The sequence below is a fragment of the Carcharodon carcharias genome, chromosome 6 (assembly GCF_017639515.1).
Source record: "Carcharodon carcharias isolate sCarCar2 chromosome 6, sCarCar2.pri, whole genome shotgun sequence".
NCBI lineage: Eukaryota > Metazoa > Chordata > Chondrichthyes > Lamniformes > Lamnidae > Carcharodon > Carcharodon carcharias.
In genome coordinates, this window is record NC_054472.1 from 32,758,847 (window position 1) to 32,830,935 (window position 72,089).

The following is a 72,089-nucleotide window of genomic DNA, read 5'->3' on the forward strand; positions in this document are numbered from 1 at the left end:
GGAGATAGAAGCGGGCCGTCCGAGGTTGGGCAACTATCAGGTTGGAAGCTGTGGGAGGGAGATCCCCAGAGGAGATGAGGTCAGTGACAGTCCTGGAAACAATGGCTTGATGTTCAGTAGTGGGGTCATGGTCCAGGGAGAGGTAGGAGGAAGTGTCTGCGAGTTGACGCTCAGCCTCCGCGTGGTAGAGGTCAGTGCGCCAGACAACAACAGCACCACCCTTGTCAGTGGGTTTGATGACAATGTCAGGGTTGGACCTGAGAGAATGGAGTGCAGTAAGTTCAGAGAGAGACAGGTTAGAATGGGTGAGAGGAGCAGAGAAATTGAGACGACTAATGTCGCGCCGACAGTTCTCAATGAAAAGATCGAGAGAAGGTAAGAATCCAGAGGGAGGGGTCCAGGTGGAGGGAGAATATTGAAGATGGGTAAAAGGATCCGTTGAACTGGGAGAGGACTCCTGCCCAAAGAAGTGAGCCCGGAGACGAAGACGGCGGAAGAAGAGTTCAGTATCATGCCGAGCCCGAAATTCATTGAGGTGAGGGCGTAAGGGTATGAAACTAAGTCCTTTGCTGAGCACTGAACGTTCAGCATCGGAGAGGGGACGGTCAGGGGGTATAGTGAATACACGGCTGGGGTTGGGATTGGAAGATGGGGTGGGGATGGAGGGACAGGCAGGGGTGGAGGGTCCTAGATGGGTGTTGGTGTCGATGAGTTGTTGGAGCTTGTGTTCCTTAGCACTTGAGAGAAAGAGAAAAAGTTTCTTGTTGAGGCGTCGGATGAGCCGAAGGATAAAATGAAACTGGGGGCACGCGCAGCTTTGAAAAAGGGTACGGCGGTGCTGCTGGAGGGAGAGGTCGAGTGTGTTCATATGGCGGCGCATGGCACTGAGAGTGGATTTCAGAATGTGACGGGAACAGCAGTCCGAGAAACGTTTTATGTCCCGGAGATACCTGTAATCCTGGGTGGGTTCGAAACATGAGGGGTGGAATTTCAGTTGAAATCCATGTGGGGTAAGTCGGAGACGGAGACAGTCACTGAGAAAGGAGATATGGCTGTGAAAGCGGGTTTTAGTAAACACCTTGTCAAACACTAGGAGAGAAATGGAAAGCAATGAAGGTGAACAAGGCAACAGAGAAATCCGGAAATCTTGTCGCAGAGAGGAACAGAACTTCTTCAAGGAGGTAGGCATTTCTTGAAGAGCAGTGGCAGTCAATTAAACACAGAGATAAAAACAAAAAAACTGCGGATGCTGGAAATCCAAAACAAAAACAGAATTACCTGGAAAAACAGTTATATAACTGCAGCAATGCAGAAGCTGGGGCTATTTTATTATAAACTGCTTCTGAAAGAAACTTGACTGAAGCTATAAAACCAGAAAATGCTAGAAGCACACAGCAGGCCAAGCAGCATCTGTGGAGAGAACAAGATGCGTCAATATAATTCTACAAACATTCTACAGTATAGTGTCTCAAATCAGGCTGTCCAAAAACCGGAGTTGTCTGAAAACTGGGCATTTTTAGAATGTGACATACATCAATTTTAATTGAGTGAAATAAAAAAAAAATTATCTGGACAATTTGACAGGGCGTTGCACTGGTGCGGTGTGGCACTTGTCCAGCCATCTCCTTCGCCGCTTGTGCACCAGTCTATTCCTGTGCTCTGTGTGACCCTTGACCCCAGCTGACCTGGCTTGACCCAGACCTATTACCAGAACAACCCAACACAAAATTCATCAAGATCTGAAATCTGGCAAGATCTCAATCCCAAGGTTGCTGGTTTTGAGACACTATACCTTTAAAATAACCTAGATTGTTTTCAATTCTATATATCTTGCCATATAATCAACAATGCAGAACAATAATGTGCTCAATGAATTGAAAATAATTTTATACTGGATGACCAGCATGAATGGCCAGCAGCATGGAATGCAGGGTGAAGCCTCTTCTCAGGAATCTCTTATGATATCTTCACTTATAGGGAATGGAAATTGGAATGATGAGTCACAGTAGATTATGGTTAGCAACTACAACCATGGCTCATGGCAGTCTTGCATTAAGCAAATGCAGAAGTGCAGCACAAACCCATGCTGTAACCAAAGTATTAAATATTCCATTGATATGTATGCTTCACTTGTTTCAACTGTTGGGAAGATGGGAGTAAAGGGGTCCAGACTGCAAAATCCCAGCTGCCAAGGACTTCAAGAATAATTGTTGAAGCTAGATGCTCCATGACTTTTCCATGCCAATAAGCTTCACCACGCAGGTCACTGATTAGGATGACAAAGCCACAGTAGAATATAAAAAAGGCGAAAAAGGCAATGAAGAATGAGCTGCAAAAACCAACAATGCAACAGAACTGGTACAGTAGGAGCTAGTAATGACAATTGGACATTTTAAGAGAAAATTGAGTGAACATTTGTAACAGCAAACAACATACAATGCCAGGACAAAAACAGAATTACCTAGAAAAACTCAGCAGGTCTGGCAGCATCGGTGGAGAAGAAAAGAGTTGACGTTTCAAGTCCTCATGACCCTTCGACAGAACTTGCGTTCGAGTCCAAGAAAGAGTTGAAATATAAGCTGGTTTAAGGTGTGTGTGTGGGGGGCGGAGAGATAGAGAGACAAAGAGGTGGAGGGGGGGGTGGGGGTGTGTGGTTGTAGGGACAAACAAGCAGTGATAGAAGCAGATCATCAAAAGATGTCAATGACAATAGTACAATAGAACACATAGGTGTTAAAATTAAAGTTGGTGATATTATCTAAACGAATGTGCTAATTAAGAATGGATGGTAGGGCACTCAAGGTATAGCTCTAGTGGGTTTTTTTTTATTTTTTTTTATATTTTTTTTATATATAATGGAAATAGGTGGGAAAAGGAAAATCTTTATAATTTATTGGAAAAAAAAAAGGGAAGGGGGAAACAGAAAGGGGGTGGGGATGGGGGAGGGAGCTTACGACCTAAAGTTGTTGAATTCAATATTCAGTCCAGAAGGCTGTAAAGTCCCTAGTCGGAAGATGAGGTGTTGTTCCTCCAGTTTGCGTTGGGCTTCACTGGAACAATGCAGCAAGCCAAGGACAGACATGTGGGCAAGAGAGCAGGGTGGAGTGTTGAAATGGCAAGCGACAGGGAGGTTTGGGTCATTCTTGCGGACAGACCGCAGGTGTTCTGCAAAGCGGTCGCCCAGTTTACGTTTGGTCTCTCCAATGTAGAGGATTTCCAGCATCCGCAGTTTTTTTGTTTTTATACAATGCCAGGAGATGGGGATGGTGGCAGGATGAGACATTGGCCTGATTTTTTGTGATGGCAGAGAGGGTCTCCGACTTAGCCAAAATGGCACTGGAGATCCAATTCAGGAAGCCCTGCCCCCAAAAGGCTGCACCCACCATTTTTCCTAGGGGGAATGGGGTCAGGTTGTAATTTGTACATCCACAATTCATCGAGGCAACTTCACATGTAAAAATGCAGTTACCTTCAGTCACTTGCGATTTTTGTCTCCCAGGTTTCTGAAATATGGCTTTATACTTTTTCAGGAGAAGGTCTAACCTTGCTGGAGCTCTTTGAAGAGGTAGGGTAACCTTTTTGATAGGTCCAGGGACCCAGTTAGGAGAGGTCAAGTGCCCTTTGGCAGAGGTCAAGTGCCTTTTTGGATTGTTGAAATTAGTCGTGAAGGTGCACAAAAATGGGTAAACTCATTGGAACTGTCAAGCTATCAAGGCTTTTAAATCTCCAACCCTTTACATTAAAACAAATAGTCTGCAGTTAAAAAATAGTGCTTGCTATCTTAGCCTGTGGACATAAGCTTGAAGACTATCTTTATTGGATTTATATGACTGATTTCACAACCTATCATTATCGTAGTGTGGTGCCTGTCAGTTCACAGTTTGATCGAGGGCTCCACGTGATGTATGACTATAAATACAAATGCTTGTTTTTATTGGGATTTATATGCTTGAATGAAATGTTTGTTTGTATAAGGGATTACGAAGTTGAAGGAATTTAAATGTAGCAAATGGGTTTTTAATCAATGAGGTGCTTTTAAAAAAATAGATAAGTCATCAATTAGACATTTAGAACTTAGAGTGGCACATGTTGTCCTAGGGGCATGAGGGGCCATGGGAGTAGGCGGTGTGCATGTGTTGGCATTGATGGGGCATAGGGAGTGTGTGGGGGGGATGAAGGTGTGTGAGAGATCAAGACAATTTTTTGTTTTGTTCTTTTCCTTACAAGTCCCAGAGCACCAAGGCTGGCCTTTCACCCAGCTGCCCCCGGCAGGCCTGTTTCAGACCCCGGACTGTTTTGGGGACAGCAGGCCTGACTTCTGTTAACACCTGCATCCCACCCGCACTACCTGTGCCCTGCCCCCACCCCCACCCCACCCAGAACAAAAATTAGAATATTCAGGGCACTTTCTCCTTGGGTTTGTGGAGTTGGGAATTTTCCAGACTCTGCATTCCCAACTCAGGAGCAAAAATCCAGACCTTTGTCTACTCTAGCAATGAGCTAGCACAGACATAATGGTCTAACCTTCTGCTGTGCTGTAAAACCTCTGTGGCTCTATGAATGCAGTGCTCAGTAGGGTAAAATTTTACAATTTTGCACCTTGGTTTGGGGGTATCTACTCAACAATGTACAATAAGCACAAAAGTTTCAGCTGAATTATGCAGGGGTTCACTTTTCCATGATTGATATCACACTGCAGATTTCCGCCTCTGCAATAACTTCAATTCAAGATGAGGGGCTAGCAATATATTGATATGTTTGAAATGCAATGGTGGAGTACATCTTCTGAACTGGTGCTCCTCATAGACATTCTTTCATGCTCAAATTCCACATCTATGTCCCTGATGTGTGAACTTCTTGTTGGAAATGCTAAGTTATCTATCCTGTGCTGCACTGTGTTCTTAAATGATTAAAGAAGCTCCAGATTAATGGCTACAATGTACATCTTCTGCGCTGTGGTGCTCAAAACCAACTTTTGACCAAAGCAATTCTCTGTCACTTGGAAATAAGTGACATGCAAGGGCTAAACAACACTCACTGAATTAATGACCAGTAGTAGTCCCTAAAAAGCCCAGATCAATTGATGGTGAATTTCATCGCACCGATGTGTCACATTACTAAGATCTTTCTCTGAGTACTAATGAAGATGGCCAGGACTAACATCAAGAGAGAAATTTCAGCTCTTCAATGTGGTTTTTTAGAAGATAGAGGAACAAGAAATGTTGGATGGAATTTTATGCCAGTCAGATTTTATGGGGGTCCCGGCGAAGTCAATGGAGTTTTGGATGGTTAGCTGCATGTTAGAGCCCAACCCCCACCACAACGGGGCCGCAAGTTTCTGCCCACTGACTTTATGGTACATATGCCATCAGAAAGAGCCATAGAAAGTGACAAAAGATGTATTTATGTGTTTTATTGATTATAGTAAGGCACCTGGTAAAGTAAAATATGAAGGAGTGATGATCATGTTAGAGTCTCTTGACCTTGATGACAAAGATCTTAAAGTGATGAGAAATCTTTATTGGGAACAAACTACAGCAGTAAAAATTGAAAGTGATTTAAGTGATTTGGTGAAGATTAAAAGAGGGGTCAGATAGGAGTGTCTTCTCACCAGATTTATTAAATTTGCATAGTCAAAGTATGGTTAGAGAGATTGAAGACCTTCCTGGCTTATTAGTTGGAGGTTACAACTTTAATAATATAAGATATGCTGATAATACTGCTCTTATTGCCAACTTTGAAGAGAAACTGCAGAAGATTTTGGATAAAGTAGTGAGTGAAATTGAGAAGAAAAGGCTGAGCGTAAATTGTAACAAAACAAAATGTCTAGTAGCGTCCAAAAACAAAGTCATACCAGAATGTAATAGCACAGGGAAGAATGAAAAGATTGAACAGGTAGGCAAATTTTGTTAACTAGGGAAGTTAACACCAGAGGGGAAGTGTGACCAAGAAATAAGACAGAGGATTGGAATGGCCAAACATACACTTCAAAAAATGTAAAACGTTATGATCAGCTCAAAATTAACAATGAAAGAAAGATCTGAGAATCCTAGAAAGCAACATCACACCAATTTTAACATACAGAAGTGATTGTTGGATAGTGAGTGAAGCAATATGCAGAGAAGAATTGAGGTTGCAGAGTTGTGGTTTTTGAGGTGAACAATGGAGATACCTTGGACAAGTCAAATCACCAGAGGAGAGGTGGGAGTAAAACCTGAGACCTAAAGAACTCTACTGACCAAGATCAAGAAGAGACAGTTGAAATTTTTTGGACACATAATAAGAAATCATGATTTAGAAAGTCTGATGCTCTTGGGAAAATCAATTTTTCTACAGAGCTTTACAAAATGGATGAATGTGCTGCCAATGAAGATAATCCACACCTCTAGAGCAAGTTTAACGTGGAGGCACATGGTCGCCAATGCCCTCTCAGGGCATGGTATGTGAAGAAAGATAAGAGAGTGTGGACCCTAATATTAATACCAATAGCAACTTGCAGCTTACTTTCTTTTTTTAATAAACAGCATTGTGGAAATTAAATGCAATTTCTGATGATGCTTTCTACACACAGTAAGTGGCACATAGTCAGTGAGGGCAGGCTTTGGCCTGAGTGAGACAGAAACTGACTGAGCATAGTTGAGAATTTGGTTCAAAGTGGGAATTCAATTGGTAAATATTTTTCCAGTTCAATTTCACACTAAGAGTCCTAAGATCCTGACCTAGAACTAGTAGTGTTAATTAAGCTAAATAGCCTATTTAAATAGGCAACTGCCTTAGAGGCAGTTAACTGTTAATCACCTGAAAGCCCTTGCATGAATAAGTACTTGAATAGGTGTTGATTAGTGTAGCAGGAAGCTAAGTTAGAGAGTGATTCATCACAGCTCCATTTAAGAAAGAGACTTTTAAAGTGCACAGTCCGTAAAAGGTGCACGGTCGGTGAGGGGAGACTTTAACCTAAATGAGACTGAGACCAAGTGGGTATATTTTGGAAATTGGTTCAAAGTGGGACTTTGGTACGTAAGGGAGAAAGAGGTGCTTTAGGTAAGGTTTACTGCAAGAAATAAAGTGTGCTGAGTGGGGAATTTGGTGAAGGGCGGGGAAGAGGTGATTTTTTCTTCTACGCTTTTTCAGCCTCCAGTATTTGATTTCCACTTTGCTGCAACAGAAAAAGCAGGTAAACCAGTAACTGCTATTATTAGTTTTATCAGTGCTGTAAGTTCTGTATTGTTTATTTTAATTATTATTCATTCAATGGATGTGGGCTTCACTGGCTAGGCCAGCATGTATTGCCCATCTTTAGTTGCCATTGAGAAGGTGGTGGTGAGCTGCCTTCTTGAATCGCTGCAGTCCATGTGGTGTAGGTACACACACAGATGCATTAGGGTGATAGTTCCAGGAGTTTCACCCAGCGCCAGTGAAGGAATGGCAATATATTTCCAAATCAGGATGTTGAGTGGCTTGGAGGGGAACTTCCAGGTGGTGGTGTTCCCATGTGTCTGCTGCCCTTGTCCTTCTAGATGATAGTACCGTGGGTGTGGAAGGTGCTGTCGAAGGAGCCTTGGTGAATTCCTGTAGTGCTCTAGATGGTACACACTGCTGCTACTGTGCATCGGTGGTGGAGGGAGTGAATATTTGTGGATTGGGTGCCAATCAAGTGGGTTGCTTTGTCCTGGATGTGCCAAGCTTCTTAAGTGTTGTGGGAGCTGCACTCACCCAGACAAGCGGGGATTATTCCATCACACTCCTGATTTTTGCCTTGTAGATGGTGGGCAGGCTTTGGGGAGTCTGGAGGTGAATTACTCACCACAGGATTCCAAGCCTCTGACCTGCTCTTGTAACCTCAGTATTTATTTGGCTAGTCCAGTTTATTTTCTGGCCAATGGTAACACCCAGGATATTGATAGTGGAGGGTTCAGCAATGGTAATGCCATTGAATGTCAAGGGGCGATGGTTAGATTCTCTCTTGCTGGAGATGGTCATTGCTTGGTGCTTATGTGGCATGAATGTTATTTGCCATGTGTCAGCCCAAGCCTGCATGTTGCCCAGTCTTGCTGCAATCGGACAGGGACTGCTTCAGTATCTGAGGAGTTGCAAATGGTGCTGAACATTGTGCAATCATGTGCAAAAATCTCTACTTCTGACCTTATCATGAAGGAAGGTCATTCATGAAGCAGCTGAAGATGGTTGGGCCTAGAGCACTACCTTGAGGAACTCCTGCAGTGATCTCCTGGAGCTGAGATGACTAACTTCCAACAACCACAACCATCTTCCTTTGTGCTAGGTATGACTCCAACTCAGTATTGTAAAGTTTACTGGCAGTGCCGAACTCTATTGGGTGGGGTTAAGGCTTTATTGATTATAATTAATTAGCAATTATTAATTAATTAACACATATTGGAGATGGCAGCATAGGTGATGTGCTGTGTTTGCAGGATGTGGGAGCTTCTGGATGCGGTGTGATCCAGGTCAAACACATCTGCAGTAAGTGTTTGCGGCTGCTGGAACTTCAGCTCTGAGTTATTGTGCTGGAGGCTGAGCTGCATACACTGTAGCATATCAAGGAGGGGAAAGTTCCCTGGGCACTTTACTCTAGGAGGTGGTCATGCCCCTTAGGATAGAGTCTTCTGATTTTGTCAGTGGTTAAGGACAGGAGGGTGTGACTGCATATGAGGCAGGTAAGGGGACCCAGAGTGCAGAACCCTAGGCCCTTGCAATTGTCCAACAGGTTTGAGGCTTTTTCAGCTTGTTTGGATGAGAGTGGGGATTCAGAGTGGATGAGCTATCTGGCCATGGCACCATGGTACAGGAAGCCATTCAAGTGTGGGGAGTTACAAAGAATGTAGTGGTAGTAGGGGACAGTATAGTCAAAGGGTTTGAGACCACTCTCTGCAGCAAAGAGCATGAGTCCAGACAGCTGGGTTGCCTGCCCGGTGCCAGGGTTCGGGACATCTGCTCTGGGCTGGGAAGGAACTTGCAGTGGGAGGGGGAGGACCCACTCTTTGTAGTCCATGTTGGTATCAATGACATAGCCAGAATAAAGATGGAGGTTCTGCACAGTCAGTATGAACAGTTTGGCACCAAATTAAGAAGCAGAACTTCAAAGGTTATAATCTCTGGATTATTACCTGAGCCACATGCAGATTGGCACAGGACAAATCAGATTAGAGAGATTAATGCAGGACTCAAAGCCTGGTGTGGGAGAAGTGGGTTCTGGTTCATGGGGCACTGGCACCAATACTGGAGAAAGTGGGACCTGTATCGTTGGGATGGACCTGGACCATACTGGGACTGGTGTTCTTGCAAGCTGTATAACTAGGGAAGTAAAGAGGGTTTTCAACTAAATGGTGGGCTAAGGGTAAAAATTTGGGAAGACGTGGTAAATCCACGAGTAGAGGCAAGGCAAAAGAGAAAGGTATTATTACAGGAAATGAAAAACAGACTGTGACAGGAAGGATAGAGAGTACAAATCTAACACTAAATCAACAGATCAGACTAGAGGTTATAAAAAGTATAAAAGGATAAACTAAAGGCTCTGTATCTGAATACACAAATCATTCTAAACAAAACAGATGAACTGAGAGTGCACATAGAAACGAATAAATATGATTTGATAACCATTACAGAGTCATGGCTGCAGCAGGACATGGGTTGGGACCTGAATATTAAAGGGTATAGGACATTTAGGAAGGACAGGAATTGAGGAAAAAGTGGAGCAGTGACTCTGTTAGTTAATGATGGTATAAGGACAATAGAGGGGGATGACCTTAGCTCAGGAAACCAGGACAGTTTGTTTAGAGATGAGAAATAGTAAAGGCAGGGAATCACTTATGGGGGTCGTGTGCATGCTCATTAATAGTAACCACATGGTAGAATGGAGCATAAAGGAAGAAATAATGGGAGCTTGTCAGAAAGGCATGACGATAATCATGGGAGATTTTATTCTACATATTGGCTGGAAAAGCAAGATGGGCAAAGGTAGCCTAGATGAGGAGTTCATAGAATGTTTCCAGGGTAGTTTCTTAGAACAGCATGTTCTGGAGCCAACCAGACACAAGGCTATTATAGACCTGGGGCAGAATTTTGCCCTCGTCAGGCGGGCACACCAGGCGGGCCTGAGAGCAGTGACAAAGCCAACCACCACCTGTGATCGGGCGCTGACATGGATTAATTGGCCAGCCAGCGTGAAACGTGTGCTGCAATGCTCAGCACTGCTGGGGCTGGGACGGGAGGAGCGCAAGTGCCGAAGTGTGCGGATGCGCAGGAGTGCATGCAGCAAAATCTCCCTGAGGCACAGGGTTTTGTCAGGGAGCTGAAGGATTTTTAAAATAAAAAATAAAGAATTTAGAAATGTTAATAACATGTCCCCTCATGTGACTCTGTCACATCAGCAGGAACATGTTAGAAATTAGTTTCAAAAATTGTTATATTTTTATTAATCACTGATTGAAACCTCATCCCGCCCATGGATGAGGTTTTGCAATAAATCCAAAGGCCATTTGGTCTTTTAGCCTGCTCACAAACTAAGGTTGGACAGGGAGTGAAAATTTCATTTAATTCCAACTTTAATGGTCTTAATTGGCCTTTTAGACGCTCGCCCGATGTCATCACACATCATTTTACGCTTATTCAGGTTGGGCTGCTCCCGCCCGACTAGTGCAATATTCTGCCCCTGGTATTGTGCAATGAGATGGGATTAATTAATGAACTCATAGTGAAGGTGCCCCTAGGTAACAGTGACCATAGTATGCTTGAATTTTACATTCAATTTGAGGGAGAGTGGAGTGGGTCAGAGACTATGCCTTTAACCTTAAATAAGGGCAATTATGAGAGCATGAAAGCAGAACTGGCAAAAGTGAATTGGAAAATTAGGTTAAGGGACAGTCAACAGAGATGTAGCGGCAAACTTTTAAGCGGGTATTTCAGAAGACACAGGATAGATACATTTAACAAGTTAGGAAAAGTCCAAGGGGCTGACACACCATTTGTGGTTAACTGGAAGGTCAAAGGCAGTTTCAAATTTAAAGAAAAAATATATAATTGTGCTAGGATAGGTGGAAGGCCAGAAGATTGGACAGAATATAAGGAACGGCAAAGGATGACTGAAAGAATAATAAAGAGGGAAAAATTAGGGTACAAGAGAAAGGTAGCTGGATATATAAAAACAGATAGTAAGAGTTTCAATAAATATTTGAAAAAAGAAATGAGTTAACAAAGTGAACATTGGTCCGATAGAAAGTGAGTCTAGAGAATTGATCATGAAAAACAAGGAGATGGCAGTTGAATTGAACAGGTATTTTCACCATAGAGGATACAAGTAAATCCCAGGAGCAGCTCGAAATCAGGAAAAGGAAATAAGGAAAACTACAGTCACAAGAGAAGTGGTACTGAGTAAATTGTTGGAGCTTCAGCCTGATAAGTGCCCGGGTCCTGATGGACTTCATTCTAGGGTCTTAAAATAAGTGTCTAGTGATATAGTTGATACATTGGTTTTAATTTTCCAAAACACCCTAGATCCAAGGAAGATTGCGTAAAATGATGTGTGATGTGTAGGGGGTGGTAGTGTGTGTCAGCTTCACCTCTGACTTCTGAGTGGTCCGAATTACTCCCACTCCCTGGGTTCTAGACCTTGGACTTATTTGGGGGTTGTGACAAAGTTTGGTGCAAGAAAAAAACTGGGTTTATTGAAGTCACAAATGAACTTATAACTTTAGGTTTACACTGAGATTATATAGACCTATAAAGTACACTTAGTTAAGAATGGGGAACACATGGGATAACAAGGGAGAATCATGCTACTAATCCGGTTACCCTTGTTCCATCCCCAAAACCTAACTAAATTGAACTAGGAGAGGTCAGGGATCATGCCTACCAACCAGGGTTCCTTGACAGTTTAAAATCCAGCCAGGTAAGCTGGTTGCAGTTTTGGGGTACACTCTTTGTGTCCTCTGGGGCCTGCCGTCCCCACGTGGTCCTGGTCTGTGGAATCTGCGAAGGTTCTTCAGTTGGGTGGAGGGCGCGGTTGTGAGTAGTCGATCTTCGTGGAGGGCAGTGGTTGCGGCCTTGTTGTCTTCAGTTGAGCGTGCCCCTCGCCGTGATGTTGCCTGCGGGCCTGCAAACCTCCAGATCTCCTCCCTCTGCTTGGCTTAGCTGCAACCGCTCCAAACTGCTCACTGCCCAAAACTGCCCACCCCCTTCATAACTGGTGGCCCAGTTATACTGTTTTTTTTTGGTTATCTGAAACCAAATTAAGATTAGTTCTTTGTCTGATTTGGGCTTCTTCAGGTGATTGTTTTCTCATTTTTTTTAATGGGCTCGCATGATGTTTATCGTTATCTTCCTGTCCCCGTAACTAGTCTTGAACTGAAAGCCATTGTATATGTGGAATATTGATAGGTTTGCATAATTGCATTGATTGTGGACTTCCTGCCTTAGTAGTTAGTAGCGATTATTTATGCAAAATTTTGATAGGTTTTAGTTTCGTGTAAGATGAAGTCTTTCTCTGGGTTGATTGTTTTAAAGGGAAGGATGCGTATTCTGTCTCCGCTTGTCTGGTTACAGGCAACAATCCACACTGCACTCAACAAGCCTGGGCATGTCCAGTCCCAGGCCTTCATGGACTGCAGGGTTCTACACTGAACTTAGCAGTTGGGTCCTCTGCCATAGCCTTGTTAATGATATAAAAAATGTAGGAATTTTGAGAACCCTTCAGCGACATCGGGCGAGCGTCCGACAGGCCTATTAAGGCCTCTAAAGTTTGAATTAAATGACATTTTTCACTGAAGATTAGATTAGAAGATTCCAACTGTAACTCCGTTATTCAAAAATGGATGAAGACAGAAAGTGGGAAACTACAGGCCAGTTAGCTTAACATCTGTCATAGGGAAAATGTAAGAAGCTGCTTTTAAAGAAGCTCTAGCAGGGCACCTGGATAGGTTCAAGGTAATCAGGCAGAGTCAACATGGTTTTGTGAAAGGAATGTCATGTTTAACCAACTTATTGGAGTTCTTTGAGGAAATAACGTGCCCTGTGGATAAAGGGAAATGGTAGATGTACTGTACTTAGATTTCCAGAACACATTTGATAACGTGCCACATCAAAGGTTATTAAAGAAAATAAAAGCTCATTGTATAGGGGGTAACATATTGGCATGGATAGAAGATTAGCTGGCTAACAGGAAGCAGAAAGTAGGAATAAATGGGTCTTTTTCAGGTTGGCAAGATGTAATGAGTGGTGTGCCACAGGGATCAGTGCTGGGACCTCAACTGTTTACAATTCATATAAATGACTTGGGTGAAGAGATGGATGAGATGGTTGCCAAATTTGCTGATGACGCAAAGATAGGTAGGAAAGTAAGTTTTGAAGAGGACATAAGGAGGCTACTAAGGGATATAGATAGGTTATGTGAGTGGACAAAGGTCTGGCAAATGGAGTTTAATGTGGGAAAATGTGAAATTGTCCATTTTGGCAAGAAAAATAAAATCTAAATGGTGAGAGATTACAGAGCTCTGAGATGCAGCGGGATCTGGTTGTCTTCGTGCATGAATCAAAAAACGCTGGTATGTGGTAGAGCAAGTAATAAGGAAAGCTAATAGAATGTTATCATTTATTACAAGGGGAATATAATGCAGAAGTAGGGATGTTGTTCTTCAGCTGTAAAGAGCATTAGTGAGACCACATCTGGAGTACTGTGTACAGTATTGGTCACCTTACTAAAGGAAAGATGTAAATGTGTTGGAAGCAGTTCAGAGAAGGTTTACCAGGCTAATACCTGGAATGGGTGGATTGTCTTATGAGGAAAGTTTACACAGGCTAGACTTGTATTCGCGGGAGTTTAGAGGAGTAACATATTGATTGAAACATATAAGATCCTGATGAGTCTTGACAGGGTGGGTGTGGAGAGGATGTTTCCTCTTTTGGGAGAAGCTAGAACTAGATGTCACTGTTTAAAAATATGGGGTCACCAATTTAAAATGAAGATGGGGCAAATGTTTTTCTCTCAGAGGGTCGTGAGCCTTTGGAACTCACTTCCGGTAAAGGGTCTTGGAATATTTTAAGGCAGAGGTAGATAGATTCTTGGTAAGCAAGGGGGTAATAGATTATTGGGGTTAGGTGGGATGCAGATTTGAGGTTACTATCAGATCAGCCATGATCTTATTGAATGGTGGAACAGGCTCGAGGGGCCTTGTTTGTATTTTTGTATGTTCATATTTTGTCGTGCCATCATGGACCCGTTGTTAGAAAACATGGATGTGAATTTCTGTGGTGGTTCTCTCAAGCTCTTGCCATGATTTTAGTGAGAGATCAGCGGAAACCCTGGTCTTTAAGCTATTCTTCCCATTTTTCTAGCAGTTCCACCAATCTCCCATCAAATTCAGGTCAGGAAGTTGGAAGAGCCCCAGAGAAATTCAGAACCATTGAAAAATTACCATTTACTTAAATTTTGGGGGGCAATTATTGTATATTCCAGGCTATTTCTATCCACAATTGGGGAAATTTAAATCCCAATGAAGATAAAAAGTCGCAGATTGCTTTTTCTTGATGCTCTTATGAAACCATAAATATATTTGCTTAATCTAATTACCAATGTGTGTGCGTTTGTAGCCAGTCTGTTGAAAGAAACGCATGATTTATGCCATAAGTTCTGTAGGTTCAGGCTGAAAATAAGTGATAATTAAATATTAATCATACAGAAAATCCTGCACATATAAAATGATAATCTTATTAAAATTACAGCAGTGAATTGCAACATATGCTGCGTTTAAGAAATGAAACAAATTGTCTGAATCTGTAAATCGGATATTGGCTCAATAATCCCACAGACCAAAAATGCTCTCGGAAAGTAACGGCCACCCACGGTGAAGAAAGTAATCTATCATCCTAATACTACCTAAAAATAATAATACTTGCAATCACTTGGAATCTTTTTAGTGATGAGAAACTAAGACCCCGCTGTAAATAGTAATACAACAACAAAATAAATGCCAACCCTGGGGCTATAGACCTCAGGATGCAATCCTGATGATTACGCCTGGATCTTACCCACCAGCACCTTCCTATGCTGACCCACTGGTGTGGCCCATTTTGGCCTAAGTGGAAACCTCAGGTGCATACTGACTTCCACAGATAGGCTAGATCCTAACTGAGTCACTGGTCACTGGTGCTAGAACTCTTGGCACAGCAAGGCCCCACCTTGGGTGCGCCCCCTGATGGCTTTCACCTATAAAGTGTTGAGCAGAAGTTTTTCCAATTACGAGGATGATTGGAACTTTCCAGAAGCTAAGCACCTGGTGGCTCTTATCCGTGTTATCCATTTTCTGGTTTTTGTGGTCTAGCACCAAAAGGTGGGAGACAGCAAAACATCTGAGGAATTTCAGCACTATCATCACCACGACCCCAACCCCATCTCCTTCCCTTTATATTTGGAACTTGAAAAATCTATCTCTCGTCTTTAACTATAAAGTGCAGAGAAATAACCACAGCTCTCAATGTTTTACACAGAAGTCTTAGTCTCATTTATACAAGGCAAAATAATGAGGATGGAGCAGAAAGTGTTAAAAGCTGCCAAGTGCAGCTTTTAGATGAAGTTGAGCCCCCGCCCATGCCTAAGTGGGCCTTTGTAGTTCTTTCCTCTCAACTATCTTTTTAGAAAGGCCAGACATCTCCAAACTAATATTTCCCAATATGGAATGAAAAAGAGGAAACTCCACCAGATTAAGCTCATGGAGCTCGTAACTGCACCCACACTGATTATAACATAAACAGGGATTGCCTTTGTTTATTTTACCCACCTATTATACAGGAAATTAACTCAAAGAGGTAAATATGTCCAAACACCGAATTCAGCCTTAAATTGATAACCCTGGAGTTTGGAGAGGATGGTTCCTCATGGTTCTTGCAGGCTGGAGTGTGAAATTGAAACTGCTCCGACCCCCTCTTCTGGCTAGGGTTTTCCGGACCCAACCTGCCACCGGAATCATCAAGGGCGGGTCAGAAAATTTGACTGACCAGCAAAAGGTCTGTTGGTTTTGGGTGGGAATTTCCGGAATCCTGCCCTCCGTACCAGATAATTATCATGAACACTGTCTTTTCTGCAACATTATTTGCAACTGAAAAATTCATAGATGAGGAACTTCAGCTATGAAGACAACTGGAGAAGTTAGGACAGTTTTCCTTGGACAAAAAAGGGTGGAGAAGAGATTTGAAAAAGGTATTCAAAATCATGAGGAGTCTGGGTAGAGCAGATCAGGAGAAACTGCTCCCACTTGTGAAAAGATCGTGAACAAGAGGGCACAGGTTTGAAGTAATTAGTAAAAGATGCAAAATGGCATGATTACAAAAAAATTAATGCAGTGAGTGGTGGAGGTCTGGAATGCACTGCCTGAGAGTGTGGTGGAGGCAGATTCAATTGAGACATTCAAGAGAGAATTAGACTGTTATCCGTGAAGGAATAATCTGCAAGGTTACAGGGAGAAGGTGGAACAATGGCATTAAATGAACTGTCCATTTGGAGAGTTGGTGCAGACATGATGGGCCAAATGTCATAATTCTGTGATTTCCTGACCAGGTAATGAAGTGAACAAGTCAACTTCACGGAGAAATAAAAAACATAGGGCAGGATTTTACCGCCGGGGAGCGGGGGCGGGGCTCACTCGCCGACGTGTAAAATGACATGCGGTGATGTCGGGCAGAACTCCTGACATCCCCATGTCCCATTTAAATTTTCAGGAAGGCTGGGGCACAGCAAAATCAGCGGCGGGCCCGCCGACCTGTCAATGGCCAATTGAAGCCATTGACAGATCAATTAAAGTAATTAGTGGACCTGCCTGTCCAACCTTAAGGTGGGCGGGCAGGCCAGGAGCCCCGGCGGGAAGTAGAAAAAACATGAAACCTCATCCATGGGTAGGATGAAGTTTCATGTAGGGTTTTAAAAAATTTAAGAAAGTTTTTTTGGAAATTATGAACATGTCCCAACTCTTGTGACATTGTCACATGAGGGGGCATGTAAGGGAATTTTTTTTTCTATTTTTAATATTTTTGAAAGTAGAGGTGATCCCCCTGAGGCAGCACTTAGCCTCAGGCAGATGAGTGTGTGCTTTTATGCGCATGCACTGAAGAGCGCACTCTTGATTTTAGGCATTCTCCCCCGCCCACACAGGAAGTGCATAGCGCTTCCCTGCGGACATCTCACTGGGCGGGCCTTATTTGGCCCACCCATGTAAAATGGCGCCATGCCTCCGATCGGGGGCGCCGATCGGAAGCACGCCCGCCCATCATCTTCCCCCCTGACAGGGGGAAAATTTTGCTCATAAAGTAATGGGAAAAAAGCTTAGCAGCAGTGCAGAGAGAGGAACAGAGTTGATGTTTCAGATCTGTGACCTTTCATCAGGACTGGGAAAAGTTAGTGATGTAATAGGTTTTGAACAAGGGGTGGGTGGGACAAGGACAAAAGGAAGGTCTGTGGTTGAGTTGAAGACACACAAGAAACATCAATTTTAACCAAGGATATATCAAAGTGTGAGAAAAACATTGTGGCCAGTTTTGTCCTAAATTATGAGTTCAATAGTTTGAAGTAGATAGCAGCAACCAGATATGAATTAAAAGTATCAAACAATCCTTTGCAACGGAAGCAGTAACTCCTCCCTTAATAATATGAATGGCAATTTTCTATATTTGGCCTGGAGCCTCTGAGGAGCTGAAATTTCAGCTGAGATCAAGTGAGTGGGTCACCAGCTAATTAGTGACATGTGCTGCAGAGCCAAAATCTTGTAGGATTTTACCCATTTTCATATCTACAAATGAAGTTTATGAAAATGGAGTACAAGAAAAGATCAGCTATTCAATGGGGTCTATCCCATATGCTAGCCATTCTACCTGTGCCCGTTCCCCCAACAGAGCAGCCACACAATCTCCAGGATGAGGTAAAACATCTTAGACCAATTTGAGGGAATAACTCTTCTCTGACTCCAGAAGGCTATCAACTAGATTGGCTGGCAGCCCAGACAATAAAGTGCACTGAGCCCAGAATGCATGTAAGTCCAGGGGTCTCTTGGCATGAAGCCCTGGGAGGGGAGTGGTGAGGAGGATGGGGCCAGGTTGCTAAGGCCTGGGGGAACGAGGGGATACCTCGGGAGGGGCAGACCTTGGTGAGGCCCCCGACCAGGAAAGGTGGCCCTGTGAGAGAGGCAACAGCCCCACCCCCCCTTCCTGCCTGAGGCCTGAGCAGGCTAACCTGCCAGGCAGCCCCCCCTACCTACCCTGGGTCTCTGACCTCCCCCCAGTGGCTTAAAATTATGACCAGGCAGGAAGCTGCCCTTATGTGGTCATTAATTGAGGTGAGCGCGGATGAACTTCCCTTGGTCTTGCTCGCCTCTGGGAATATCGCAGCCTTGTTGGGAGTGAGCAGGTAAAGGCAGCAGGAAGGAGAGCTGCAGAATTTTACGGGACTGCCCACTAAACCTGTCGGCAGGGCATTGTAAAGTTCTGCCTGTTCTTTTCCCGATTCCCTGTAATGCCCAGTTACCGTCTACATGCGTTAGCCACACTCAGGAACTCATCCAGCTTCCTTTTGAAACTTCCCAATAAATCTGCAATCACTGCAGCAAAAACAAGTTATTCCATAGCTCAGTTTCCTGTGATAAGCACCTCTTGACATCTAATCTAGTTCTGTGTTTACTTAACTAATTCTCATGTCTCTAGTTCTTCCTAGCCTACCTTCATCTAATCTGTTTATTATTTGAATGATTTCAATTAAATCTTGAAATCCACTCTTTGGGGTAAACTGCCCCAATTCCATAAGTATCTTGTTGGAACTGGTGCCTTGGAAAAGATGGATCAAACTAATGCCTCTTCTTTGAACATCCCCCAGAGCTTCTCTAACGCATATTACTTGAGGGCACAGTTTTGTTACAAGGCTTAACTAAGACCCAATACAAAATGCTGTGTATAAATTGTTGGTCATAACAATTCTGTTTACTTATTTGCAACATCTTTGTGGCTCTGATGATGAACTTACAGAGAATTCATCTTTACAACAGATTTGGAGTGCATAAAGTCACATTGTGTTCACATGCTCGGAATTGGCTGTCCAAACGTGCATGACATTCCAATTATCTACATTAAATGATGTCTGCCAGACATGAGTATGTTTCCATTGCATCTGGATTTGACTTTATTTTTCGCATCTAAGTTCCAACCACGTTTGTATCATGTGGGAAGTTGCAGGAAGTTCCCCTAGTAACTTCAGCCAGATTATTGATGAATAGTGATGAGCAAAGGCTCTACCTCTGATTTCGGTTGGACTGTACCAGTAACTAGTCTCCATGTAGAACCACTATCATTCATAATGGTTCTCTGGCTACGAGAACGCAACCATTTCATTATCCGGCCATCTGCCTGTGAATCCCATAGGCTCTGTCTTATACCTCACAGGGGTCTGGTGGGTGGGTATTTCTAGAGACTTTCCATCCCACCCCATTCCCAGCCCCTTCCTAACAAGTCTAGCGGGCATATGCAGGTAAATCAGGCCTAATATATATCTTATAAAGATTTCAACAGATCTCTCATGAATTAATGCCTTTGGAAACACCTCAAATCTTTATTGAAAATGCATGATTGCTCTCTCCAGAGCAAAGGATTTATTTTCTTTCAGTTCTGATAGGCCCCCAGACAACCTCAGATGGAAATGTGGCTATGCCTTTCATGAATGGATCAAGCTGGATGTTATGTCAATTCCCTTGCCTGCATTCGTGGCCTGCAGCAATCATGCAAATAACCTTGTTCCTGTAATCCGGAATGTGTTGAATAGTTTAGGGCTGGGGAGATTGGTTTCATTCTGTCTGATTTCTGGATCTGAATTTTTAGGTAAGCTATAGGTTTCCTGAGTTTCCCTGAGTACTGGCAGGAGTGGATTTTAAAATGTGTCCAGCTGGCTCCCAATAGTTAAGCTCAAGTGGGGATACAGCAGTAGGCTTTAAATTCATTGCAGCAAGAATCACACTGTTCCAGCTGATAAGTGACCTCAAAAAAGATAAATCCAATCAGCTGACTTAAAAATGAAATGAGAAAAAAATGGCCAAGTGATGATAACCCAGCAGGAATGAAAATGATGTCATAAGATGCAAATGTTTGGGGAAAAAATTGTGAAGGAACTGATGTAATTTATGCAGGAAATGCTGGAAATACTCAGCACCTGTGGAGAGAGTTAGCATTTCAGATCAATGACCTTTTGCCAAGACTGACATCTGTTTCTCCCTCCACAGATGCTGCCTGACCTGCTGCATTATTTGCACCATTTACCTGCTTTTTGTTTCAGATTTCCAGCATCCACGGTATTTTGTGATTTATACAGATCTACACAAGGCCTGAAAATTGAATGCAAAAAATAAATTGAAGGAAGGAGTAGCTAAAATCCACTAATTGCAACATAAACAAGCATAGCTGAGTGAATTAATTTGACACACAGAGATCCTTGGCCAGTTAAAATGCTCTGGGAGGTCTCACTGTATACAAAGAGTGCTGCTGCAATGTATGGGTGTAATCATTCAATGGAACTTGCCATCTTAAAGCAACTCTATGATCCATTATTAGCCTTTTATATTTAGCAGAGAGTGTACATTTCATGTGCTGTTAAATGTCATAATCCTCTCTGCTGACCTGTCTCGCTCTAGGAATACACTGGAGAGCACTGAGCTAAAACAACAATTTATCAGACTTCCACTCCTGACATTGAACTGTCAGGCTATGTAACATGAGAGTAGAAGTTATGGTCCATGCTGCTCTGATATGAATGCTTAATAGTCACTTCAATTACAAGATAATGCTCAGCATATTCCCTCACTACTGTCGATTTGAACCAACAAAACAATAGCACAATCATGGGTGAGAGCTCAGTATTTCGAGTTTGTTTAAAACAGTATTTTTCTATCTGGGGAGGGGTGGAAGAGAACAGAGGAAGTACTCCAGTAATGCAACCCCTAGATATGTACACTACACAGGTCTTGCATTACCCTCTATTTAATCTTGTACTACATGTAGCCCCAGAACTCCAAGCCCTTGCCTCCATTGATTACCAGCACTCTCCTCCAATCACCAAGAGAACTTCACTCCACATTCAACTGCTCCTGCTGCAGCACTCTACAACTGTTCCTCTGCTCACTATCACTTCCCTCACCTCTTTGCATTAACCCCACTATTGTACGTTGGCATACACATCCACAAAGCTTCATTACAGCCTTAGTCCAAAAGGGCTGAAATCAAGAGGTGAGATGAGAGTGACTGCCCTTGACATCAAGGCAGCATTTGACTGAGTGGGGCATCAAGGAGCCCTAGCAAAACCGGAGTCAATGGGCATCAAGGGGAAAACTCTCCAATGGCTGGAGTCATACCTAGCACAGAGGATGGTTGTGGTTGTTGGAGTTCAATCAGCTCAGTCTCAGGACATCATGGCATGAGTTCCTCAGGCCCAACCTTCTTCAGCTGCTTCATTGATGACTTCGATTATAAGGTCAGACATGGGGATATTCACTGATGATTGCACAATGTTCGCACCATTCGTGACTTCTCAGAGAATTAATCAGTCCATGGTCATCTGCAGCAAGACCTGGTCAACATTCAAGCTTGGGTTGAGAAGTGGCAAGTAGCTTTCATGCGGATTGAGAAGTGGCAAGTAGCTTTCATGACACACAAGTGCCAGCCAATGACCATCTCCAACAAAAGAGAATCCAAACATCTCCCTTTGACATTCAATGGCATTAATGGATGAATCCCCCATTATCAACATCCTAGGGTTTACCATTGATGAGAAACTGATCTGGACCAGCCATATAAATACCGTGGCTATAAGAACAGGTCAGAGGTGGGCAATTCTGCAGAGAGTAACGCACCTCTTGACTTCCCAAAGCCTGTCCACCATTTACAAGGCACGAATCAGGAGTGTGATGGAATACTCTCCACTTGCTTGGATGAGTGCAGCTCCATCAACATGCAAGAAGCTTCACACCATCCAGGACAAAGCGGCCCACTTGATTGGCACCCCTCCGCCAGTGGCAGCAGAGTGTACCATCTATAAAAGGCTTGTCCAAACTTTTTGTGCCAGAGGCCACATTTCAATTTTTTTTCTCTCAATCAAGGGGCCAATGAGTAAATTTAGAAAAGATAAGGTTTGGTGCATCAATAAGCATGAATCTCAATAAAATGTTGAGGTATGAAGAAACAAAATAACTTTCTGAGGAAAAATAAGAACAATATCAAAGCAATAAATTGATAATGTAAAATAATGAGTAATTAATAGAGGTGATCATTGGAGTGTGAAAGAGTCAAATTGTGTTTTCCTGCCTTACACTCAGTCTCAGGTTACTTATTTACTCACCTCACCCACACCCACCGTGTGAGTTGGTGTAAGTATGTTGGTGTTTGGGGATGAGTGTGAGTGAGAATCCTGAGACTGGGAGTGAGCCAGACTCTCTCTCACACTCACACACAAAGGGCAGAATTTTCTGGCTGGCAGGGGTTGGAGTGGGAGCATGCGCAGGCAGGTGGGGACCCGATCGCCGCTCGCGATCGGGTCCGCACCACCATTTTACGCGGGCAGGCCAATTAAGGCCCACCCAGAGTGCTTCATGACTCCCATGCATAGCGGGAGTGAGCGGGCGGTGTCAGGCGCGCTCAGCCCACCGGGTCCAATGGCGACCCAGTGGCCTGTATAAAGGAAGGCCTGTCAGCCTTGGAAAGGCTGCTCACAATGGCTGGGTGAAGGGCTCTGCAGAGGAGCAATGGAGGTTATGCAAGTCCGGAGGCTAGGCCATTGGGGCAGGCCAGGCAGGTGAGTAGGGCAGTGGGGCCAGTGTGCCCCTTGTTTTTCTGACTGCCTTGCTGTCCTCCTCATGGAGATGGCAGCACTGCGGGTGGTGCTGGTTCCCCAGGAAGGGAAGAGGAGACCCACCCACATGACCAAATGTGCCTGGGAGGAGGTGGCGGAGGTGGTGAGCTCCTGCGATGTGGTGTGGCACACCTGGATCCAGTATCGTAAGTGCTTCAACTATTTGTTGCACTCTGGAAGAGTGAGGACAAAGTCGGCAGCAGGTCATCTTTCCCTATGTTGAACCCCCCCCCCTCTCCCATGCCCCCCAAGTCTGAATCTAGTGACTGCATTGAATCACTGATGGCATGTGTCCTTTGCCGGATGGGCCAGCAAATATTGCCCATGCTGAGGTCAGCCTGAGAGGGTGGTGAAGAGATGTGTTTTGCCCCCACAGCAAGTGTTACACTGAGACCCACATGACTGTTTTGGGAGCAACCTGGAGGAGCTGCACGTAGTCGGGGTGCTTGAACTGTAAAGCATGTCCAAGTGGTGGGAGGGGAGCTTCCAGGTGGCGTGGCAACGAACCATCTGCTGCCCTCTGCGCTCCACGTGCTTGCGCCTCCTTGCTATGGAAAGATATACCATGTGGTGCCTAATGTGATGTAGGCAGCATGTGTCAAGGAGGAGGTGAGGAGGGTGGGTGGGGAACAGGCCTAGCATCATTGTGTGATTGTTCGGCAGCAGCGGGGTGAGGAGGCACTGGAGCCCTGATATGTCCCACTCTGGTTGGGGTGGGCCATCCGTGAAGAGAATCCATGTACAATTTGCATAAATCAATGCTCCTCTCATTTTCAGGGGAAGTAAGCTCATAACACTGCAGAGCATGCGAGGACTGGTGGCGGCCAGGCACAGTTATCCATTCTCAGCCAGTTTGAGCAGGAGGCCCTAGATCTGGAGAGGCTCCGTGCACCCTGGACCACTGGTGTTGGTGAGGCTGGGGTGCCATGACCAGGTATGTATGCCTAGCAGTGAGGTCAGCATTGTTCTCCGAACAGTCATAGCAGTGCTGAATGTTAAGTGATTTAATTTTGCAACATGGCTTGACCATTGCTTATGGAAGGATGGGAGGACAGGGATGCACTTTGTCATTGTCTCCACGTTAACTGATCTAATGTTCTTGATCTTCCTTCCAGCATCAGCGGAGCAGGGCTGGGAGGAGGAGCAGCAGAGGCCCCCTCTCACACCTGAGGGCCAGTGATGCCCACACCCTGTGAAAAAATTTTTTAAAAAAGCATTTCATGATGCTACCACTAACATTCTCCTCCCTATCTTGCAGGACAGGTTTGCAACTAATAATTGTAACAGGTGAAGACGAAAGGAAGGAGAGTGTCTATTAACCTTTCCTTCCCAGTTGAGACAGAGATTGAGGATGGATCACATCAGGAGCATACTGAATGGTGAGGCTGGAGAATGTTGCCTTGCAGGTTTCTTGCTTGTATTACACATTTTTTGTTCGGACTGGAAGCTCATTGAGAAGCATTAGGCACAGCAAAAATGCAGCTACTTTCAGTAGCCACTTATCTGTCTCTGCCTATTCATGACACTCAATGTTAATCCCTCTTCCACTCATCCCTTTTGGTTGAAGCAAATATTGAGCTCCCAGAAGATAATGAGCAGGAATGGGCGGTACTAACAACACATCGTTACTCGATATTCTAGCGAGCAACAGCTCAGACTGTATTATACATAATAGGCACATGGGTCAGCATTGGGTGACTCACTGAGCCCAACTGCGCAGAAGCTTGTCCGGTGGGGTTGGAAGCAGCTTAGTGGAGGGAGAGTTGGTGGAAGGAAGAGGAGATTTTTTCAGCTAAACATTCAACCAGAACAATATCAATACAGGAAAAGCTAATTTTAACATCAAAATCTTTCGGGCTGCTGAAAAGCAGCAAAACCGTCAGTGCTATTAAGAAGCAACAAGAGACGTTGTGTATTTAAAAGAGAAATCAGTGTAAATTAGATAAAAGCAAAATATTGTGGATGCTGGAAATATGAAATAAAAACATAAAATGCTGGAACAACTCAGCAGGTCCAGCAGCATCTCTGGAGGGAGAAACAAGAGTTAACGTGTTGAGTCTGTATGACTCCGAAGAAGCAGAATCATATGGACTCAACACGTTAACTCTTGTTTCTCTCTCCACAGGTGCTGCCAGGCCTGCTAAATTTTTCCAGCATTTTATGTTTTTATTTCTGTGTAAATGAAGCCTTGACGATATTACACAGAACTCAATGGTGCTTGACAGTAAACAATCCTCAAAAAGCTTGCCAGCTAGAGAGTTGGGATTTGATCTATCCAGCTAATAACTGCTACTGTAGTCTTCAAATGAAGTCATTTGCTGATAGGATCAGTAAAATCATGCAGTCCTTTAAGTTCTGAAAAAAACAAGGGCCTAAATTTTTCGCTCGTTGGGCGCGTGCGATCGATGGGCCCAGGAGCGGAAAGGAAACGGGCCCCCTCCACTATTGGCCCCTGGCTGCGATGTGTGAAAAGCACACTGAGAAAAGGCTCAGCATTAACAGTGGGAGATGGAAGAGAGCAGACGCCGACGTCACCACGGGTACTGGTGAGCACTTCCAGTGAGCTCCCTGAAGGCAGACAGCTACCTTAGGGGGCTGCAGACCTCCACAGAATGAACAAAACAACAAAAATGCTGCAAAATATGTCCATGCAGCACCAACAAGAACCTGAAAGCATACCTCATAAAAAAACAATCTCCAGGTATCCCTTTTTATTTTATTACCCTACCGAGATTTCATGCTGCCCTGGATTGAGGTTTGAGCAAAAATGTAAAGGCTGCCTGGCCGATTGACCCATCCACCAACCATAAATGGTTGGCCATGAAAAATCGCTTTCAATTGCCTCTTTAATGGGCTTAATTGTCCACTTAATTGTCAGCAGATGCACTTCCAACTGCTGCGTATGCCCACCGAGTGAGATATCGCTCAAGTGCGCAATGATGTCAGGATGCTCACCTGACATCATCTCACGCTATTTCACGGCCAGATGGGTTAGGCACACGCCCGTCCGTGGGACGTAAATGTCTGGCTAAGATGTATTATTATAAGATGCATACATGTACTTTCATAATCTAAGCTGATTGTGGAAGGAGGGCTGTAGTAAACAAGGAGGGAACACAATCAATTGTTGGAAAGAGAGACCTGCAATCAACAGGAGCTAGCCACCTCGGGTGAGTATATAGCTATTTTCTTGAAACATAGTTGGGCATTGCACTAGGTAATTGTATTGTCATTTAATTCTCTAAGCGGTTTTATATCTTTCTTTGTCTCTTCTTTTTTCCCTTCATAAACAACCTTATTTAACTTAAGAGCTTTTGGTCGACACATTAATTATTTCCCTTATAATTCAAGGGTCAAAAAGAACTACAAACCTGGGAATAGATTAAAAGGCTTACAATGATGGCCCAGCTCTGCTACAGAAGGTACACATAAAGATTTGCGGGCACAGGCGGTTATACTCTAGAATGTCAAATGGTGAACAATAGAACTAGAGCCAATCTTTGCACGCTTGTATAAGCTCTACTTACAGAGATACACATTGAAAACAGGCAGCTCCTAACTTTGCCATCACAGTTTCAAGCTGTTGTATGATTAGGAGCCCAGAATCACCAGCAGCATACAATTAATATACAACTAACTGATTCCCTTCTCTCCATTTAAATGAATATTAGAGTTTATACATACAACCAAAATATCAAAACAAATTAAATCAAAGACATCCATATTCTGTACGAAGCATTGTGTTATGATCCTTCTCTAGGATCCCTAACAATTGCTTTGTACAATGTACTTCTTTTTGTAAAACAAACCAACAGTTGATGAATTGTGTTGATCCATCTAACTTTAAAGATTTCCTTTCTCTCTAGCCTTTCTGTCAAGTCAGTAAAGTCAATCTGTAACCTTTTCTCGCTCACAGTTTCATAGAATGTAAAGTATCCCACAATGAATGTACATTATCCCACAAACTACATAACATTCAATGACTATACCATTTTCATTGTTCTCATTGTACAGAATCTTTCTTAAAATACAGAACAAAAAGAATCCCACATCGACTGCCTCCACAAAAGCCAATGTTTCAAAAGTCAGCGTACTTTAACAACCCTTTTTCTTTTCTTAGTTTCCCAAGCTACAGGACCACACTTTCCATTCTCACCCATTGGAAATTTTATGAAATCAGCTGCACTGGAATACCCATCAAGAAGATTAGCATGTGAAGCACCACTAAAATGACTAACTTCATGTTCTTTGGATTACCAAATGATGGGAACTTGAGTATGCATGTATCCAGATTTAATTTTGTTAATGTTTTATTTGCCCTTAAAACATTTTTTACTTTAGGGTCTTTCATCCTCGTACTTAGTGCCAACACATCAAAAATAGCATCTGGTCTAGTCTGAGTACCCAGCCAATTCAACTGACCAACTAAGCTTTGTAATTGCTCTGTCTCTCCTTTGGATGTAACACCATCACCCTGGGATAACCTAGTATGATTAACAGGGGCTGAATCTTCCTGTCAATGTGCGGGGGCAGGCACGACATACCGACGCTTAAAATGACGCGCGATGATGCCAAGTGTGCATCCCGACATCATCTCGATATTTCATTCGGCAGGCGAGCACCAAAGGTGACTGCATTGCCACTGAACTGTAATCAGCCTAGTAAGGCCATTAATAAAGTAATTAAACTAGTTAAGAACGCTGCCCATCCAATCTTAAGGTTGGCAGGCAGCTGAAAAGCCCAAGTGGCCTTTTTGTTTTTCAGGAAACCTCAATCACGGGCAGGATGAGGTTTCCTGAAGCTTTTATAAAATCAATAAGTTAATTTTCCCACCTTCACAAACATGTCCCAACTCATATGACACTGTCACATGAGGGGACATGTTTAAATCAATTTTTATATCATTTATTAAAATATTTTATTCTCTATTCAATCTCCCTGAGGCAGCTCTGTGCCTCAGGGAGATTGCTGCGCTCTTTTATGCGCATGCACCCTCCTCCCCACCGCCTGCACAGGTAGCCCTGCCAGTTGTGTATTACCCTAGGCGGGCCTTAACTGGCCCGCCTGCGTAAAATGGCGGTGCACAGCTGATTGTTGGCGACTATTGGCTCCATACCTGCCCTGCCCGCTGCTGCCCAGCCCGCTCACCATAGGAAAAATCCAAGCCCTGGGATCTGGAGTGCTTTCAATTATAGGATTTTGAATTAAAGTTATTCCTGACCTACTTTGCTTAATATCTGAATCAATATGTTTAAAAGCCCCTCAAGTCTTACTCCTAACTTTAAATTTCAATCTAACCTCATTAATAACACATTTCTCAAATTCTCAGTACCATTCCATAAGAAATCATGAATATGCCTGGAAGTTTCCCTCTTTGATACCTGTAAAACATTGAAGGACCTTCTTTCAGTTGACCACAACGTATTTTCAGTAAAATGGATCTCAAAAATGCCATACTCTGGAAGTATAATTTAGGCCAAAGATGCAATTGTTTAGTTTCCATAGTTTTCCTTCTATATCTGCTGCTTCTTAGATGGTCTCAGAAACATTTCTTTATGAAAAGTATCACCCTGAAGAAATGTAGCTTCTGTGATGAATGATCTGAACTCCCATGGACATGTGGGCAAAAGGGGTAAGAAGATTTTTAAGCTTACTTTTCCAGCTGTGGGGAGAATCCACTCTAACATCTGTATCATCTATTGTTCTTCAAAACCACAAGCAACTAGCCTCATTTTAGCCTTATTAGTCCCACCTGCAAGGAACTTGCAAATATAAATCCACCTATGCGACAAAGCTGTTTGATCCTTATCTGGTACCTCAGAATAATCATCAGACATTCTCCAACTATCTAACTCCTTTTGTTTTGTCTCTCTTATTAGGTTATCCTCAAGTTTATTGGCAGCCACCAAAACTTTATGATCACTGAGAATTTATGTTTTTGGCTGTTACATAGAAGTGGATTATAATCCCAGCCCCTTTTTGGGACTATTCCATATTAGGCCAACACCTCAGAAGATCACTCTCACTTAAGGTTGGGAAAGACCGACCTCACAGTCACTTGAATGGGTATGAAGAACTGAGCTAATTCTCTCCAAAGAAAAGGAACCAGCAGAGAATATTACTATCTTCCAGATATCCTTCCTAATAGTTTTAGCCAGATTATAACAATCCAGATATTAAATGGAGCAATGAATGGTGGTCTCGCCAGTGACACCCACATCCCAAGAGCAGATAAAAAGAATTCCTTCATTCTGTTTCCTCTCTCAGGACAACCCTGGTTTCCTTGCCAACTTCTGACCCACTGTTCTTGGTGGTTCCATGGGAATCATCGGTTCCAATTTCCTGAATAATGCTGAGAGCAGCAGTCTGCAGATGGAGCTTCAAAGGCTATAGTTGCTCGAGGTCACACACCACAGCGATCTCAAGTACCTTCTGTACATGATCAGCATATTTTCACCTCTTAAATTCCTGCAACAGAAGAACCGTCTCATAGATGTATTAGAATATGTGAATAAGCGAAGAGGCCAGACACCAAGTGATTACAAAAGGTTGATTTCAATTCATCATTGAGAGAAAAAGTATTTGTTTCTTCTAGCTTGCAGAAGATGTGAAGTGAAGAATTTTGTTCTGCATTGATTTTGCTCTTCATATTCTTAGTTATGTAACAGAAGTATTGATGATGTAACAGTGTATGCAACATTCAGTCGTTAGGTGAATAAAGTGGGTCAAAAGTTAGATGGTACTATTGGTGTTCTGAGGAGGAAAGGGAATGCTGAAGAAAATCCCTCTGATAATTTGTTACTTTATAGCTCTGGCTGCATTGCTTAGCACTAGTCTTTTTCATTATCCCCAGAATCCTTGTCCCTTCCTCACGTTCCTCCTCCACTTGTTCCTCTAAGGCTTGGTCACCCTAAATGAGATAATTGTGCAGAAAACCATAAAAAATCTAGAGCCACTTCCTGAGCAGCTTAGTACTTGGGACTCCTCCAGAGCAGTCGGAACATCAGAAATTTGCTTCAGGACACCTATAGTTTTCTCAGTTAAAGATCTTGTTCTTGTGTCATTCTCATTGCATCTGCATTTCACTTCTGCACCCATGTTCCATCATAAATTATGACTCTGGTGTAGAAGGCACTGTCTTCAAGGAGCAAATTTGACACTCTTTGGTCTGGGTGGAAGAGGAGGTTATTGAGGCATTGGGAGGATGGGACGTGAAAACTGCCACAGTTTTCTCATTTTGACTACTGCCGGGAAACCAGGTGTGGACCCATATTCTTCACTGTCTGCGTCCATAGACCAGGTGAACATTCAAGAGGTGGAACTTCTTCCTGTTAGAAAATATAACTGATTCTGGAAGAGAAGATGCAGAGCAACATACGTGCTGTTAATTATGTCCAGCTCATGGAAAAATAGAGCACTGTGAGCAAATCCTAATTAGCAGTCTTTACGGGCAACATTGTGCATCACTGCCTTGTTGCATAAAAGCGTACTTGTCACCTCTCTGATGGCTGTATGGGCAGCAAACTGTACTCATGTTGTTTATGTCACCCGTGGCAGCCTGGAATGAGCCTGCGGTGTAGAAGTTGAAAGGCACTGTAACCTTTACAGCCACGGCTGCTGCATGTACCCTGGTGTTTGGCTCCAATTCATGCTTCAGCAGGTAACATAGGGTGTCAGCTGCAGTGTTCCAGAAGACACACATTCTGTATGGTCTTCTGCACCTTTCCCTGTTTTGCCCTCCCACCTGAGACTTTGCGGATCTCGGCTGCTATAACTTCCCAGAAGAAAAAAACAGTAAAAACAGGGAAGTAAGAATGCTGGGTCAAACTGGACATGTATACCTTAAAATGGAACACCAGTAAAACTGGGAAATAAAAGTATTGGTTTGAACTGTCTCTTTCCTTCTGGGTTGACAGAAGGTGTCACAGCCTTGATGGAACTCCCAGTGATATCCCAATTTTTCCAATACTAATGTAGCCCATTGAAGTAAAACAGTGAAACTCTAGCCAATGGTCAACTCTCCAACAGCTTTGTAGTATCAAAACATTGAGAAACTAAGCCAAAACACCCAGGAAATGGCATCAGCCTAAAAGGGCAATGCAGTTGCTTGCCTTTGTGGAGGTGAGGATACCTTTAATGAATCTACTGCAGCTTGCTTCCTGAGTCTTCTCACCATGTTTTATTGAGCAGGCTTAAGAATGATCAAACCAGCCACTCCCAGCACCAATTTCCCAAAGGGTTCCTAATGCAAGCAAGGTGGTGGTGTGTTACAGTTCACTCAGTGAGTCCAAGTTGCCATGGCAACATGCAATTTGATATGCATGTTGTGGTCTGGAGCTCTAGACTGGAGGTAGAGCTTCCAATGTTCTTTCCATCACATGTCTGACCAGGAATCTCTCCCACTCCAACAGCCTGCCAATGACATGTGTTGGAAGGATTTACAGATTGGTACTCAGCCTTTTTTGGCTGTGTTATGAAAGCACCTTGCACCAAGGAAGTATCAATAAGTAAATTCCTTGGCCATCATGTCCTGTAGTGGGAATTGAACCTAACACTTCAGGCTCAGAGACAGGGATGCCATCCACTGCACCACAATACCTCCCAAGCAAAGGCTCCTATATAAATGTTTAATGAGCTGAGAGTTCATTTCAGGGTGTCACTGCAGACGCCCAAGGTGTACCTTAACCAGTATGGTGGTCACTGCATTTCATGTGCAGTTCCCCGTCAAGGTGAAACACCACAAAACTGGCCAAGATGCTATGAAATTTCTATCACTTAATATTGCTTAATGGTACATGAGTGGAGTATGTATTTGGAAAATTAAAAAGAATAACAAAATGAGTGAAAGTGTGGTGTCATAGGTGATTGATTGGTGAGAGTGCCGTTATACTTTTTCTAAGTTAGTGCAGTGTGTGAAGCTCAGATATTTACATCATATTATAATGAAGAGAGGCATGGCAGGGCACCTCAGTCCCATCAAATACAGGTCCCATGTCATGTGGGAGCTCCAGGATGCTTGTTATGCCCTGGACTACCATGTATGCAAGAAGTGTCCTCAGCTGAAGGAGCCTGAGATCTGAGTCTTGGAGCTTGAAAAGCAACTGGTTTCACTGCCGTGCGTTAGTGAGACTGAGAGCTATGTGGACTTTGTATTCCAAGAAGTGGCCACCCAGCAAGTGTGTGCAGAAAGCTGTGGGGGTGGGGGGGGGGGGGGGGGGGGGGGGGGGGGGGGGCGGTGGAAATAGGTGCCTGCCAGACAGACTATGAAGACCAGCATAAAGAATGTCACTCTGAGTGGAAGGGGTTGGGGGTGAACAGGAGAGGTCATGATCCGTGACTAGGAATTTTCAGATTGCGGAGTTTCCCTTCCCACATTCTGAGTGACCAGCAGCTCCTAGTTCCAGCAATACCAGAAGCTGAAATGAATGGGGCTGGGACTGCAAACAGTCCCCAGAGTCAAGTCCTGGGGTCCAGGACCAGGTAAGTTTTGGGGGTCTCAGGGCAGGGAGCTTAGGTGAAACCCAGTGGGGTGGACAGGGAGGAGTAGGGGTGTTGCTGGAGAGGCCCAAGGGAAAGGAAGCACCCACAGGAACCAGACCTTTTGGGAAGGGGGCCTCCCAAAGTTGAAAGGAGGCTGCTGATGGAGGTACCCCTCCCCTTCCTGCTGAAGACCTGAGCTGGGTCACTTTTCAGGCTTGCCCCTGTCTCTGAAGTCCTCCCTGGGCATGAAATTGCCATTCAGAGATCATTAATTGGCCTTTAAGGGCCTCAATTTGTGTGGAGGGGCCAGCTCAGGCCTCACTCATTCCGCAGTAAAATTGCAGAGAGGTCAGGGCAGGAAAGAGCCCAAAGAAATGCCATCCAAAGAATTTTACAGCCAGCCCCACACACCACCCATTCCCTCCTTGCACCCATTGCACCCCCCCCAACACCAAAAAAACTGTTGATGGGGGAACATAAAATTCTGCTCCATACTAGAATCAATAACACAGGTAGAAAGAGGTATGAGGCCCTGCAAAAAGATTTTAGATGCGAGAAAATAAATTAAAAAGCAGTACCTCATATGTAGTAAGCTCTGGATTACTCTAGGTGGCAGCACTGGTGAGTATAGACATCGGAGGATAATGCATATGAACGTGTAGCTGGCGGGATGAGGGAGGAAGGGAGCTTTAGACTCCCGTAGCATTGGCACTGATTCAGGGGGAAGCAGGACTTATGCAAGCCGGACAGATTGCATCTCAACAGGGTCAAGATGAACATTGTGGTGGGGAGAAATTGCTAGTATTGTTGAGAAGGCTTTAAACTTGATTGGCAAGAAATGGGGGCCTGGAATAGATTCTGAAGGAAAAGGAGCAAAGCTGGAAATGGAGCACAGAAAATTTGTAAATGAGTGTGGAAGGCAGAAGTAATGGCAAGAAAGTAGACAACAAAGGAGTTGTTCAATGATCAGTGGTATATGCTTCAATGCAAGAAGTTTACTAAATAAAGCAGATGAGCTGAGGGAACAGGTAGGCACTAAGCAGGATCTCATAGCTATTACTGAAACATAGTTTAAAGAAGGGTAGGGATGGCAGCTCAACACTTCTGCTCACAGGGTTTTCCAAAATAATATAGAAAGGAGTAAAAAAAATAGAAGGCAGGTAGCAATAGTTGTTAAATGAACAATTGCAATTGTGAGGAGAAATAATGCTCTAGAAAGAGCATCAAATGATGCTAAATGGGTTAAACTGAGCAACAAGAAAAAAGGGAGAATCACATCACTCGATACATTATGTTATAGAACTCCAAATAGTCTGAGGGAGAAAATATGGAGGCAAATTGCTGAGAACTGCAGAAACAAAAGGGCTGTTATAGGATGAGTTCTCAATTACCATAATATTAACTGGGATAAAATCAGTGTCAAATGTATAAAGAGCACAGAAGGGAGATTTAGAGAAGCGTAGTGATAGGAATAAAAACAAGCAGTGGGACAGGAAGGGACAACGAGTTGTTCTCTAAAGGGACAGACAGTAATTGTGCTTCAGCTAGTAAGGCCCTTGCAGGGATGATAGTGAAAAAAATTAAAATTAAAGGCTATTTATCTGAATGTACAAAGCATCCACAATAAGATAGATGAACTAGTGACACAAATATAGATAAATGGTTTCGATCTAATCACCATTGCACGTGGGCAATGTTGGGAAATAAATATTCTAGGGCACACAATAGTTTGAAACGATTGGTAAAGGAGGGGTGATAGCCCTGATACTAAAGAATGAGATAAAGGCTTTAGTTAGGAAGGATTTTGGCTTAGAAGATCATGAATTAGAATTACTAAGTGTAAATAATAGGAATAGCAAGAGTCAGAAAATGCTGGTGGGAGTAGTTTATAAGCCCCCTAAAAGTAGCTATATTGTTGGACAGAGAATTGAGCAAGAAATTGTTGCAATGCAATGAAATAATTGTAGGGGACTTTAATCCTCATATAGACTGGGCCAATCAAATTGGCAAGCATGGTCTAGAAGATGATGTTGTAGAACCCTTTTGTGACAGTTTCCTGGAGCAATACATGTGTGGAACCAACTAGAGATAAAGCTATTTTAGATCTAGTATTGTGTAATAAGGCAGGGTTAATAAGTAATCTCATAGTTAAAGATCCACTAGGAACTAGTGATCATAATACAATTGGAATCCGTATTAAGTTTAAAAGTGATATACTCCAATTACAAACACGAGTCTTAAACTTAAACAAAGCAATTCACATACCAATGAAGGGAAAATTGGCTAAGGTTGATTGGGTAAATGGACTAAAAGTTATGGCTGCAAATGAACAGTGGGAAACATTTAAAGAAACAATTCAAAATGTCAACAAGAATACATTCCATTGAAAAGCAAAAGCTCAGCAAGAAAGATTTCTCCATGGCTTACTCGGGGAGTTAAGGAAAGTATTAGATTAAAGGAAGAGACTTATAAAGTTGCAAAGAATAGTAGTAAATCTATGGAATGGGAATGTTTTAGGATGCAGCAAAGGGCCGCCAAAACGTTTGTAAAACAGGAAAAAATATATGACAGCAAACTAGCCTGGAATATAAAAACAGATTGTAAAAGGTTTTACAAGCATATGAAAAGGAAAAGAGTAGCTTAAAGTAAATGTGGGTCCCTTAGAAGCAGAGACAAGAGAAATTATCATGGGGAATGAGGAAATGGCAGAGACAATGAACAAATGCTTTGAAGAAGGGTTATACAGACTTGAATGTTAACTGGTACTCTCTCTGCAAATGCTGTCAGACCTGCTGAATTTTTCCAGCATTTCCTGTTTTTATTTAACAAATGTTTTATGTTTGCCTTCACAGTAGATGGCACAAGTTGCCAGCCAGAAATAAAGGGTAACTTATGTGTTAAAAAGAGTGAAGAAATTAAGGAAATTAATATCAGCAGAAAAATGATTTGGAGAAATTTAGTGGGATTAAAATCCAACAAATCCTCAGGACTTGATGGTTTATATCCTAGGGTTTTGAAAGAGGAAGCCACAGAGATAATGTATACACTGGTTATGATTTTACAAAATTCCCCAGATTATTGAACAGTCCCAGCAGTTTAGAAGTTAGCAGAAGTGACACTGCTATTCAAGAAAGGAGGGAGAAAGAAAACAGGGAACTACAGGTCAGTTGGCCTGGCCTGAGTCAGCAAAAAAGTGCTGGAATCTATTGTTAAGCAAGTCTTTAGAATGTACTTAGAAAATCACAGCATGATCAAAGTCAACATAGTTTTACTAAAGGGAAATGATGTTTGACAACTTTATTGGAGTTTTTTGAGAATGTAATGAATAGGGTAGATAAAAGAGGACACATATATGTAGAATACCTGTATTTCCAAAAGGCATTCGATAAGCTGCCACACAAAAGATTAATAGGTAAGATAAGGGGGCTCATGGACTTGTGGGTGATATATTAACATGGATAGAGGTTTGGGTAATGGACAGGAAGTGAAGTGTAGGCATAAGTGGGGCATTCTCAAGTTGCTAGGCTGTGACTAGTGGACTGTTGTAAGGATTAGTGCTGGGGGCTCAGCTATATACAGTCTATATTAATGACTTAGACAAAGAGACAGAGAATAATGTATTTAAGTTTGCTGATATATGAAGCTAACTGGAAATATAAGTGGTGAGGAGGACACAAAGAGTTTGCAAAGAGATAAAAACAGATTAATTGAGTGGGCAACAAGATGACAAGTGGAGGATAATGTGTGGGAAGTGTGAATTTATTCACTTTGGTCATAAGGATATAAAAGCAGAGTTTTTTAAGGGTGTGAAACTTGTAAATGCTGATGTTCAGAGAGATTCTGGTATTCTTGTACAATTTAAGGAACTCAGAAAATTAGCATGGGGTGCAGTAAGCAATTGGGAAGGCAAATGGCATGTTGGCCTTTATTGCAAGAGGTTTGGAGCACAGGGAAAGAAGTCTTGCTACAACGTTCAGGGCTTTGGTGACACTGCGCCTGGAGTGCAGTGTGAAGTTTTGGTCTCCATATTTAAGGAAGGACTAAATTCAGAATCACAGGATCGCACAATGCAGAAGAGGCTCTTCGGACCATCGAGACGGCACCGATATGTGAGAAACACCTGACCTACCTTCCTAATCCCATTTACCAGCACTTAGCCCATAGCCTTGAATGTTATGATGTGCCAAGTGCTCATCCAGGTACTTTTTAAAGGATATGAGGCAACCTGCCTCCACTACCCTCCCAGGCAGTCTATTCCAGACCATCACCACCCTCTGGGTAAAGAAGGTTTTCCTCACATCCCCCCTAAATCTCCTGTCCCTCACCTTGAATTTGTGTCCCCTCATGACTGACCCTTCAACTAAGGGGAACAGCTGCTCCCTATCCATCCTGTCCATGGCCCTCATAATCTTATACACTCCGATCAGGTCACCCCTCAGCCTTCTCTGCTCCAATGAAAACGAACCAAGTCTATCCAACCTCTTTTCATAACTTAAATGTTTCATCCCAGGCAACATCCTGGTGAATCTCCTCTGCACCCCCTCCATCCTTCCTATAATGTGGTGACCAGAACTGCACACAGTACTCCAACAGTGGCCTTACCAAGGTTCTATACAACTCCAATATGACCTCCCTACTTTTGTAAGCTATGCCTCGATTGATAAAGGCAAGTGTCCTGTATGCCTTTTTCACCACCCCATTAACATGCCCCTCCGCCTTCGGAGATCTATGGACACAAACATCAAGGTCCCTTTGTTACTCAGAACTTCCTAGTGTAATGCCGTTCATTGAATACTTCCTTGTCAAATTGCTCCTTCCAAAGTGTATCACTTCACACTTTTCAGGGTTAAATTCCAGCTGTCACTTATCTGCCCATTTGACCATCCTGTCTTTATCTTCCTGTAGCCCAAAACACTCAATCTCACTGTTAACCACCCGGCCAATCTTTATGTCATCCGCAAACTTACTAATCCTACCCCCACATAGTCATCTATGTCATTTATATAAATGATGAATAATAGGGGACCAAGCACAGATCCCTGTGGTACCCTACTGGACATAGGCTTCCAGTCACTAAAACAGCCCCCTGTCATCACCCTCTGTCTCCTACAACTAAGCCAATTTGAATCCACCTTATCAAATTACCCTGTTTCTCATGTGCATTTGCCTTCTTTATAAGTCTCCCATGTGGGACCTTGTCAAAGGCTTTGCTGAAATCCATATAAACTACATCAACTGCACTACCCTCATCTACACACCTGGTCACCTCCTCAAAAGATTCAGTCAAATTTGTTAGGCATGACCTCCCTTAACAAAGCCATGCTGACTATCCCTGATCAAACCTTGCCTCTCCAAGTGGAGATAGCTTCTCTCCTTCAGAATTTTCTCCAATTGTTTCCCTACCACTGACGTGAGACTCACCGGTCTGTAGTTCCCTGGCTTATCTCTACGATCCTTCTTAAATAGCGGAACCACATTAGCTGTTCTCCAGTCCTCTGCACTGCCCCTGTGGCCAGAGAGGAATTAAAAATTTGGGTCAGAGCCCCAGCGATCTCCTCCCTTGCCTCGCTCAGCAGTCTGAGACACAAATCACTCAGACCTGGAGATTTGTCCACTTTTAAGCCTGCCAACACCTCCAACACCTTGTCACTCCCTATGTCAATTTGCTCAAGAACATCGCAGTCTCCCTCCCCGGTTCAATACCTTCATCGTCATTCTCTTGGGTGAAGACGGATGTGAGGTATTTGTTCAAAAGTCTACCGATGTCCTCTGGCTCCACCCATAGATTGCCCCCTTGATCTGGAATGGGCCCTACTCTTTCCCTGGTAATCCTCTTCCCATTGATATACTTATGGAACTTGAATGACCTTTAGTAGAATACTGAAGCAGAGAAGGAAGTATTAGGCTTTTCCAAGACAAATCAAATATGGGACTCACTTCATAGATTCAAACAGGAAGAACAATGATACAGTTTTGAAAAACCACATGGAGCACATGGACTGTAGTAGCTCAAAAAGGCGGCTCACCACTTACCTTCTCAAAGGTGATTAGAGATAGACAGCTAATACTGGCCTTGTTCACACCCCATGAAAGAATAAAAGACAAATTAACACCATGGGATAACTGCATTTCTCCTATAATACTAGGGAAGAACAGGAAAATTGAGTTGTGAAGTACGGACACTTAAAAAAAGGAAACACTGGGCAGATATTCCTCTTATTGCAGCTGAGCAAAAAGGATATTTTGGGTGCAGTGCATTAAGTAAAATCAGGTGCAGAACATTGCATGCACAAGATAGAGCCCACATAATTTTTCTCTGAGTTGGGTTCTGGCAATCTTTTATGGCCAAATACAATAAAAGAAATACCAATTTTACATCTAAGTTGAGAATATAATCCATCGGTCTCGTATCAATAGCTGATAAACAATTGCATCAATTATCAAGAGCAAACTGGAGTTTATGATGATAATACATTATCTGACAATGCACAGGAGGCTTCAGAGCAGAAAGATCTAGTCTGGCCAACCTCTTGATTTTTTTATGAAGTGCAATACCAAGAGGACGATGTAAAACCATATGATATGGTCTACCTTGGATTCTGGAAAGCCTTTAAAAAAATTCCTCATGAAAGGCAGCCACAAGAGCTGAAAGACTTTCAGAATTCAAGGCAAAACCTCAAAGAGAATAAGAGACTATCTGAAATGCAGGAAACAGCAATTACTTGTAAAGGGGGTTACGTCAAGATGGTTGGTTTGGAGGGAAGAGTACTGAGTGCTCTAGGGATTTTGTTTTGAATCTACATCAACAACTTGAATTCAGAAACTGAACATAGATTGGTTAAATTTGCAGCTATTTTAATACATATGGTAGCCTAGTGATTATGATACCAAAGGTTGAGAGCTCATAATCTCACCATGGCAACTAATGAAATTGAATTCAGTAAATCTGGCAATTTGTGGCCAGCTGTAGAAAATGCCCATGAAAACTACTGGACCATTATGAAAACTTAACTAGTTCAATATGGTCCACCAGAGACCCTGTCAACCCCTAGCTGGCCTGATCTACATGTGATCACAGGGTGTTAAAATCCTCAGTGCACCCATGGGATGGGCAATAAATATAGTCTCACTCTTTATGTTGGAGACCTCCAAGATCATGTTCTAGCCCAGAGTCTGCTCCATGGAACAGAGATGTGCTCGCACTTCTTCTTAGGTCTTAGACAATAGCAAGTTGGAGAGTCTGGACAAACCACTAATTCAGGACGACCTGAAAAACGCCACCAGGTCCTTCGAGAGAAGTGAAGGTCCCAGGAGCAATGGTTTACCAGCCAAGCTGCATTTGACTCTGTGGGACTGGATCAGCCCAGACTTTTTCAAAGTGTATAAGAGTATGCTACAAACTGGCAGCATGCCAGGATCCAGGAGGATAGGCATCATTATCCTCTCCTACAAGCAGTTTGAGGAGAGGGAGGATTTCAGAAATTGATGGCCCATTTCACTGTTTAGCTTGGACTACAAAATTATCTCCAAGGACACAGCTAATTGGGCCAAGTTTGCTCTGGAGTTTGTGATCCATCCTGATCTGACATGTGCTCTACCGGGTAAGAAAATCTCTAATAGCCTTGTGTTACTCAGGGGTATGATCGCCTATGTACAGGACAGGAGGGTGGACACCTAGTTCATCAGTTTGGACCAGAAGCCCTTCAACAGAACATTGCACACCTACATGGAGAAGAAATCTGAAATTAGATCCAACTGCTCTACACAAACATCAGATGCACAGTTTCAGTCAATGGGTGGGAATCAGAAAACTTTCTAATCAAATTTGGAGTCAGTCAAGGCTGTCCTCTCTCCTCTGTCTTGTTCATGTGTTGTGTTGAACTATTTGCTGAGGTCATCAGGAAGATGCAGGCATAAGAGGGATAGCAATCCCAGGCAGCTCAGTCACTCAGGTCAAAGTTTCTCTGTTCACTGTCTTCTGTTTAGATCAGCTGTCAGTCTGCAGACTGACAAGCATCTGTAACCAGGAGTCAAAGTAAATCGCAGACTGAGTGAGGCCATGTTCTTTGGGAACTGGACCGACCAATCCTTTGTCTCCTTCACAGTAGTTCAAATTACAGGAAGGTGATGGGAATATGGTTCAGAGGGGCTGGAGCATGCACTAAAATCTAAGAGGAGCGAATAGTGAAAGTCAATCAGAAACTCAGCATGTGGGAGTGATACTCCTCTCCATTGCATGTCAGAGCCTAGTGATTAGTTGAGAGGTGCTCTTGGTGTTGCTGTATGTGGTACAGTTCTGGTCCATTCCCATTCTGGCACCATGGTGGTCACCCATTTCCATTTTGCCTGGAAATTAAAATTGGGTTGTATCCATGTAGAAATCTCTAGATAAACAGGAGAAAAACATACCCAAGGTCGCCCCAATCCTGATGGTCACCTTTGTGTTTGGCTGCATCAAGTTATGCATTGACGCTCAGTACACATGCCACTACATGAGGAAGTTTTATTGGGCCCCAGTGTTATGAAGTATGTGTCTGACCATGCTGCTGCAGAATACTCCATTCAGTTGGACTGTGCTATAGCACGTGTCCTCACTGAAAAGTTTTGTGCAAAAAAATAACTTTAACTACAAAGCCATATGCAGTGATCGGCATGTAGCATTCTCAAGGTCCTACAGGAAAAGGAGTTGGTGGATCATGTCAAATATTCTCTGAGCAAACTGTCAAAACAACTTAGGAGAATACATCATTAACAAACAGTATTTTCAAACAAGCACCAGGCCGTAACTTGGCTGATAGGGAGAAGGGCCCTCTCCATCTGACCCTTAATATGCACCCAAAGTCTCCCTGCCACCGTTTGTTGCCCTTGAAGCACCTGGGGTGAAGAAGCTACCATTGCCCACCTCCTTCGGGAACGTGCCCTTGGAAATAATGTCTGGAAAAAGATGCAAATGGTTTTTGTCATGGTTCAATCCAAGCAGCTTTGCAACAGAGGATCCTGTGCTCTATTGGCTGTTCCCAGGGATGCGCATTGAGACAAACATCAAACAGCTGCTGGAGGACCATCAAGACTGTGAAAAGACAACTCTTTGGTGTACCCAAAATTTGTTGGTCTTCCAGTGCAATGAGCTGTCCATGCCCAGGGTTGCAGGCAGGCACATTCCAAGGTCCAGGACTGTATGCAGTGGAGCACTAAAACTTAAGTCAACTGCTGTAAAGGCACAATGGAAAAAGGCTAAAGTCAAGGCCCACCCATAATAATATGCCGAGAGGCTGAACCCATGTAAAACCTTTGTGTCACGAGTATCAGAAAATGTTTGAAATGAAATGTAAGCTGGAAAAATGACCTATAGTTATATCTGTGATGACGTACTTCAAAGTGCCTTGTATTCTGTTGAAATAAATTAATCTGTATTATGTTACATGACATCACTTTTGAACTATTCCATGATGTATTTTCTAAAATGTTATTACTAAAGTGTATTTTCTGAAAATATTGTTGTAAAAAGTAACTTTCTACCCCTGACAGGTTACTCTACTGTTTGGACATGAGAATTTCGAGAAATAATGAGACAACTGCTCAAATTTCGAATTAAAATCTAATGCCTTTACTACATTTGAATAATACAGGACATCCATTACAATAGCCCCATTACAGGATACCACTACAACACCCTTATTACAATACCCTTGCTAGAACACACCCATTATAGTTAGTCACAAATATGTTACAAGGAATAAGTGTGTACGATCACCCAGCAAGCTGTTAATTGCCTGCTGATTGTACCTTCGGCAGCTGACCAGGCTACTTGGCAAAGCACCAAATCACAATTCTTTCCAAGGTGAGCAGGATGTTTCATTGACAGGATTGTATTGTCTTATCAAAATCTAGCGTATGTCACAATTGTCCAATGAGGTGTCCAATTCTTTAATCAGGCCATATTAGACAGTCCTCAGCAATGAGCATATGGTTAAAACCCCTTCAATAATTTTCCCATTCATCTTGGCTGTTACCTATGCTTTCATGATCTTTATCAGTAACTCCTTTCCTGGATGCTAGTACAACAAAACAACCTAAGCTAGTTCAAGGTTCAGACCTTTTAACAAACTCTATTTGGAGAAATCTATCTGACAAAGCAAATAAATTAACCATGTCTGCTCATTTTTCAGCATTTCAAAAGAAGATACAGTCAATCAACGTCAGTTTGCCTCTTACTCGCAGCCTTCAAAAACACTTAAGACCAATGGAATTAGCATTTTTAACACATACTAATCCCTTATTTTCATGTTCTTAGACATAATATCCCTAGGCTTTTGTGAATATAATTCATAGCTCTGAATTGACATCAAAGTGAAGCATAGCCTTTAAACTGTGTTTGTTCATTGGTTCTGACTCATTTATGACTTCTTGAGCGTACAAATGTTTTACAAGTGACTCTGTTTATCCATCATGAAAACCATCCTGTAGCTGTGTACAGCCAGCAGCATTCTGTATTTCATTTAGACTTTCAATTTTCTTCCAGGATTGATTGGCTTCTTACATCTCAACTGCAAATTTCATTTTAAAGTGCAATTAAATCAGTCAAAAATATTACAACTTCTTACATAGCCTAACCCATGCTGCCCACATAACAAAGTAAATAAATATGACAGCAAAGGGGGCAGAATTTCTATTTAGTTTCCAATTTTCTCAGATTTGCTTTCAATTGTACATTGCATTCATTTTGAAGTGCCAGGTTAGAAGTGCTCATTAAGTGAACCATCCCTTTGGGGTTATCCTATGTTGAGAAGCCTCAGTGATATCCTCCCAAGAGTATGAAATCAATAATGCATACAACGTTTCAGATGGTGTCTAAATGGTGCCTTGTACAGAACATTTTTTTTGCTTTGTATTCTACACCTCAGCTAACCTAATCTAGTATCACAACTATATGATCAATATAGCCCTTTGTTTGACGTCTCCAAACTCCTGATTTCCTCCCTTGATGCTCATTATTTTACATCTGTTCTCAGTGAACTGTATTTACTGCTTACTAGGTTTGTTTCATAAAATATTCAAATTGTTTCGATTCTGCTTATAGCGTTCTTAATTATTAGCTTGGTCTTGATTTAATATCCTCTAAAAACTTGGAAATCTTGTTCCTAAAGTTCCATACTGTGGGTTTGTACCAGTGAGTTTGGATTTGGTGATGCTGGTGATGCTCTGCCAAGCTGAATCCATCAAAACTTACTGTTCAGCTCAGTTAAATATCTATTGGTAGTTCTCCGATGCAAATCTCTTAGAAAATTGGAGTATTCTGCTGAAGGGGTTTGGAAATTAGAGTACAACCTTAAAAAGCCAAGTCTGACTGAAGGTTGCAGGCTGGAGGAATGGGAGTAGAAAAATGCTTGAGCCAGATTTCAGTCAGGTAGCTGGAATAGATGGTTCATATATCACTTTGTGCCAGGCAGACAAAAAGAAGATGCATTTCAAAATGGACGTTATAATTTTAGTGGGCATTACCAAAATCCTACTTAAGGAGCTTGAGTTGAATGGGAGGAATGGGAGGAAGCTGTCAACTTGGGGTTTGTCTGTATTTATCAGCATCTCCCCTAACCGCATTTGCATGCAGAACACTAAAACGCTTTCCTTCACTTTACAGAGTGCTACCAGCAGATCCCTTACTTTTAATTGCATCTGGGAGACAGCCCTCAAATTGTCAGTTCATGTAGTTTCGTTACATGAGAGGCAAGGCGTCAGAGAAGGTATCATTGATGTTAAGGAGCTCACTTCCTGTGAGGAGTAAGCCTTGGAGCAATCACCACACAGAATGTCTTTGAGTATACAATTGTCCTCCATCTGGTGAACGTGGCCACGCCGGAAGAGACATCATTGGCTTAGCATTGAGTGTACGCTGATGCAATTAGCATGCTCCAGGACCTCTGAGTTAGTGACCTTATCCTGCCAAGAGATTTCGAGAATATGGCTGAAACAGTGAAGGTGGAAAATGTTCAGCCTTTTCTCTTGCTTAGCATGTTGTCCTGTCTTACCACTATGGAGGAGTGCACTGAGAACAAAGGCTTGGCCGACTCACAGTTTGCTGTTCTCAGTCAGGTTGCTGCTGTTCCATACTCTCTTACTCAGCTTTGACATAACAGCTGCAGCTTTTGTGATGCATGAGTTGATTTCAGGATCAAGTAACAGATTGCTGGTGATTGTGGAACCTAGATATTTGAAGCTATCAATAACCTCCATTGTCACATTGTCAATGCTGATTGATGGCTGTATGGCAACATCCTGGATCATGATATTTATCTTCCTAATTTTGATGGTCAAACCAAATTCTTTACAGGCACGAGAGAGTCTGTCCATTTGCTGCTGTTGGTGTTGCTCAGTATGAAATGTTAGTGCAGCATTGTCAGCATACAACAATTCTCTGATGAGGACTTGGTGTACCTTTGTCTTTGATCTCAGAACAGCAAAGCCGAATATCTTTCCATCAGTTCTGGTATGCAAGTAGGGGCTCTCTGTAGATTATCTGAACCATTTAACAGAAGAAAAGAGAAGAATATTGCAATGAGTGTTGGTGCCAGAACACAATCCTGTATGATGACACTGCAGATCTCAAAGGATTCCAATGCTGCCTCGTCACAGCTGACCTTACCCATCATGTTGTCATTGAAAGAGGTGATCACAATGAGCAGTTTTTGCAGGCAGCCAATTTTCTCCAGCAACTTAAATAGACCACCTCTACTCACATGGCTGAGTACCTTGGTGAGGTCAATGAAGGCAATATATAGTGGTCTCCTTTGTTCATGGCTTTTTTCTTGCCAGTGCTAGACTGAGAAGATCATTGTAGATATTCCAATTCTGAAACCAGACTGGGATTCAGAGTAGATTTTTTCAGCAAGGATCTGCAGGTTGACAAGGGCAACACGGGCAAATACTTTTCCCACAATGCTCAACAAGGAGATGACTCGAACGTTGTTGCAATCGTTGCAGTCACCCTTGTTCTTGCACAGAGTCACAATCTTCAAATCGCTCATCACAAGGTGTCCTGGAGCCAACCAAAATCAGGACATGGACACCAGCTGGATCTGCTCATCACCAGGCCACTCTCTGAACAGTATCCTCAACACATGCCTTTACCACAGCATTGACTGCGATGCTGATCGTTCCCTGGTGATCAGGCACTGCCCCCTTCCTCCAGCAGAGACAGGGAAGTTTGTGCAGATGCTGTAGGAGTGTTGGCTTCCTGTGCTTGATGAGTTTAGACTATATAGTATAATAACCTTGAGCTTTGTCTTATGCAAGTGAGTCAATAACTCTGTTAAGCTCCTCCACTGTGGGTTCGATATACAGCTCTGCCATGACAGACAGGCTTTCTATGGCGGCTAGAGCTTCCTCATTGACAGGGTTGTCCTTAGAGCACAACTCATGATAGTGATCCACCCATCCCTCCAATTGTTTACTGCAGTCAATGATGACCTCCCCTCACTTTGTTTTGAATGGAGCCGCTTTATTTGTTGATGGACCTGTTGCCTTTTTGATCCCTTCATACAAAACCCGAGCATTCCTTGTGTCAAAGGACATACAGATATTGTGGCAACCCTAAACTTAACCCTAACCTGTAGTCATTGGCACACTGTCTAGCAGTCTGTTGGAGTTTACTTCAAGCAGCTCTGATTGCATACAGGGTCTTCTTGCTCAGATCTCTTTGATCACAGTGATGTTAGCCTCAAAACAGTCAGCAATTTTCTGCTCTTGCTGCTCATGTGTTGAGAGTAGGTTACTGTAGATGGTGTTCCATTTTGTTTCTACCCTCTGTGAGAGAATGCCGGACAGCACAATCAAGTCGCAGAACTGTTGGTTTTTATCTGGGTAGGCAGTGTGGCTTCCATTAATATAAGAATGGCATTTCTGCTTTGAATGGAGAAACTTCAAGGTTTGCATGCTAACATTGGAGCACACCAGGGAGTGATCAGCATCGCAGTCAGTGCTGTGGTAAATGCATGTGTTGAGAATACTGTCCAGAGAGTCATGCCTGGTGATGAGCAGATCCAGCTGGTGTCAATGTCTTGATCTTGGTTGTCTCCAGGACAACTTGTGGCATAAAAACAGAAAAAGCTGGAAAAACTCAGCTGGTCTGGCAGCATCTGTGGAGAAAGAGACAGAGTTAACGTTTTGAGTCCATATGACTTCTTCAGAGCCCAGATTCCTTGCAGTGAAGTCATACTGGCTCAAAACATTAACTCTGTCTTTCTCTCCACAGATGCTGCCAAACCTGCTGAGTTTTTCCAACATTTTCTGATTTCCAGCCTCCACAACATTTTGCTTTCACCTTGTAGCAAGACTAGTTCTGAAAGATGATATTGGTTACATAAAGCCCATGGTAGCAGCAGCATTCAAGTAGTTTCTGTCCATTCTCGTTTATCTTTCCCAGGCCATGATGTCTGAGGCAGGAGGGCCATGTCTCACTGACCATGCTCAGTCTTGTGTTAAAATCCCCCAGTAGGTAAAGGTGTTCTGACTTAGGGATTCTGCTGACAGCAGTGTCAAGCTCCTCAGAGAACTGTTTTTTTTTTACCTCTGTAGTGGAGCACAGCATTGGAGCGTAGATACTCATGAAGTTAACTGGCCCTATTTGAGTTGAGATGCAGATGGAAAGAACACATTCTGAACCATTTGTGGGGGATTCTCTCATTGCGAGTAGCGAGTTTCTTACTGTGAAGCCTACACCCGCTGCTCATGGCTTTCCCTGGCCAGATGCATGTGTAATGTTTTCCTTTCAGTGATCCCCTCTCATTGAGCCTGGTCCGTGGTAGGAAAGCTATGTCAATGTGCAGCCTATCAAGTTCCATGTCAATTACAGCTGTCTTGCGCATGTTATTAACCACTCTAAGCCGTCTGTCAATCTAACGCACATGGTCCTGACATTCCAGCTTGCCAATCAAAGATTTGGCAACTTCTTTCTTTTTGCTTGATTTGTTTGTTTGCCTGGTGCAATGGATTCCACCCACGTGGTGAGCAGAGATACTAAGCTCTAAGCAGCCATTGAAGCAGATGGACCACGGCTGGTCAATGCTTTACTAGTCAGCAGCTATCCAACCTGAGGTGGGAAGTGACTAATCGGTGGGACACGATGGTCCTTCCCACCTTCAGAGACAGCCCATAGCCCCCATTCTCTATGCCAGTTGAGTTGGGTTTATCACTTGTAACTGCTATCTCACATGTTGTGTTAAAGCTCTGCAGCAAAACTGGAGCGTTCTCTCCAGGGTCCAAGCCTCGGAAAAATTTATGGAGACCGTGGGCTGCCCAAATATTGGGTTCCCATCTCGACCTCCCCAGTTGAGTCCAAAGGGCCAAGCGCTTTGTTTGATACCAGCTCGGTTACAGGGGTTGCTGGAATGATGACATATTTATTCACCCAAACATTAGACACATCATATAGATCTGCTGTGGGGGTGGGGAGAGTTTGGGATGTGCAAGGTGGTGGGGAAATCACCAGTGTTTGTGGGAACCAACCTGAAGGTTGATCCTACCAGATATGGAACTCAGTGTTGTTCTCTTGTCTCCACAGAATAGGAAGGCCCACAATGCATGTGAGAGGATGAGAAGCGGAAGGTGGGTGCCAAACCTGGAGGAAGATATAGTGACATGGCCACTGAAGAGGGGACAGATAAGTTGGACGAGGAGAAGTTGGAGTTAGCACCGGCAGTGGGGAGCATCCGAGGGACCTGATCTCTGAACTTAGTGGGGAGAGGTGGTGAGAGAGTGCAGCTGGGATCAGAGAAAGGATGGGTGTATGTGTGTGGCAGTGGCTGGAGATGAATACCTCTGTGTTGAGTGTTCATTTGGAACTTCGCTGTCTGAGACGCAGCAATATTTGCAAAATGTTTGGCTGCAGCACGTCAGTTATTGTCCGCAGCAGCTACCACTTCCAGGAGATAGGCATTGACCGCTGAGGAAAAGAAGGGGAACTCAGAGAGTGCACCATCCCATCCTTGCTTCACACCTTGCCCCTCGGTGGGTGTGCAGGCATTGAGTGAAACAGTGGCTTCAACCTGTTTGAGCAGCACACAAGCACCAGACCAGCTGTTCGAAGCTGTGTCAGTCCAAGCCGCAGACTCCCGGAGGAAGCTGCTGAGCACCAGGCAGATGATGAGCCTCTGGAGTTGTCCATGAGGTGTCAGATACTGGGTGTCCAAAAGAAGGTGTATGAAGATCTGGCAGAGATCCTAGACAGTATGCGTGCATTGGCAAGAAGAATGGAGGAATCCGCCCAGCCGTGAGTGTTACGATGACCCTCTTGTCTGCATGCGTGGCTTCCCCCATTGAGAGACTGGGGCCTCTCATAGACAGCCAGCAGCAGCACATTCAGGTGATGCTGGGTATACATGCAGACTACCTCTACCAGCAAACCAATTAACACTGAGATCAAGCAGACAGTGCCAATGCGAGAGGGGGGTGAGATATTCTGGAATCTCCTAGTTGTTCTCTAGCAAGCAGGGAAGGCCAATTTTTAAAAAATTCATTCATGGGAAGTCAGCTTCTCTGGCTGGGCCAGCATTTATTGTTCATCCCTAATTGCCCTTGAGATGGTGGTGGTGAGCTGAACCGCTGCAGTCCCTGTGGTGTAGCTACACCCACATGCTGTTAGGAAGGGAGTTCTAGGATTTTGACCCAGCCACAGTGAAGGAACGGCGATATATTTCCAAGTCAAGATATTAAGTGGCTTGGAAGGGATCTTCCGCGTGGTGGTGTTCCCATCTATCTGCTGCCCTTGTTCTTCTAGGTGGTAGTGGTTGTGATTTTGGAAGGTGCTGTCTAAGCAGCCTTGGTGAAATCCTACAGTGCATCTTGTAGATGGTATACGTTGCTGCTACTGTGCGTTGGTGGTGGAGGGAGTGAATGTTTGTGGATGGGGTGCCAATCAAGTGGGCTGCTTTGTCCTGGATGGTTCTTGATAGTTGTTGGAGCTGCACTCATCCAGCAAAGTTAAGAGTACTCCATCACTCCTGACTTGTGCCTTTTAGATGGTGGACAGGCTTTGGGTAGTCAGAAGGTGAGTTACTCACTGCTTGATTCTTAACCTCTGACGTGCTCCTGTAGACATAGTATTTATATGGCTAGTCCAGTTCAGTTTCTGTTTTGACTAAGTGTGGCACCAAGGAACCCTAGCAAAACTGAAGTCAATGGGAATTAGGGTGAAACTCTCCACTGACTAGAGTCATATCTAACGCAAGGAAAGATGGTTGCGGTTGTTGGAGGTCAGTATCTCAGCTCCAGGACATCACTGCAGGAGTTCCTCAGGGTACTGTCCTTGGCCCAACCATCTTCAGCTGTTTCACCAGTATTGCACCTCATGACAGAAGATGAGCAACAACTGTCTGTATTTGGGGACTCCTCTCAGGGTGATCCACCGCCTCTCTGCAAGTGATAGCAAGTCTTGGTGCTATGGCAACAGAGGAGGCTGCAGTCCCTGGGCAGGGCTGTCTCAAATTGCCAGGGTCCTCATGGCCTCAGGCAATTAGAAGACACCCATTGCATTCATGTAGGCATCAAGGTCAGCAGGCTACCTCCAGCACCGCTGGCATTTTAGGGGCAGCACCACCCTGCTGCATGCATAAACAAATGAAGAAGTAACTGCTGGTGGGGAAAGGCCTCCAGATCCCACATCATAGGCATGGCCAAGTGGTTAAGGCGTTGGATTTGAAATCCATTGCCGTTTGCCCATATAGGTTTGTATCCTACCAACTGAGCTGCTCACTACTCCTTCCTTTGGGAGGCAGTGGCATAGTGGTATTGTCACTGGACTAGTAATCCAGAAACCCAGGGTAATGCTCTGGGGACCTGAGTTTGAATCCCACCATGGTAGATGGTGGAGTTTGAATTCAATAAATATCTGGAATTAAAAGACTAATGATGACCATGAAACCATAATCAATTGTCATAAAAACCCATCTGATTCATTGATATTCTTTAGGGAGGGAAACCTGGCATCCTCACCTGGTCTGGCCTAATGTGACTCCAGATCCATAGTAATGTGGTGGACTCTTAAATGCCCCCTGAATTGGCCTAGAAAGCCACTCAGTTGTATCAAAACTGCTGCAAAGCTAATAGAAAGCAACTCAATAGAAAGAACCTTCTCAAGGGCAATAGGGATGGACAATAAATGCTGGCCTAGCTGGTGATGCCCACATCCTGTAAAATGAATAAAAAAACAATCTCCCGGCACCCACTCTCTGTTGCCCCAAATGTGGCACAGCATGCTGGTCTGCATCTTGATGCCCCTTATCTGTGTCATCATTTGATTTTTTTGTTATTGTTTCATGGCACGTGGGTGGCGCTGGATAGGCCACCATTTTTATTGTCTATTCCTAATTGCAGGTGGTGGTGTTCCCATGTATCTGCTGCCCTTCTCCTTCTAGGTGATAGAGGTCACAGGTTTGGAAGGTGCTGTCGAACGAGCCTTGGTGAATTGTTATAGATGGTACACACTGCTGCCACTGTGTGTCAGTAGTGGAGGGAATGAATGTTGGATGTGGTAGATGGGGTGCCAGTCAAGTGGGCTGCTTTGTCCTGGATGGTGTTAAGCTTGTTGAGTGTTGATGGAGCTGCACTCATCCAGGCAAGTGGAGAGTATTCCACCACACCCTTGACTTGCGCCTTGTAGACGGTGGACAAGTATTGGAAAGTCAGGGGTGAGTTACTTGCTACAGAATTCCCAGCCTCTGACCTGCTCCTGTAGCCATAGTATTTATATGGCTACTCCAGTTCAGTTCCTGGTAAATGATAACCCTCAGGATGTTGCTAGTAGCGCATTCAGTGGTGGTAATGCTGTCAAGATGGTTGGATTTTCTCTAGCTGGAGCTGGGGATTGCCTGGCACTTGTGTGGCGTGAATGTTACTTGCCACTTATCAGCTGAAACCTGAATATTATCCAGGTCTTGTTGTAAATGGACATGGACTTCTTCAGTATCTAAAGAGTGGTGAAAAGTGCCTGAATATTGTGCAATCATCAGCGAACATTGCCACTTCAGATCCTATGATGGAGGGAGGGTCAATGATATTGTGAGCAATTTTGGGCCCCGTATCTCAGGAAGGATGTGCTGGTCATGGAGAGGGTCCAGAGGAGGTTAACGAGAATGATCCTAGGAATGAAAGGCTTAACATATGAGGAACGTTTGAGGACTCTGGGTCTATACTCGATGGAGTTTAGAAGGATGAGGAGGGATCTGATTGAAACTTTCAGAATACTGAAAGGCCTGGAGAGAGTAGATAAAAACAAAAAAACTGCGGATGCTGGAAATCCAAAACAAAAACAGAATTACCTGGAAAAACTCAGCAGGTCTGGCAGCATCGGCGGAGAAGAAAAGAGTTGACGTTTCGAGTCCTCATGACCCTTCGACAGAACTTGCGTTCGAGTCCAAGAAAGAGTTGAAATATAAGCTGGTTTAAGGTGTGTGTGTGGTGGTAATGCTGTCAAGATGGTTGGATTTTCTCTAGCTGGAGCTGGGGATTGCCTGGCACTTGTGTGGCGTGAATGTTACTTGCCACTTATCAGCTGAAACCTGAATATTATCCAGGTCTTGTTGTAAATGGACATGGACTTCTTCAGTATCTAAAGAATGGTGAAAAGTGCCTGAATATCGTGCAATCATCAGATCTGCTTCTATCACTGCTTGTTTGTCCCTACAACCACACCCCCCCCCCACCTCTTTGTCTCTCTATCTCTCCGCCCCCCACACACACACCTTAAACCAGCTTATATTTCAACTCTTTCTTGGACTCGAACGCAAGTTCTGTCGAAGGGTCATGAGGACTCGAAACGTCAACTCTTTTCTTCTCCGCCGATGCTGCCAGACCTGCTGAGTTTTTCCAGGTAATTCTGTTTTTGTTCTGGAGAGAGTAGATGTGGGGAAGATGTTTCCATCAGTAGGAGAGACTAGGACCCGAGTGCACAGTCTCAGAGTAAAGGGAAGATCTTTTAGAACAGAGATGAGGAGAAACTTCTTTAGCCAGAGAGTGGTGAATCTATGGAATTCATTGCCACAAAAGGCCGTGGAGGCCAGGTCATTGAATGTATTTAAGACCGAGATAGATAGGTTCTTGATTGGTAAAGGGATCAAAGGTTACGGGGAGAAGGCAGGAGAATGGGGTTGAGAAATTCATCAGCCATGATTGAATGGTGGAGCAGACCCGATGGGCCGAATAGCCTAATTTCTGCTCCTATGCCTTATGGTCCTTTAAAGCAGTTGGAGATGTTTGGACCTAGGTCACTACCTTGAAGAACTCCTGCATTAATGTCCTCATATTGAGATGATTGATCTCCAACAACCACAACCATAACTTCCTTTGTGCTAGGTATGTCTCCAACCAGTGGGGAGTTTTCCCCTTGATGCCCATTGACTCAAGTTGTGCTAGGGCTTCTTAATGCCACACTCGGTCAAATGCTGCTTTGATGTTAAGCGCAGTCATTCTCGCCTCACCTCTTGAGCTCAGCTCTTTTGTCCATGTTTGAGCCAAGGCTGTAATGAGGTCAGGAGCTGACTTCCCTTGTGGAATCCAAAGTGAGCGTCAGTAAGAAGGTTATTTCTGAGTAACTTCTGCTCGATAGCACTGTCAATGACCCCTTGCATCATTTTACTGATGATGGAAAGTAGACTGATGGGGCAGTAATTGACCAGGTTGGCTTTGTCCTGCTTTTTGTGGACAGGACATTCCTGGGCAATTTTCCATATAGCTGGTTAGATGCCAGCATTGTAGCTGTACTGGAACAGCTTGGCTAAGGGTGCAGCTAGTTCTGGAGCACAAGTCTTCAGTACTATTGCTGGAATGTTGGCAGGGCCCACAGCCTTTGCAGTATCCAGTGCCTTCAGTCACTTCTTGATATCACATGGATCGAATCGAATTGGCTGAAGACAGGCATCTGTGATGCTGGGTTCCTCAAGAGGAGGCCAAGATGGATCATCCACTCGGCACTTCTGGCTGAAGATTGCTGTAAGTGCATCATCCTTGTCTTTTGCATTGATATGCTGGGCACCGCAGCCATTGAGACTTGGGATATTTGTGGAGCTTCCTCATCTGAGGAAGTATGACAATGAAAAGTGTCCTCATCGGTCAGTTCTTCTTCCTTCTGCAGAGCCAAGATGTGTTGCGTGCAGCAAATAAAAATAATCAAGGAGACCCGAGTTGGCACAAAATGCCAGCAGATCAATCCAGGCATTGAAATCTCGTTTTTAGAAGGCCAATGTCCCTCTTAATAGTGGAAGCATGGCTCATGTTGCATCATTCCTCTGAATCAGAACATACATACCTGACAGGCCTCATGAGCCAACTCTTCAATGGATAACCCTAGTTTCCAAGTATCCAAGCATTCAGTTGCACAGATGGCATAAAGAGCTGTGGAACCTGCAAGTGCTTGAGGATGTAAGTGTCATGGCTACTCCCAGGTACCACGCACAAACCTGCAGGATCCTCAGGTGGTGGTCGCATACAATCTGCATGTGAAGAGAGTAAAACTACTTTTGTTTGACAAATGCCCCTGGTTTTCTTGCAGATGCCTTGATGACCAGATGCATGCAATCGACTGCTCACTTGCACATTAGGGAATCGTATGATGGCCCCAAAAGCCTCTTGCTCCCTCGGCCTGACTGTCCTCAGCAGTGATGAACTTGATGAAGTTATCCACCCTCTTGAGCAATGCACCAGTAACAAGCCCGATGCAATGATGCGCTGTGGATTGTGATATGCTGCAGAGATCTCCTGTTGATCCTTGAAAGAATCCATTGGATAGAAATTGAATGCAACCGTCATCTTCAGTGTCCCAGGCATCGGGCGGCCATCCCCACAATTGGAGTTTATTTCCCCAGCAAACAAGTTACACACAGATGTGATAGCCTCCCTGGAGAGACACAGCCCCCTAAGGTACTGGTTCTCAGACTTGTGGAGGTAATTTGTGTACTGTCTGTACATTCTTCCGTCAGGGTAAGCTCTGCACCTTTAGGCTGCCCTTGGACCTCTCTGTGTCCTTCTGGCCCTTCAGTGTCACAATGCCACTCAATTGGATTGGTCAGCAGTTTGCTGCTGCCCCTTGGCAGCTGCACTCCTATCCCTCCTTCTCCCTCTTTTCTCCTCGTTCAAGAAGCTTCCATTAGCGTGAACTATCCCCATGGCTCCTACTCTCTGTGGCTTGTTCCTTGTCCGCTTCCCCTGTAAGGGTGCCTCTATGGCAGCTGCCCCTCTTCCAAATCACTCTCTTCCAGATTAGCCCTTCAGTGGCTCCACTCCAAATATGTGCACAAAGTGAACTCTGACCAATTCCACCATCTCTCCTGCATCTCAACTGCAGCTTCCATCTCAACACTGTCTTTTTTTCATCACCTTTTATATACAGCAGGTATGCTGCTGAGTCAACCCTGCTGTGATTCTCTACCCTCTATGGAGCCCATGTGACCCCCAGAAGGCCACACGGGCAGTGAAAAATCATGGCCAACTGAATAGTTAATTGAATTTAATACATATTAATTGGCTTTCATCGGAAGGTGGGCAGGTTTGTGCCCCATCCGCCTTCTGTATTATTGCGATTGGGCACAATGACAGTGGGGACTAAGTATGATGCGCGATTTTACACTGTAGCGGGAAGGACAGCTGCCCGAATGGTGAGGTGTAAAATTATGAAGTTTATATGGATTACAGGGGAGGCTATGGGCAAGGAAGCCAGCCCTCGTGGCTAAAAACATCCCCAATATGCATCTCTTCCATCACTTGGCTCCCTGAAGTTTTTAATTTATTTTCCTACTTCTGTGTTGTAAGCCCAAAGCTGCCTGCCCACCATCCTTAAGTCTCTAGCAGGCATACAGGTGACCAATTAAAAGGGCCCTTGTAAAATTGCTGAGGAGATCCCCCTGACATCAAGTACAGTCTTGAAACCCTTTATACCCCAATGCTGCATTCCTGACTCTAGTAAAGTTCACTCCTATGTTTTGTGGGACTTTTTAATTAACAACTAATGTTATGACCAGGTAAGGATGGATCGATTGGTACCCTCTTTTCCCTCTCCTTGTTTGACCGTAACAGGATTTTTGTTGAAATGGATACACTTGCCAATTCAGCGAGTGCTTAACCGATTACATTCTATGATTATAAAATACACAGTCAGGCAGATTTCCTTGAGTTTTAACAGGTGCTTAAAGCACACAGAAGGTTGGGTTATCACATGAACTTCACTTTCTAACTGCCCAGGGATCCAAATAAGAGCATGGCCAGTGTATTCTAACTGGAGCTTGATTAGATAATTTTTGGGAATCCCTCTCTCTGCTAGGGTTCTACTATCCAAGTGGTTATGTTTAATGGTTTGTCTCACCCAGTTGAGTAACCAGATGGATATCTGGTCACGGTACATGTAATTCATTCACATTCCCCTGAAGTCATTGACTTTGGTGGGCTTTTGAAGGTAGCCCCCATCTCAACGGTGTTTGAATGTAAAGGGTACAGTGATGCAAATTGTGTAGCTATGTTTGGCTGTGATCCCAAGTCACTGGAATGAGGTTTTAATTTGTTTAAAAAAAACCAATTAGGGGTTCCCAACCAGTAGATTCAAAAGTCACATTTTGATATTAAACATGTTTTCATGACACTAACTTTCCATTATTGATGCTGCTTATGTAAAAGTTGAATTTCAGTAGAAAATAATGCCTACAATGATACTGGTAATGCTGTGTACCTTCACTGAAAATAATAAAAAAAAAGTGCACAGAATGTTTATTGTGGTGTTTTGCTGTGCGTCTCCCTTGTGTAACATGCTTTGGAATGCTGCTTTGTCCACAGTAATACTATTACACAATGTATTACAAGAAGGAGTAGATATGGCAGCTTCCTGGAAAATCTGCTGAGGGCCTATTTGTAATTCAGCAAGCAATCTACTTCTGTTTTTGATGTTCTAACAGTGCTGGATGTGCATTTAGAAATAACCTGTCTTATTTCAACTGCAGAAATCAGCATGCTTGTAATGCTTCTTTCGTCATTAGTCCGGAGGCACACGCAACCAACCACCCACCTTTTCCCGTATATCTGCTCAGATGTCTTTGCTGGAGGCTGACCTTTCAGCAACTGATGATCCACCCGGACAATTGTATTGACATGAAGTCTCTGAATTTCTCGTGTGTGGTTCTCAGAAGTATGTCTCTCAGCTCATTAAAACTTCACAGATTTTGGAGCCCAATATCTTAACTATTTTGATTGTCTTACACAAATACACTGCAGTTTCAAAGTAGTTCCTTATTTATGAAGTTATTCTGGATGTTTCTGAGAGTCACCGGCATTTTGCTGCCATGATGGAAGTCCCACAGCAGGACTGTTGTGGTAATTTTACCAGCGGTGGCCAATTAAGAAGCTTCACTGGGACAATCATCCAATTAAGAATGGTGGTGGCCTGCGTCTACGAGCTGCCTGCCCAATCAGAGGGCTGGCAGCTCTGCAGCCTTCACAGCACCACCAATAGGTTGCTGCGTAGGTGCAAGAAAAAAAGGGGGTGTCTCCATATTGAGGCATCCTCGCAGGCAAGTAGAAAATTCTATTTCTGTGCTGGGGCCAAGCATATAGGTCCCTGTAATTAGAGAATTAACCTCTCCTGTGGTAGTGATGGGCCAGGAGTAGTGGCCCTCCAGAGACTAAGGTCTTCCACCAGAAGTTGCTGGGAGGCTGCCTCAATGCAGCTGGAGGATTCCCCAAATAACGTAGGTCTATTTGGACATCAGCAAAATGATGGTGGCCTGGTTATAGCAATAGGCCATCTAACTGGCTTAATTGGCCACCCACATCCGGGGGAGGGTGGTCGAGCCGCTGCCATTTCTGCACTGGGATTATCGCCTGGCAGCAGGAATATGTCAGGCTTCCCTGCTGATGCCTTTCACTGCCATTTTACCACTCCTTCCCTCTCCCAATCAGTCAGCAGATCCCTATGAGAATCCTGGCCATGATGAGGCACTGCACACCTATCTTTCTTTGGGAACATCATGAGAGATGTTCCAACTTAGCTGACTGCCTGACTGCTTAAAGCCCTCTTGCAAATACTAGCAATGCTATGTTTGGCTTAATGACAATCTGGAGAACTAAGTTGCATAACATTTCTCAACTGTGTAGCAAATTGCTTTTCTTATGTTCTGCAAAGAAGCAAGTAACTACTACAGTATATCCTCTTATGCTACTGACCTCACCTTCATTTCACCTGGCCTTGAAATCTGAATCATGAAATGACTCAGTAAGGCCTTTGATGATTATAGGCTTCTGCACAGGACTGGATAGCTCTTACTCAAACTCATCTCTCCTCCTTTCACATCCTTAAATAATAACTTACCCTGTACTTCTTCCTCTAAGTCAGTGGAATACTATCTACTTGCCTCAAGGGATAAATGATACTGAATGCTGCAGCGAGGCTCATTGCTAAGAGGCTCTGACTCTGCTCCAATGGTTCAGATATATCTGTTACAAGAAGAACAGTACATATGGTAAGTATATATGCATAATTACGTTTGTCATTTATGAACAGGTACTACATGGTACTTGTCACAATTCACCACAATCCGCAATTTATATCTTCTGAAACACAATTGTATAGGTCTGATCTATTTTACAATTAGATGTTTCATCTGACATATATTTACCCTCTACCCACTTGCTAGTTATATGCTACCACTTCAGGAACAGACTAAATGTGCGTTGAATGAGTGGACAGTTTGTGTTGTGTGTTTTAGGCTGCAGCACAGATTTCAGCCTTGATTTTCAAGTGTCTATTGAACAAATTGCAACTGGATTTTAGGCAATATTTGGGTGGATAAGGGCAGGAAAAGGGAACTGCATTCAGTTTTGGACACCTGACTGCAGGAAAGATATAAGGAATAGGAGCAGGAGTAGGCCATTCGGTCCTTCAAACTGCTTCCGTAAGTCAAAGTGATCAAGACTGATCTTCTACCTCAGTTCCATCTTCCCACACTAACTTAATACCCTTAGTATCCAAAAATGTACTGAACTCTGCCTTGAATACATTTAATGACTGAACATCCACAGATCTGTGAGGCAGAGAATTCCAAAGATCCACAACTGTCAGAAGAAATTTCTCCTCATCCCAATCCTAAATGGCTCACCCCTTATTCCGAGACTGTGACTCCTGGTTCCAGATTCCGCAGGGATGGGAAATGTCCTCCCAGGATCTACTCTGTCAAAACTGTTTAGGATCGTATTTGCTGCAATGAGATCACTTCCTCTAAATTCCAGAGAACATAGGCACAGCCTACTCAGATTTCTCTCCTAGGACAACCCCCTCATCCTAGAAAACCATACAGGGAGCGTTTGTTGCACTTCCTCCAAAGATAGCATATCCTCCCTTGAGCAATTATACCAGTACTGTACATAGTACTCCAGGTGTGGTCTCAAAAAGCTCAAGTAGAACTGCAGAAAGACTTTGTCACTCTTATACTCCAATCCCTTTGTATTAAAGTCTAACATATGGCATACTTTCATAATTGCTAGTTGTATCTGCATGTTAATTTTCTGTGAGTCATGCACACAGGTACTAGGTCCCTCTGAATACCAATATTTCCCACTCTATCACCATTTACATGTTTTGCTTTTCTATTGTTCCTTCAAAAGTGGATAACACCACACTTCCCACATTATGTTCCATCTGCCATATTCTTTCCCAATCACTAAACTTGTCTATATCCCTTTGCAGACTCTTTGTATCCTCCTCACAGCTTAATTTTCCAACTAACTTTGGATCGTCAGCAAACTTAGATTTATTACACTAGGTCCCTTCAACAGTCATTGATAAAGATCGTAAATGGCTGAGGTCCATGCATTCACAAGTTATAGGGTGTCAACCTCAAAATAAATTGTTTATTCCTACTAGGACCACTGCTTTCTTCAATATATATTAATAACTTAGACTTGGATGTAAAGGGCATAATTTTGAAAACTTGCAGATGACACAACTCTTCAAAGCATAGCAAGATGTGAGGAGGATGTCCTTCAAAAGGATATAAAAAGGCTGACGGAATGGGCGGACAGGTGGCAGATGAAATTTAATAGAGAGAAGTGTGAAGTGATGCATTTTGTTAGTATTCAGATTTAAGACCCGAGTTTTGGACATAACTAAATCACTCTCAAAAATAATATACAATATTGCATCACATAGAAGTGGTACAGCGCAGTTTCACCAGAACAATACCAGGGCTTAAAGTGTTAAATTTTGAGGACAAGTTTCATAAACTTGCCTTGAGTTCCTTTGACTTAGGATGGTTGAGGGGTGGTCTAAACAAAATATTTAAAACAATTAACAGGCTTGATAGATAAACCATTTCTCCTAGTGGAGGATCTTAAAATCAAAACTAACCATTTAGGGCATGGAATGAGGAAGCATTTTTTCACACAAGGGTTAATGGCAATCTGGAATTTCCCTTTCCCAAAAGCCCACGAATGTTGGGTCAGTTGAATGGAACCAATTCAGATCAATGCATTTTTACACTTGTTTTCTTAGAACTTGTAACTTAGAACTTCAATACCAAGTTTTGAGCCATATCTAGACGTAGGATGTATAATGTCCAGTGATGCAAGGTGACTGCAAAAATGAAATTGAGGAAGTAGCAATTGCAACTTTACCTTTGATATGCTTATATAATTTTTGCAAGGAACGGCAGATTGGCAGGGTTAAAAAGAAACTGAGCGTTATTTGTTGAGAAATGGTTGATTAGGGGTGAGGCATATTGCATCTGAAGTGGGGAGACATAATTTTCAATTTACTTTCAATTATGAACATCTAATTTTGTTATGTTTAAATAAATCAATGTTAAACATATCATGGTGGCCAAACATTTATGAAAAATTATCTTAAAAATGCACCCTGTTTCTTGGATTTTAAAGAAATCAATCAGTGAGCAAAGCGGCTGAATCCTGCTTGCTGAAAGTGGATGTATTCCTGTTTTTCCAAGTTAAAATCAGTTGCTGCACTGTACAGTTTAAGAGCTGGACTTTACCAGCCCTCAGATCTGGCTGGGAGGTTGTTGGGTGGTGGGGGGGAGAAGGAACTGGGGAAGACCCATAAAGTAGTGAGGATAGGTGTGGGGTGGGGACGAGGGACGGGGGCAGCAGTGTGGATGGTGTGCCCATCATTTTCCTGACACTATGCTATTTTACCACTTTCGGGGAAGTTGGAGCCACTTAAGTGGCCAATTAAAGGCCTTTTCCCTTCGTCACTAGCATTTTACAAGTTGGGCCCCTCTCCATGTGGGGAATCTGCCTGGTGAACCCTGGTGGCCTCCCTGTTGACTCAGGAAAGTGAGAAACCTTAACAAAAACAGAATTACCTGGAAAAACTCAGCAGGTCTGGCAACATCGGCGGAGAAGAAAAGAGTTGACATTTCGAGTCCTCATGACCCTTCGACAGAACTTGAGTGAGTCCAAGAAAGGGGTGAAATATAAGCTGGTTTAAGAGAAACCTTGTTTTTTTGGGCACTCTGTGACCCCCAGAAGGGCTTAACAGTAACAATAGACACTCCCTCAGTACCCCCATGGCACCAACACCCACCTTCACCAACACCCTCCTCCATCAATCGCTGGGGCCTACCTGACTGGCCCTGGTATCCCCAGGCCCTACTTACCTGGTTGGGAGGGTTAATTGCTTCTGTGTCATTCTCTTCTTTTCGATGCAGTCTCAGCAGCCCCCACTATTCATGGTGGTGTTACTGAGATGCCGCAGGTCCTCCAATTGCCTAACAGCAACTGGGGGGACGGGAAGTCATCCTTTAAAGGGACCACTGCCCTGACACTGGCTAAATAGTGGCCAGACCCTCAAAAGATGTGGCTTGTGGTCCTACAAACGGCTGAGGTGGTGCAGCTCCCTGCTTTCCATCCCGTTATCAGGATCCCAAATACAATGATAAAATTCAGCCTTAAACCTGTAATTTATTCATTTTTTTGTGATGCATTGAGTGACAGTGATGTAGGCAGAGTTTCCAAACGGAAAAGACATGGAAATGGGACATATACTGGTTGAAGGGTACACTTTGGCAGCCTGATGAGTTCAATGAGAGGTCCAATCGATGCTTGTGGTCAGGTTTCATTCAAATGCAACAGACAAGCTGCCAATGCTAACTGATGGCCTTGTAGGCCTCCCAATGATTGGGAGTGTGGGAAGTCTTATGATGTGGCCACCAGTTAAAAGAAGCCTGCAGTCCCAAAAAGGGAAGGGGCACTTGCAGCTTTCACAATGCACAGCATCTCTTAGACTGGAACATATTTGGGCTATATGCGATCTCTGGGCTCCGCAATTTTGCTTGTCTTGGACATGCTGGGAGACTGAATGGACAAGAACTCCAACTGTATTATGGAGAACCTGCACCTACAGTCTACTCTCCTCCAGTTGCGTGGGTTTCTCAAACCACAGGCTAGATGCATTTACGCAATGCAAGTGGAATGTGTTGCCTTCTCTTGGGACAACAGTATAGCTGCACCCTTGTCAACCCCATAGGCCTTGGTTCCTGAAACCTAAATTATTGCAGTCTGGAGCTGGTCTCTCTTAGGCCAAAAATCTTAGAGATTACCAACCATCAGCATGTCAATGCCTTGTCTGAGCCACAGCAGCTTTCCATTTCTCAGGCAGCAGGGACTTTGAGAGTACCTACTAGTCTAGTTGAGAGAACCCTAATGACTGGCCCTAGGATCTCACAGCAGTAAAGTTAATGAGCATTAGGAACTATTAGCAGCTATGACTCACATAATCTATTCCGAAATCTTTATGTGCAAGAAGTGATCCTGAAGTAGCTGATGACCTTGCAATGTTAGTTGGCATAAATAGCAATGTTAGTCTTTGGGAAGATACAGTTTATTCAAGGGTGGAAGGACTGAAAGAGATGTTTGAGCTGATTGTTAATGAACAGGGCAGAGGGAATGTTCAGCTGAAGCACACTACAATAAGTTGCTCTAAAGAGCTCTGGTTGCAGACAAGTGTTACAGCCCACCTGTTTCCTCAACATCTGTATGACACTTGTCAGTTCCCACATCATGTAGAATGTCTTTGTAGAGTAATACTGATGTAACTATGATGCAATGTCACATGACTAAGAGACAGATCTGGTGTGAAGCAGGAATACAAATTTGTGTAGAGTACTGAGATGTATATAGATTTGTAAAGTGACAAGAATGGTTTTTACAAATAACAGTCTAAGGCAGCATTGTTAGGGTAACAGGAAAATTCTAAAGAAATCCCATCCAGACCCCAAACTCAAGACAAAACAGTCTTCACCCCATGTTGGCTTCATGTTCCCATTGCAGTGTAAAATTATGCTGTACACAGCAAAACACAATCATATAGATATATCATTTTTTGTTAGCTCCAGAAGAGCTCTAATTGACTCTTGTTTCTGAGTGTAGCATAGTTCAGTCACTGAGGGGAGTCATTAGCCAAGTATGCAGAGCATAACCACTGTGCTAAGGCAACCTGTCACTTGCTGTACACAGGCAAAGGGTGGAAATGGGAGAATGGAGGACAGACATAATATTAGTCTGTTATACCAGCAGCCAGGAAATTCAGCACATAACTGATATTGTGCTAGTGATCACACAGCAGTTTTATATCAATGGAGTGGAAGTTCGTGCAATTCACGAAGGCAGTAAAATCACCCACAAAGTGATCAGTATTGACACTTTCATGGGTTGACCCAATAACAATCCCTAATTGCCCTTGCTCACAGAACATTTAAGAGTCAACTACATTGCTGTAGGTCTGGAGACACATGTAGGCCAAACCAGATTTCCTTCTCAAAAGGACATTAGTGAACTAGATGGGTCTTTACGACAATGGTTTCATGGTGATCATTAGGGTTTTTATTGAATTTATGGCAGGAATTTGAACCTGGGTCCCCAGAACATTAATCCAGCGACAATACCATTACGCCATCACCTCCTGACACTTGGTGCACTAGGTGGAAGTGTGTGATCTTTCCTGGTGCTTCCTGGTTATTAAATGATGGAAGTGTCTGATTTAGCAAAATCCACATCAGTTAGCTGCTTAATGCTGCCATAAACTGCAAACTGACTGTTGATGGGGCTATTCACTGTTACAGGCTGGATGTGCCAGAGGCAAAGAGGTTGAAGGCTGCAATGGCCCTGTCTACAAACGGCAATCTTGTATTAACTGTGGCAGCTAGGTCTTGTTTCAGGTGGTGAAACAAAGCAGTGACAGCAAAGCTACTCAGGCAACTGGGATATGTTGTCCAGGGGCGGTACATTCAATTTGGGAGCATGATGATTCATCTGATCACACTGCCTTTCTACGTGATTTCCTACAGCTGTAGCTTTGTTTGTTCCTTTCTTTCATTGTTTCTCTTACTTGTCTCACTGGAAGAATGACTCTAATGGAGTAAAACATGTATTGTCGGAAGCCCCTTAAGTATTCACAATGTTATACAGCCACTGCGAGCAGTTCAAATCATCAAAATAGCAAAAAAACTATCAAGCATGCAAAATATCTCACAAAACTTTAACAATATTTTAATTGAAAGCAGGCCTTTAAAAAAATGATAGAAATGGCTGCCAACAGCTTTTCACCATTGATGGTTTATGAATGGATTGTAGAACTGATGGTACCAATATAAAATAAAGATGAGAGTGTGGTCCTGTAATGCTATTTAACTCTAATTAAAATATATTATTGTGACATCCACCTTTCCTTAGTGGGAGCTCTGGTTACTTAAAATGAAGTCAACCCAAAAATCCAGGTAGGTGGATTTCCAGCACTTTTGCTATGTATTTTAGGCACCAAAGTATTCTTTTTGCAATTCTTCTTTGAAACACTTTTTGTATTTCTTGTAAAACTACCTCACAAGAAATGATCATAAAATAAGTATCTGAATGTTTAGCTCATCTGATGTGACCCAATGCAATGCTTGTAATGATGCAATTAACTGAAATGTCTTGTTTGATTTTATCCACGTACAACCATCCACTCTTTATCCTGGCTAATTATGAACCCATTCAGTTATTGATCTTGCTTGCACTTGTGATCTCACCTTCATAAATCACTTACAGTGAATCCACAAACCATTTCGGAAAGATTGTTTTCCATTGAATGGCATTGATGTGTTTGGACTGACAAGTGAAATTTTGCAATCGGAAGCAGGGTTTGTTTGTAGAAGAAATTTAATTAATCAATGTAGTGTTGCATTCTGAAAGTGGATGTAATTCTGAGAACAAGCTAAGCACTCAGGAAAAGCAGATATACTTACATAAGCCTTACTTCATTCGCTAGAGCTTTAATTCATTGCCCATGCATTCTAATGTACAAAATATTTCCTGCAAAATGGTGAGGATGACTTTGATGCTGCAGAATGCTATGCTTTTCCTGCCTTATCGGTGTAGATTAATATTGTCAACGATCAAGAGAAATGACCTCTCAAAATGAAGAATAGGTGTGTTTATATTGAGAATGCCACAAGAAATCAACTCCCCCCAATTTTTATTTTTTCCCATATATCACTTTGTTTATTCAATGCTTACTTTGTAACTGGTTGCAAAAATACCTTCTGCTAGCTTTTTCTCTTATAAGTCAGTTCACAACCAAACACCCTCACAGAGACAATGGACCAGTCTGCTCAGGAGTGGGAATTACTGTAAAACAAAAACAGAATTACCTGGAAAAACTCAGCAGGTCTGGCAGCATCGGCGGAGAAGAAAAGAGTTGACGTTTCGAGTCCTCATGACCCTTCGACAGAACTTGAGTTCGAGTCCAAGAAAGAGTTGAAATATAAGCTGGTTTAAGGTGTGTGGGGGCGGAGAGAGAAGTGGAGGGGGTTGGTGTGGTTGTAGGGACAAACAAGCAGTGATAGAAGCAGATCATCAAAAGATGTCACAAACAACAGAACAAAAGAACACATAGGTGTTAAAGTTGGTGATATTATCTAAACGAATGTGCTAATTAAGAATGGATGGTAGGGCACTCAAGGTATAGCTCTAGTGGGGGTGGGGAGAGCATAAAAGATTTAAAAATATTTTAAAATAATGGAAATAGGTGGGAAAAGAAAAATCTATATAATTTATTGGAAAAAAAACAAAAGGAAGGGGGAAACAGAAAGGGGGTGGGGATGGAGGAGGGAGCTCAAGACCTGAAGTTGTTGAATTCAATATTCAGTCCGGAAGGCTGTAAAGTGCCTAGTCGGAAGATGAGGTGTTGTTCCTCCAGTTTGCATTGGGCTTCACTGGAACAATGCAGCAAGCCAAGGACAGACATGTGGGCAAGAGAGCAGGGTGGAGTGTTAAAATGGCAAGTGACAGGGAGGTTTGGGTCATTCTTGCGGACAGACCGCAGGTGTTCTGCAAAGCGGTCGCCCAGTTTACGTTTGGTCTCTCCAATGTAGAGGAGACCATATTGGGAGCAACGAATGCAGTAGACTAAGTTGGGAGAAATGCAAGTGAAATGCTGCTTCACTTGAAAGGAGTGTTTGGGCCCTTGGACGGTGAGGAGAGAGGAAGTGAAGGGGCAGGTGTTGCATCTTTTGTGTGGGCATGGGGTGGTGCCGTAGGAGGGGGTTGAGGAGTAGGGGGTGATGGAGGAGTGGACCAGGATGTCCCGGAGGGAGCGATCCCTACGGAATGCCGATTTAGCACATTCGTTTAGATAATATCACCAACTTTAACACCTATGTGTCCTTTTGTTCTGTTGTTTGTGACATCTTTTGATGATCTGCTTCTATCACTGCTTGTTTGTCCCTACAACCACACCAACCCCCTCCACTTCTCTCTCTCTCTCCACCCCCCACACACCTTAAACCAGCTTATATTTCAACTCTTTCTTGGACTCGAACTCAAGTTCTGTCGAAGGGTCAAGAGGACTCGAAACGTCAACTCTTTTCTTCTCCGCCGATGCTGCCAGACCTGCTGAGTTTTTCTAGGTAATTCTGTTTTTGTTTTGGATTTCCAGCATCCGCAGTTTGTTTGTTTTTATCTCTGGGAATTACTGTGCTCTGAAAAGGCCATCTTGCCACTCCCTTATGCTTCTTCAACTTATACCCAGTATCTCCTATTCTTTCTTTTGTCTTAGGTAAGAAGCCATATTTCTATTTATAACTTGTTGAATTAGTATAAGAAGAAATCAAAGGTGTTTACTTGGGATGTAAGTTTGACTATGTTTAAGGCATTCTGGACCATTGTTAACTTATTGTTCACATTGACTTTATATAGGAAAGCTGGTATTACTCCATGTGTTGATCCAAGTTACAGTTTAATTATTTCCAATGACTACGATAGCCACAACACATGTAGTAAAGATAGAGTTCAATGCTGGAAACCTTGTTTGGTGCTTTGTTCATAATGGTTTAATGTGTATGATCCATTGGATGCAGTCTTAAAGTTGAACAAGCCATGAATATAGTTATTTTGGTATCAATGGAAGTTTACAATCATTAGATTCTGTGAAGCTAGGTTTACCATTGGTGCTTGGATTATTTGACTTGTCAGAGAGATGTGTAAAATCATAACATAATTGACAGTTGGAGCCTCCTTCGGCATTGTACCTCAGTCATATTGAGGTAGCTGCTTCTCTGCCTGTATATCCTGGCAGCAGGATAGTGGCATCTTCTGTGGCCCTTCCACCTTGGACAACCTCTTGGCCCTGCACCTCTTGTGTCTGCACCTGGCCTCCCAAAGGTGGCTCCCCTGGAGGCTGTGTGCACTCCTGGCCTCCTCCTTATTCTAGCCCTCCCTTCGTCTTCAGAGGAGTTGCCTCCAGTGGACATCTCAGAACACATACCCAGGCTAAAGGGAGGCCTCCAGAAAGCTGCAGGCCTGATAAAGATTACTGACTGCAAAGTGCTGACCTGAAGGTTCAAAATACACAGAAAGCTGCTGGAATCCGTTCTAAACTGCTGCAGATCACACAGGCAAGTTTAAAAAACTTTCTGCAATAAATACTTCACAGACCAGATTGATAACCCCACTGAGCCCGCTTATCCCGCCTGTGGATGAGTTTTACTAAAAGGTCTCTTACCCGCTTGCCCGTTGCACCCATGCACCAATCCGAAGGTCATGAGGGCGCCTGAAAATTGCCATTGCTTGACGAATTAAGGGCCTTAACTATCCCGTTAATTAATGGCGGGCGGGCGTCGAACTTCATCGCGCACCCGCCGAGCGAAATATCGCGATGGCACGCGGTGACATTGGGACGCTCGCCCGACATTACCGTGTGTCATTTTACGCACTGACATGCCGGGGGGGCGAGGGGGGGGGCAGGCCCCACACGTCAAGCAGAAAATTTTGCCCCTGATTTTTTTTTTGTATTCCGTTGAATACTCCCCTCTTATTGTTATGAATGTCATTTCTATATTTAAATTAAAAAATAAACTAATCTAACATTGAATTACTTAGGGCTGAATCTTCCGGTTAGCATACGGGGGGTGAGCCCGACACGCCGACACGCAAAATGACACATGATGACGTGGGGCATGCAGCCTGACATCATCGGGGATCATAGCGATATTTTGTTTGGCGGGCGCACGCTGGAGTCAGCTGCGCACCCGTCGAAATGTCAACAGCCCATTAAGGCCATTAAGTACGTAATTAAAGAATTTAAGAACACTGCCCATCCATCCCTAAGGTTGGCAGGTGTGGGGAAAAGCCCAAGTGGCGTTCACGTTTTTCAGGAAACCTCATCCACATGATAAGGTTTCCTGAAGCTTTTATAAAACAATTAAATAAATTTCCACACCTTTACAAACATGTCCTAGCTTATGTGACACAGTGACATGAGGGGACATGTTTAAATAAATTTTTACATCATTTATCAAAGTTTTTTATTGTCTATTCAATCTCCCTGAAGCACGGAGCTGCCTCGGTGAGATTGCTGCGCTCTTTTGCGTGCATACGCGAAAGAGCGCAGGCCCCGGCTCTCCCTCCTCCCCCCGCCCGCACAGGTAGTGCTGAGTGCTACCAGTGCACGTTACACTGGGCGGGCCTTAATTGGCCTGCCTGCAGAAAATGTTGGTGCACAGCTGATCGCGGGCGGCGATCGGCTCCGTGCACTACCCCTGCCTGTTCCAGCCCAGCCGGCTTGCCATAGGAAAAATCCAGGCCTTAAACTAAAAACAGTAAACAGTTACATTTTCAGATTATTAACCAAATACCCAAGATGTCTTGTGGCCAAAAACTCTGAGTTCAAATCCTCCATGACTTGATGGCCAAGAAAAATGCATTCATAACGTGACCAAACGGTTGAGTATCAAATTTTAAACCCTTCCAACATTATGTCAGTGGCAGGTGGGGAAGGCAGGAAAGATTTCTAGTCAGTCATGAGATGGAAAGAAACCAGAGCCTCCACCATCATTATCCGTAGCTCCAGGCTATAACATACGTGTAAAATTGCATGTTGCCCCAGGAACTTGGACCCTTTCCTGGGCTGGTTTCCTCAGTTGGTTGGGCAGCCAGTGTGGGTCAAACTGGTACTAACAGCACAGCGTTTAATCCCCATTCTAGCTGGGCGGATTTGAGACCTGCCTCCTTGCCCAACCAATGGTGGAACTGGTGGCGCTATGGGTTAAACCTGCATTTTGGCAGGGAACTCGAGAAGAACCACCAAATATTCCAAAAATAATTTATTTTACAAATTTAGCAGAACTTCCCATTATCATATAAATGTACTTTTGTGTTCAATTATGAGATAAGTTTAATATCTTTCTCTTGGTTATTACAAATATATTGTTTAAATTTTGTTCATTTGTAGACATGCAACTGTGACTATACATTAATACAAAGATTTACTCACAGGTGGTACTGCAACATTAGTAGATATTCATCTGCAGTCCCACCTTTTACCTGATAAAATGCAACTTGCATGTGACAGTTGTATCCAAACATTCGATTGACAAGTAGATTGAGTGCTTAGATTATGGATATTTTTGTTACTGATCTGACCTTCTTTGAATTTCCTTCATGACGCACCTCTACTATCTATCTATGGTTGTCTTCTAATAGGCCAAAGATATTACCATGTTTTGAAGGACACATAATTTAAAAATACTTGTAAGCCTTTTTGTACTGTATTCCATTCCTCCAATCTGGCTCAGTAGTAATAAGTTTGTTTCTTATTCAGAATATTGTGGGTTAAATTCTTATTCCAGGTTTTGAGCATGTTATCTGGACTAATAGTTCAGAGCAATACTAATTTTGTATTGGATTATTGGAGTTCTGTATTACAAACTGATGCTCTTTTTGTGCTTGTTCAGATGGGCATTTTATACTTCATGAGAAGAGAGTGCTGATTAGCTAGCCAGTGGACTTTGGTTGGTAGAGGTGTTGCCATGATGAATGCACCAGTTAACTGATGACTGACAGTTAACTGCCAAGCTTTGTTTAAATTCAAACAAGACAGATTGACCCTGATTGGTCAAGGCCTTGCCTTGGGGAATGAACCAGAGAATGGCTGTCGCCTGTTTTGATCAGTTGAAACAGGCGCAATGTTTGTACATGTTCTTTCTCTATGACTTTTATTTTGCACATTTCTCTTCACCCTTAGGGTGGAATCATTCCAAATTTGCACAAAGCCTGGTAGCGGATGGGAAATAGGATGTTTTACCTGCCGGCCACAATGGTGGGTTTTTGCGCCGCATCACCCTAATCCTGTCGCGCCCCACCTCATTAATAATGCATTCCCGGGAAACACGCTGGATTGCTGGCCTCTGGTTCGGCTGCCCTGCTGTCACCTCAGGCCTTCAGTAATCCAGGTGCCATATTTAAAGGGTGCCTCTGCACAGAGCTAGCACTCTTAAAGCTGCTGCAAAGTCATGGTTGCCAAAGGGAGGAAACATGCACTACCCCAAATTTAGCAACACCTCCTGGACACAGTGGAGGCCTACTGTGAAGCCTTCAACCCTCGTGCTGGGCGAAGACCACCAAGCAAGGTCACCAATCCAGCATGGGAGGCAGTAGAAGCCATGGTCCGCGCCAAGGCACTGCAAAAGAGGACAGTCACCCAATGCCAAAATAGGACGAATCATCTCCTCCGTTCCACCTTGATAAGTCACTCTTCCCATCACTCTCAACTCACACACTCACAAGCCCAATACGCATCCAGAGGGATCTCATGGCTAGTTCAAGGGACATGACTATTCACTCTCTCACACACACCTTCATCTGCCCTGCGGATTATGTCCTCATCCTGTCCATGGCACCACTCACCACCCACACTTGCCAGGAATCCTTACCATCTGGCCTGGCAGGCACCTAGATGTTGCTTGCCAATGCTGCCAAAGTGTCATAGGCAGGTGTAACACAGTTCTGTCATTCTCTCTGTATGCTTTCAGCACGTTTGAGGTGGGGCTGGCCCCCATCTCTTTAGCATCTGTGGCTGGTATCTCTGTGCTCCTGAAGGGGTCAAGTGCTAAAGACTGACAAAAGATCAGGTGCATTTAAAGTTCAATGGCTGCATCTCCATGATATGACCCTGACCACAAAGCGCAAGTGAGCTGCCCTCAGCCGGACAGGAGTCAGACATTCACAGAGCCAATGTGAAGATGTATGGAGTGTCCTCACTGCATGTCGTCAACATCCTCCTGGAATTTAGTGACTTATTAGGTACTCCACTGCATCTCCATGACATGAGCTTGAGCACTGAGGGTATGTGCACTGCCATCAGCCGCACAGGGGTCAAATGCTCACAGATGCAAAGTGAGGATGTCACGATAGTCCTCACTGCAACTTGTCATCATCCTTCATGAATATTGCGGTTATGAGGATCTCCCAAATGCGCCTGCCTCGTCTGGTCAGTGCGATGGCCTCATCATCGACATCCTTGCTTCTGAGAACCTCATCATCATCATCACCTTCAACATCCTCCTCATCAGAGGATACGCGCAGTTCCTCCATCTCCTCCCTTCTCCTTGGCCAGGTCCTCCAACCATCATCATCCCCCCACCCCCAACCTTTTTGCAGCGCCAGGTTATGGAGTGCGCAGATAGTGGCAATGATGTGCAACACCCTCGGTGGACTGTATTGCAGTGCTCCACCGGACATGTTGAGGAACCAGAACCTTGTTTTCAATATGCCTATCGTTTGCTCCACCAAAGTCTGAGTCGCAGCATGAGTCATTGCTCTGCTGCAGTCTGAGGCCATCACACGGGCAACATTCTCCATGGGTAGCTAAATCCTCTATGTAGCTCTTGTCCCCCAGGAGCCAACACTGCAGCCTCTCTGGATCCTGGAAGATGTCAGGGACCTGAGACCTGCTAAGGATGTAGGAGTCATGGGTGCTCCCTGGGAATCATGCGCTGACCTGTAGGATGTGTTTGTGGTGGTTGCACAAGAGCTGAACATTCAGCGAGTGGAAGCCCTTGTGGTTGACGTTGTTGATTGTTTGTTGCCACAAAGATCTAAGTGCCATGTAAGTGTAATCGATGGCACCCTGCAACTGAGGAAAACCTGACATCTGCACAAATCCCAGTAGTCTTGCTTCCTGGGTTTCCTGATCCTAAACGAAATGCACAAAGGTCTGTGCCTCGTGAAGGTGGCATTCATGACCTCCTGGATACACCTGTGTGTGGAAGCCACAGGTCACCTGTGGAGCCCTGGAGGGAGCTCCTGGCATAAATATTGAGCACTACTGTCACTTTCACAGCCGCTGTCAGTAGATGCCTTCTATATCCCCGTGGTGTCAACTCCTGCAGCAGGTGACATATATGACTGACCAGTTGCCCAGACATGTGCAGTCTTTGGC